Raw genomic sequence first — 72,089 nt, 5'->3', positions numbered from 1 at the left:
TATCCTTACTGTGTTATTATTATAGATATGACTTAATTTTGTGGGCCCAATATCCTTATTAATCTTTCAACATTCATAACAAGTGCACACAATCATAAACTAGAAGAAGATGCATAAACATGTACCAGAAGTATAAACATACAGATCTATGAATAGTTGCACAATATGTCAGAATCAACTTAACTTTTATTAAACTTTTGTTCCATTACCATCCCAACTCCGCCCTGCACACTCAGCTGCAGGGGTCCACGCACACAGCTGCGAACTCTACCAGGTTGTTATAGACATTTTTGGGCACTGCAACCCCAATCATAAATGTCCATAAACCAAGGGCTCTTAAGTCCCTAAAAGTGTTGTTCCAACCTCTAAAAGAACAAGGTCAACTGATTACATCTTCTCCCAGAAGTTCTCCATGAAAAACTGCTTAGAACTGGTCAAAACTGGACCATCTCACATGCTCCATGGTCAAAGTGTGCTGCATCCCACCTAAATACACACGGGAGGTGCGATGCATCTTGAAAAACCCTTCTATGGGGTGCGATGGGCGAGAGTGGACAAATGGCAGGGTCAATCTGCAAGGTGGAGGATCATGGAATCTTCTAGAAACTTCTCTTGTGACACTTGCCTCTCTGCATTCACCCAGGGATGAGTAAGAGATCATCAATCTCCAAGTGGAATCAAGAACTATCGGAGAGAGGACACTAATCAAATCTCAAAAGCTGACTCACCCTCCTTGCAAACATCTATATATGGATCCCTCATCCCAGAGATCCAGAGGCTGGAATTTTGTATCTTGTAAGGAAGTGCTGCTGGTTTCTTGGTGCAACATCATAGTGTTGGGTGATCTAAGCTTTTCATGAGGTGAAGAAGGGATTTCTTGTTGAGAGGATGATGTTGGGTCAGAACAATTAGTTGTAATCCTCTTTGCTATTCTTGATTATTAATAAAGCTATTCAAGTTTTCCTCCACATTCTTGTATGATTGATGATATATGCATTTGTGTGGTCAATATATATTTGGTCCTATATTGTTTATGATAATAGATCTGTGTTCTTGGATAGTGTTATGCTGCTTTGATTCTACAGGTGCTCTTTAAATCTGGGTAGACGAGGAAGCTAGTGGCAAAGATCTATCAGAAGGGAGAGGAATTAAGTAAGGAACCAAGCGCAAGACAGAGGTTGGTCTCCTTTATTCCCCTCTTTTCTATTTCTCATAAAGGAAAACGAAAGTGGTTTTAGTTTGTTTGTTTCTAAGGTAGCTACCAGCCTTAGTGGGACTAACAGCTCTGCATAGACACTAGATTTCCCGATAACAAAATGGCGACTCCACTGGGGAGCGAATAGATTGTTTGTTTGTCTACATTTGTTTGCTTTATAAACTTACAGATGGAGCCTGAAGTCAAGCCAGCTAGCCTTCGAACTGCATTTGCTATGCAAGTGAAAAGTAGATAAATGCTGCTTCAGTCTATCTTCGGGTTTTGTTTATGAACTGAACAATTGATTTACAAGCTCTCTGTCATGCGGAAAGAGTCAATTTTGCGGAAAAAACCGACCTCCCTAGAAGCTAAGGCTTTCTAGTGACAAACAAGACAATTAAACACTACCTTTCCCTAAATATGCATTTAGAATACAAGTAATCAGGTGTTTATAACATACCTTTAGTCCAACGCTTTGTAGTAGTCCAGCCTCGCCGATCCAGATGAGCTCCTCCTTCTCCTCGAAACCTGCATTCACTAACAAGCAAAAGATTACATAGCACCTGAATAACTTATAAAATAAAACATATTCATCATACAGACCAAGGAGTATATGAAACAAATCATGTATAACAACCTGTTGAGAAAAATGAGTTTAATTGTATTAAGTGGAAACAAAAGAAACCATTACAACATGTGCCTTGGTGTTGTGCAGATCCCTCCCAGGGTCCAGCAAAAGTTCTCCTTTACTTTGATCAGCTCACCCACTTCCAAATGAAGCTAAGAAAGGATGAGAATCTCTCCTCTCAAGCTCTATAAGGGAGTCCTAATTCCAGCAGCATCTACCCTTAGGAATGTTCAGCTTTCAACCTCCCCTCCCTCTGGCCCAATGCCTATATTTATAGTGCTCTAGAGGAAGTTAATCAGGTCCACCATCAATGGGATAAGCCCCTCTTGGAATGGGATAGCTCCCCTCTTGATGGGATAAGTTCCTCTTTCATAGGGATACATGAACCATCTGGAGGCGCTCAATACACATCAAACAAACTTATAGAATGCTCTAGAATCGACCACAAGTAACTTTTTTGAAGTAAAACTCGCGCCTTTTGACCTTTACAGGGGTACGCACCCACCCCTTTACAGACAGAGCGTACAAGTATGCATGGAATGTGAACTTGAGGTGCGTACACGCAGGTAAGGCTAAGAGAAACTGCGTACCCAAAGTTATATAGATTTTTAAAGACTTTCTCTCTTTCTTGGAGTTTGACATGAAGAGCAGAGGTATAAGACTTGCCAAGGAGGATAGTATGACAGTTGATGGAGCCATACTAACTGCAAATAGTCATGGTGACAAATTTTAGTGTAACAGATTGCCCCCTAAAGTGCAAAGCCTGTAGTAGATTAGGGTTTCATATCATCTAGGAAGGGTGAAGTACTTTATCATTTCAAGGATTATCTTGTGGAGAGCCCAGTCGGAACCTGCAAATATTCAACACAAAATACATATATAAGATCATATCATCGCTGAGGTAGGCATTCCCATACTCAGATTGAAAACTTTAACTAACAAACTAACTACTGCTCTGATATAGGAATGATTTCGCAATACATCATAATCATAGACTCTTGTAGACACAGTATGGATGTAGCCATATGTTTATGATTAGTCTACTGTACAATGAATACAAAACTCCTCGTAGCCTGGATGGTGGAAACTAGATCCAGGGTCTTCATTTCTACTTCCCGAAAAGGTACGATTCTATCCATGCGAATAAATGAGTTGATGTCGAACATGGTAGAAACCACTTGATTACCAGTCGATGATGTAAACTGTTAACAAGTGTGAGAGAGGACACCAGTGATGTCAATGGTTCTCAAAGTACCCAATACAATCCATGAGATGTGAATGAATGAGTTGATGTCGAACATTTCACAGAATCCTTCGATCGAAAGTCAATGATGTAAACCGTCGTCAAAGGCGAGAAACCTGCCATTGATGCATGCAGATTTCAAGGTACTGACAATTTCTAGGTCATCTTTCTAGATAATGTGCTGATGTCGATAGAAAGCGACCCGTTGCAGGCAAGCCCACAACACGAAATCATAGATCAAGTTGAAGAAATGTAGCTGTAAGGACTGACTCAGGGATGGTCGAGATGGATGACAGGTATTTTGCAGATGAATGGTTTATTTGCAGTGACCTCTTGAACACATAACGACATGATAGATGGCTTGGTGACAATTGACCCAAAGTTAATACCCGGAACCGGTTGAAGATTTTCAATGTGGTTTGATCAACTGTTAGGCAAAGGATTTCCCAACCTAGGTGAATGAAAAAGTTTCGTGTTCAAGAGTGGTGATAAGGTTTTTCTGAGACAAAGGATAACAAACAGGCTCATTTTTCTCTCTTTTCCCCCACCATTTCTGGCAAGTACCTCTTTATTTTTTACAAGCTTGAGGAGGATAACATTTTCTTGATTATAAGCTCATCCTTCGGATGAGTCCAACTTAGTTTAGATTCGAACCCTAAGAAGGAGTGGTTCGTTCCTGTTTGTAATCAAACAGGTCCTTTACTGTGAAATTTTAACGAGTCCAGTATAGGAGAAACTCGGCGTTTTTCAATTTTAGAGAGTCTGAAAAAACTTAAGAAGACTCCAAGGTTGAACTTTTTCGTAAATTTGTGTCTCCCAAACCCGAAAAAGTATAAAATAATACTTGAGAGAACCGCTTGATCTTTACGACCAAGGCGTACTTTCATGATTAGTGTCTCTGACCTGAAAAGTAAAAAGCAGTCAAGGACACATCGTTTTATTTCCAATATCAAATTTGAAATGACAAAAATCCGGCAATCTTTTCATGTTTTTATGGTCAGAAAAGGGCTGCAAGAGGACCGTCTTTTAATTCTGTTTTAACGAGTGTAAAAGAAACGCTCGGCAATCTTTTCATGTTTTTACGGTCAGAAAAGGGCTGTAAGAGGACCGTCTTTTAATTCCGTTTTAACGAGTGTAAAAGAAACGCTCGGCAATCTTTTCATGTTTTAGGAGTCAGAAAAGGGCTTAAAGATGACTATAAGGTTTCACTTTTTCGTAAGTTTTAACGAGTTCGAAAAAATGATAAAAATGTACTCATGGTTTTCATTTTTTTCGTAAGTTTTAATGAGTTCGAAAAAATGATAAAAAATGTACTCATATGGCCGACTTTCAATTTAATTTACGAGCAGGAAAAGACGAAAAGAACTCGGCATTTTCATTTGTTTTACGAGAATGAAAGATAGCAAAATAATCTTGGGATTTTCATGAGTTTAACGCGTCTTGAAAATAACTGAAATTGACTCGAGATAGGTTTCATTTTTACGAAAGCTTGAAACAGAGAAAAACTATGCTTCAAAGTAGTTTCATTTTTATGCAAGCTTGAAACAGAGAGGAAACTGTGCTTGATGCCCCCTAAGCATCACTGCTAGAGCGCATGCCCCACAGCTTCATTTCATTCAACCAGTTGGATGAAATGAAGGTTGAGTTACGAGATCATTTGAAAGACTCGACCTAAAACTGTAAGAAAATTATGCAAAAAACTGAAATAACTAACCTAAATACTTAACATTTATGAGATCTAGTCAATCTCTCGACTCAAGTAGAGGAGGATTTGTTTCATTTTTTAACGAGCTTGACACAGGAAAAGAACTATGCTCAGATTCGGTTTCATGTTTACGCAAGCTTGAAACGAAAAACTATGCTTGTTATAAGTTCACATGCCCCCAGCATAATGACGCAAAATGAGGTACATGCCCCCCAAGCTTCATTGCATTCAACCGGATGGATGGAATGAAGGTTTACTTTCAATATTTAACTTGAAAAGGGAGTTGCCATTTTGTCATGCGGAAAGAGTCAATTTTGCGGACAAAACCGACCTCCCTAGAAGCTAAGGCTTTCTAGTGACAAACAAGACAATTAAACACTACCTTTCCCTAAATATGCATTTAGAATACAAGTAATCAGGTGTTTATAACATACCTTTAGTCCAACGCTTTGTAGTAGTCCAGCCTCACCGATCCGGATGAGCTCCTCCTTCTCTTCGAAACCTGCATTCACTAACAAGCAAAAGATTACATAGCACCTGAATAACTCATAAAATAAAACATATTCATCATACAGACCAAGGAGTATATGAAACAAATCATGTATAACAATCTGTTGAGAAAAATGAGCTTAATTGTATTAAGTGGAAACAAAAGAAACCATTACAACCTGTGCCTTGGTGTTGTGCAGGTCCCTCCCAGGGTCCAACAAGAGTTCTCCTTTACTTTGATCAGCTCACCCACTTCCAAATGAAGCTAAGAAAGGATGGGAATCTCTCCTCTCAAGCTCTATAAGGGAGTCCTAATTCCAGCAGCATCTACCCTTAGGAATGTTCAGCTTTCAACCTCTATAGGCAAATCCTATAGAATGCCAAACGGATGGAACCCACGACCATCAAAGGCCTTAAGAATGGTCGGGGATTGATTTAGTGAAGGAGAACCAAGCGATCTCCAGCACTGTATCGACATAACGTGGAAGCTCCCTCATCAATTACAGTCCAATTAATAGGCCTGTTTTTGACTATCACTGGAATCTGGAAAGCCATTTGATGAGGTAAACACGGTGTACTATTTTCTGGAACAAAGATTATTAGGTTCGGGTCCTGAACATCAACAGCTCCTATAGCCAACAAAAGTAATTTGCGTTGTGCTAGGAATGATTGTAGCACTTCCAAAGCCGACATTGCTGAGGGTGAAACAACTAAATCCTCAACAATGTTGTAATTTTGGGCCGCTCTCGCATGTGGATTGAAAGCAGACCTTCGAAGTACACCCTTGGCGGGCGGTTTGATTACTAAGTCTGGGTTAGGCTTCTCGATCTGTAGTGGATCGGAACCGGGAGCTGAGGTTGATGGATTAGAATGAGAAGATTCTGCTTCTTTGCCATCAACAGGACTTTTACTACCATAATCTTGCGATCGAGTCGCAATCCTTACATGAGACATCATTAATATGGGTTCTTCACTGGCACTCGAGGAAGAACCTATCATCTTACTCTCCTGCTTTGGAAATGGATCTTTCAAAACAGCAGGAGTTGGGGAACCCTTGACGATTTTCACAACCTCGGCCCGATGAGGGAAATCTCTTATAAAATGATCCTCTTCACAAATAAGACAAGGATATCGAGGTTTGCGCTTTTCGTCATTGGTTTCCGACTTTTTAGTTTTCTCCTTTGGAGCCTTGTCTGCTTTATTCTTCTTCTTACCTTTCTTTTTCCCACCGGATTTTGATTTAGCCGTAGATGACTCGACAGCGTGAATATCAGCGGAAACTTCAGCAGAAGATTCTCCTGTCGGGGAATCTGGTAAGGTTATAATAGGAGAAGAATTCTTTGAGGATTTCTTCTTGCTTTTAGTATTTACCGTACCAATCATGCCATCAGCGGCATGAGACCCCGAAGGAGCAGCAGCGATTTGATTCGACTTAGGAAGATCTGGGATCTTTTCGTGTAACGTACCTGATTGAGTATAAACTAAGTCAAGGTACTGCGCTTGAGAAATCACTTGCTCCTCAGTAACCACTCCGGCCTTAGCTACGTCTTCAGTAATCTTCGGTAACAATGATTTAACAAACCATTCAGCTAAGATTTGGTCCGGGATAAAAACTTTCACTAATCGCCTTCGACGTCTCCATTCGTGAATATGATCGGAAATATAAGTGGACGTCGATTGTTTTAATGAAGTTAGTAACTCCGTGCCATTATCATATCTAACCGGCAACTGAAAATGAGCTAAGAACGAGGTAGCTAACTGGCTAAAATTATAAATAGAGGCCCGTGGTAACTCAATGTACCACTTGGCCGCGAGACCAATGAGAGTACGCTAGAAAAGATGTAAGCGGATCGAATCATCCGAGATGGAATTAGAGGCACACCAGAGGTTGTAAGTCATCACATGATTCGACGGGTCCTCTCCAGACTTACCTTTGAACTTGGGTATGTCACTGAGCAACTTATTTGGCATTGGCGGCCAAAACGGAAGATAATTTATTGGATCGTTCGTTAGGCGTGACAAGTCTGGTAAATCCAAAGTTGCGATAAACGGTAATTGCCGATTAGGATCCCTAAAGCTCTAGGTCACAAGACCAGTCCCAGGAGGAGGATATCCAGGATAACTTGGAATAGGAATCGCGTTCGGGATATTGTATCCTCCTGGAAAACCAGGATTAACCAGACTGTACTGGGGTTGCTGAGGTTGTTGATAAGTGTACCCAGGATACGATTGATACTGGTAAACTGGCTGCTGGACAGCAGGCCCATATTGGTACTGTCCCTAGTACGGTTGATAAGTGAATTATGGTTGACTAGTGACAACCGTACTTAAACCAGGTTGTCCTACAGGCATCTGAACCGTAGTTTGAATCGTAGATCCAGACAATGGTAAAGATGTCTGAGGAGTAGTTGCAGAGACAATAGAAACTGGAGCTGTCGATACTCTAGAAGTAAGTGTGGTAGACTGAACAGATGTTGCGGTAGTTGCAGCAGTCGTTTGAGATGGAGTACTAGGGGCGATAGGCCCAGATTGAGAAACTACCGAAGGTACAGAAGTTTGAACATTAGACTGGACTGGTTGCTGGGGTGAACCAGAAACTAAGGGTTGTCCAGCTTGAGATGGCAACTGCACACTTGGCTACAATACCTGTTGAACTTGCGATGGATCCCACACTATGTTCATTCCGGGGTATTGACCCATGACAGGTTGAGGATATTGAGATCCATAACTGGATTGAGGGTAGGTTTGATAATTGAAAGGTACATTTCCTGTACCTTGAACATAAGATTGACCTTGGGGTGGTTGATAACCTTGACTCGAGTACTGACCTTGGGGTAGATACCCTTGAGGTAAGTATTGATACTGGGGTTGACCTTGAGGTATAAATTGATACTGAGGTTGACCTTGGGGTACATATTGAGGCTGGGGTCGACCTTGAGGAATGTATTGCACCACGGGTACATACTGTCCTTGAGGTTGCCCCCCAGACGCAATTTATGTACCTTGAGGTTGCCCCCCAGGCGTTAATTGAGGCTGCCCCCCAGGTGGTAACTAGCCACCTTGAGGTTGAGAACCGGGAATTGAACCTGACATCATGTAAGTGTCTCCTACACCCAACGGTTTATTACCATTGTTTCCAGTTAATAGTACCAGAAAGTGACTGATACCCAGAGGGAACAGAAGGACCGCCGTACAAGAAAGATTTAGGAGATTGAGTAAACATAGACGACTAACCAGACATATTTACAGGAGTATAAATACCTCCATGTGGATACGGAGTATGAGGTGGAGAAAAACTTGACCCTGAGTTGTCCAAATAATTAGTTAACGAAAGATACCAAGTAGTACTTCTAGGAGGACTGTAAAAAATGGATTCACGCTCCCTTAGATCAATAGTAAGTTGATCTTCAGGAATAGGGACGCCTATTTCCTCCTCTGGAGCAAGTTCTTCAATAGCTATCAAACCAGAAGGAATATTTTCGGTGATGACTCTTTCTACCCTTGGTGAATCAGGAGCACTAGAAGTTGGAGTAACAGGTTCAGAGATTTCAGGTTCTTCGCCTATATCACTAGTAGATGCAAAACTACCAGCAAGATCGGAAACTGCAATAGCTTCGGGATTATAACCTGTTTCTAGACATTGGTAATCTGGATGGACTACCAACGACGACTCTCCTTCTTCAGGTGAACCTACTTTACTGCCACTAGGAGTTACAAGGACTTTCAAACCTTCGTAATGACCCGGAACGTCTTCAGGAGGTTGGCCCCGAAGTCTACGGGACTTCCTCAACAAATCGGCCACGGTTACAATCTCAGGTGACTGGCCCCGAAGTCTACGAGATTGTCTCGGTAATTCAGCCACAGTTAAAAACTTTTAACTACTGCACACGCAAACAAAGTAAAATCTCAAAGCAAACCACCTAAAGTCTCTAAAGAACCAAACAAATTCGAATCACATGCCTAAAGAATCTAGGGCGTCAAACCATACACAAACAATAGCCTTCCGGACTGAAAACACTAGTTGGTGATGAAGCCCAACATCGTCGGATTCAGTACAGAAGTGGCGGGTAGAACAGTTACCCCGACAACCTGCTTAATGAATAGACCGGCACAAGTTCCTCCACTTTAACCGTCTCGAGTGAAGTGAACCCCCCGGAAAATCCAAGTGAGTCTAGCCGACGTCTGCTCCAGGTACAGTGGGATCTTCCCTCCACCGTCACCTTGGGTAGAACCCTAAAGATAATGGTCACTAAGGTCACCAAAAGCAACAAATTCACCTGGGGGAACAGTCTACGACCCGATAGCACGCAAGGGCAGAGTAACAAGCTCAATCCCCTTGCCGATTCCTTGACAATAATCCAAGGTTTACCGACAAGTGACCCCAGGCTCCTCGACAATAATCCGAGGTTTACAGTTTGTAGTACGTGCGTATCTGGCGTCTTTCCCAATGAAGGAGGATTGATCCCCTCACTGGTTTGGACATGGTCTCGTGCTTCTCCTTTAAGAGGAGCTTTCCCAGAGCATAAATGTAACAGCTGGATTTATCCTACCGCAAGATGAGCTACTTGTTTGGTTTTGTTGTCTTGGAGAGTTAATTACTCTCCTACTCCAAGACACTAGCCTGATCTATATTGGTGTTTCAGAGCCCTAGTAAATAAAAAGTTACTAAGTAAATTTTACTTTAAGCGTTAATTTTATATGGCTTTTCTTTAGGACAAAAGGTAGTGGAGATGAAACTGATGGTGTGTAGACTCGACTCAAATCCACTAAAAAGATGCACCTAGGATGATTTAAACTATTTTTCTTTTTCAATGAATTCCTTAGCTAAGAGAGTTGGAGAATGCAAAATTGATATAAAGACAACTTTCTTGGCAATGAAAATCAAAGAAACAAACTCTTTATCTTTCCAAAAGCATACAACACATGACCACTAATTATTTCACGAAAATTCCTTTTTCTTTTCAAAGACTTCAAATGCTACTAAAACAAACTTTTCTTCAAAAGAGATTTTTTGTATTTTTCCCTATATTAACAAAGCATGTAAAACTACTTTAACAAAAATCAAGTTTTAAAAATCTATGACAATCAAAACAACTCAATTTCACCCAAAAGAAAATCTAAGAGAAATTCACCTAAAAGTAAATCTAATGAGGCAAAAGCCTACCAAGTATAATTCCAGGATGTTTTACTCAGTTACAATTCAACCAAGGACTCGTTCATGCAGAATCATAAACCAGTCAAAAACAAAAATCAAAATCTTTTGTTCTTTTTCTTAAGAATGAAATTCACAACTTTAACCAGCAAGCTTTCTCGAAATTCCGCAAAGAGACAACACAAAGGTAGGTTTCTCACACAGGTGGATTTTATGAAAGGTCCAACTCCTAAGAAGACTGAAAAGACCACGCAGATCCAAGGTTTTACAACTTCTAAAGCCAAAGTCACTACAGGACCAATGCAAAAATCAAACCCTAGGGTTAGAATTTCTATGAATTTCACTAAAACCCTTGACACTAATGAAACAAGCTTAGATGAGGAGTTCTGACAGGTAACCAGTGGATCTGGGCAGCAAAAAAAAATTAAAAATAAAATCTAAGACACAAAAAAGGAAAAATTGAAATTTTCTCAATTTTTGACAGGGTACGCAGGCAACATGTTTGCACAGGTGCGTGTACGCTCTGTGTACAAAGCTGTAGTGCGTACAAGTATGCACTGTGCTTAACTCAGAGGTTGCGTACTTCTAGCAAAACCAAGAAAAGTAAAATCTAACTTAACCCTAAGCTATTCCACCCAAATTCACAGTCACTCAGTCAAAAACCAGAAAGAAAACGACTTTTCTCAAATCAAAGTATCAATCAAAAGAGAAATCAATCAAATCCATGGATTCCCCAGTGGAGTCGCCATTTTGTCATGCGGAAAGAGTCAATTTTGCGGACAAAACCGACCTCCCTAGAAGCTAAGGCTTTCTAGTGACAAACAAGACAATTAAACACTACCTTTCCCTAAATATGCATTTAGAATACAAGTAATCAGGTGTTTATAACATACCTTTAGTCCAACGCTTTGTAGTAGTCCAGCCTCGCCGATCCGGATGAGCTCCTCCTTCTCCTCAAAACCTGCATTCACTAACAAGCAAAAGATTACATAGCACCTGAATAACTTATAAAATAAAACATATTCATCATACAGACCAAGGAGTATATGAAACAAATCATGTATAACAACCTGTTGAGAAAAATGAGTTTAATTGTATTAAGTGGAAACAAAAGAAACCATTACAACCTGTGCCTTGGTGTTGTACAGATCCCTCCCAGGGTCCAGCAAGAGTTCTTCTTTACTTTGATCAGCTCACCCACTTCCAAATGAAGCTAAGAAAGGATGGGAATCTCTCCTCTCAAGCTCTATAAGGGAGTCCTAATTCCAGCAGCATCTACCCTTAGGAATGTTCAGCTTTCAACCTCCCCTCCCTCTGGCCCAATGCCTGTATTTATAGTGCTCTAGAGGAAGTTAATCAGGTCCACCATCAATGGGATAAGCCCCTCTTTGAATGGGATAGCTCCCCTCTTGATGGGATAAGTTCCTCTTTCATAGGGATACATGAACAATCTGGAGGTGCTCAATACACGTCAAACAAACTTCTAGAATGCTCTAGAATCGACCACAAGTAACTTTTTTGAAGTAAAACTTGCGCCTTTTGACCTTTACAGGTGTACACACCCACCCCTTTACAGACAGAGCGTACAATTATGCATGGAATGTGAACTTGAGGTGCGTACACGCAGGTAAGGCTAAGAGAAACTGCATACCCAGAGTTATATAGATTTTTAAAGACTTTCTCTCTTTCTTGGAGTTTGACATGAAGAGCAGAGGTATAAGACTTGCCAAGGAGGATAGTATGACAGTTGATGGAGCCATACTAACTGCAAATAGTCATGGTGACAAATTTTAGTGTAACACTCTCTAATTTCCCTTGTGGTGGCTCTAGTAACCTCCTTAGATCTACCCCTGTGATTGATTTATTGATTACCACTTGCTCGGCCTAAATCCCTAAACTGAGCTGCAAACTGTGACCTGGAACCCAGTTAAAGTCTCGTCCCTGGTCCATCGCACTGTCTCTTCTGTGGATTCTGGATGCATCGCACTTCCCGAGTGTAGTAGGTGCGCTGCATCTCTTTTTCCCTGTGTTACAGGTGCGCTGATCAGACAAGGCCTTTTTTGCTCTTAGATTTTGGTTTCTGTGTTCACTCTTTTCAGCTCTATTCAGGAGTTTTGTTGCCTGTAGTCAGTACACCTCTATTGAAACCCCCTTCCTTGCCATTATTCCACCTCCATTGTGCAAAGAACTGTAAATGTTTTTATATATTTTGAGCCATTTTCAGTTCTCTTTTACAAAGAAGTAGCGTAATTGAACTGTCGTTTCTTGATTTGAAAGTGTCGCAAGTGTCATTTTCAGTCATAGAAGAGAATCCGATTGTTCTTGATAGTCGATTACACTGTTACTCTTGTATTTGATTTGAATTAGTAGTTTTTCAAGTGTCGAAAGCAAGTTTTCAATTCCAAATTGCAATGTGTCGTCATTGTCTTCATTTTGTCTTGAAAAGAAACTTGTTAGTAATGTCGCTTTGAAAAATAATTCAGATTTACGCTTGGCTTTCTTTTTATCATTCACACACTAAGAAGGCTGAAAAAAAATACATGCATGTGCATTTGCATTTAGACTGTTTGTTGGTTTGATTTAGGACAGTGCATATAGTGTGTGCTCTCTCCTCTATGTTGAAAGAATATCATCTCTCTTTCCTTAGTAGCTAGGATTTTCATTGCAAAAAGAAGATTAAACGATTGTTTATCATCTTAGATTGCATTTTAGGAATTGTACATCTACATCACGCGGTGAACCTGAAAGGAAAATTTCTTAAGCAAGATCAACTGTAAAATAAATTTAATGAATCTAAAAACGCTTTGGAACCTAACGCATAACGTTTAGAAGTCTAGGCTAGAGACATATTCCGGCGTCGTAAAGCCCGGTAACTGTTGTTTTTATTGATGGTTGGGTGATTCCTCCACTTTGAGATGATAAGTGCCAGTACGGACTTGTGCTCCCACGTAACGTCGAGTATATATTTGGAGACCACAATAGGCTTTATCCTTTATCCATAGGAAGCCGTGTCTGCCGCCCTATCGATCGCAATGCACTGAACACAACATTTGAGAAGATTGACTATCGTACCGTAAAAAGTATTCTGCAGTTTTGCGATTGGTTTGGTAATCCCTCTATCTAGATTTCTAGAGTAGTCTCTTTCGTTCCTTTTCAGACTCCTTAAAGGAAAAGGTCCATCTGAGCACTTGTCACTCAGGCTCATTAAAAATCGAAGGCAACTAGAGTCATATTTTGTTTTTTCTCGACTCTTAAAAATTGAAAAAACAAGTTGTGTCAAAGCGTCTAAAATTTATTTTAATAGGAATAAATATCACCTTTCCTACATTGGTCTTAGGTTGAGAAAAATGGAGTCCACCAACCAAGGAGTTCCCCTTGGGGGAAATCCTAGTCCTTTCTCCTCTTGGGGAGATGTTGGCGCGCCCCACATGGCCACATTGTCACTTCGAGGGTTGACAGTCAGCTTACCCGTATGGCTCTTCTCAACTTCTGTCGTTCAGAACACCATGATTCCTGAACAATCAAGTCAGCAACTAAACGATACCAGAGTTACCCCCCAACCCTCTACTTCGTCCAATTCTTCCTCTCCTCCTTCCTCTTCGCTTGATGAAGCTGGTAAAGCCAAAAATCAAGTAACCGAGAAGAAGAAGGAGAAGAAGAAGAAAGAGAAGAAGAAGAAGGAGCCAAAGGCAAAAAGGGGCAACCAAGCATCATCTAGCAAAAATCCACACACTGCACCATCCAGGCCTAAATCACCATGTGTCATTTGCAAAGGAGACCACTATCATCTAGATTGTCCTTGCATCCCTCGGATCTTAAGGGACTGGTCTCCTCGTTTGCACAATCCAGTGTCATCAACCTCTGGTGATCATGTTGAAAGTACACCATCAACTAGTGAAAGTGAAGCCCCTGGACAAAAAGGAAGATGTAAATTTCCTTGTAAACTGTGTGAAGGCGATCACACCGTCCACCGTTGTCCCTTCCTAGACGAGGCTAAAAGAGTTTTGGAAGACCGTACGGTTTCACCGTTACGGCTTCCTCCTGGATATAAGAAGCTCTTGCCGAGTCCGTCACTAGTTGAAAATCCGGCTGACATGCCCTTGTGGTCAGCCAAAGCGTCTATCATTGAAGATAAACCATCTGAATCCACACCAGACGAAAGTCAAAAGGTCGAGGCGGTAGTTTACCCGATCTTGCCTTCAAAGGATCCATCTTCAGATGATACAGTCACCGAAGAGAACAAGAACGACACCGTTCAAATTCTCTTTGTAAGCATAGACTCCGATGAACATGGGGTTAGTCTATCCGTTCCTTTACCACAGGAAGGAATTTCGTCAGAGTCATATCCGGCCATCTATTCGGTCCCACCTCCAAGCAACCTGGTTGTTTCCTTCGATTGGAATCTACTAGGCAAACCCTGTTTACTGGCTAGTGTACCATTTCGAATCATTGCTCAAATATATAGAATGGTCATGGCCGGTACCATCATAAATGAAGGGGCTTCTGTGAGTATCATTTCCTCAACTACTTGGAAAGTGCTTGGTTTGCCGTCGCTTTTGCCTGAGATGAGAAATCTAACAGGCTTTGACAAAGGAACCAGTCGACCATTAGGGATCCTTCCCAATGTCCCGATAACATTGAGAAGGAAGACCGTTCACATGAACGTAATGGTAGTCCAAGGACCCCTGGATTATAATCTACTCCTTGGACGAGACTATATTTATTGCATGGGAGCCATTGTCTCCTCACTCTTTATAGTAATGTGTTTTCCGCATGAAGGAAGAGTGGTCAAGCTCGTAGATCAGCTTTCATTCCCCGGTTCACACATAGAAAATAGTCATATACCATCCCTGAATGGTATTTTCGTGCAAGGAATGTCTCATCAATCCCCAGTCCGCCCTCCTGATGAGCGCGAGTGATTCAGAGGATATGACTGAAACCCAGGGGGCATGCACCCTGGCCTGTTTCGACAGGAAAACCTTGGGTATAGGGTAGGTTTCCACAAAGGATATATGACTGGTTGACACACCCGTCCATTTAGGAAAATGAGATTAGACAAGAATAAGATACCTCTATTAGAAGGTAGGCCTTTCCCGATAGAAAAAATGTTTTGTCTGCAAATTGAGAGGTAACCTGGAAAAGGTAGGCCTTTCTCGATAAAATAAATGTTTTGTCTGCAAATTGATGGGTAACCGAGAAACTCTACTTTGCTATACCTGGGGGCATGCGAACCTTTTGGCATGCAAGCGAAGAGCGACCATTTATTTTTTAAAATTTGTAGGTCCTCTAACCCTTTAAACTCATAGGATTGGTCGTTTCCTAACTTGCATAAAGAAAGGATGTGGGGCAAAGCTTTGAAAAGATGTCGTTTTTATATGAGATATCGTTATTATACGACTGGATCGAGCAGTTTTAACGCAAAATTTAAGCTCGTTAAAAAATAAACATAAGAAATGAGCAAATGTTCTCCTAGAGTTTAAGCTCATTAAAAAATGAACCAATTTCTGGTAAATAAATATCATGAATGTATTATCATCAGCCTTTGAAGCCTTGGTCGTGTTCTCATCATCACCTCCATTCTGTATTGGCCGATCATTCACCCCCATTTGATTGTTTACCCTTTTTGAGGAACAGCTGCGAAGAGTGATCCTGTTAGCCATCCTTGTGACACTGCCGTGATTGGAAAATTCCAAACCTTACCTGGAATCAGTTGCTACCTGAATTTATCACTCGTTCCTCAAAAAATGAGTCTCCTTTAAGCTCTTTTCAACTGACTCGTAAAATATGAAAAGATTGCCGAGCCATTGGCCTCTCCAGCTCATTAAAGGGACCGGAAGTGCTATCCCTCCTTTAGATTTTAATCTTTTTGGACTTGAGGGATCATTACACAAAAAGATCGAGCGCTTGTCTTGTTCGACTCGTTAAAAGTACCAAAAATTCATCCCTTTTGTATTGTTTTATAATTTTTCGGACTCAAGGGATTATATGACGAAAAAGGATTATTGGAGTTTTCTTTACGTCCCTTTTTCAGACTCTCTAAAATTGAAAAGGACCGAGTTATCCTTGTCGTTAAACTCGTTAAAACCAAATAGCGACAAACTTGTCCATACAGACAAGAACGAGTTTCACTATCGCTAGGCTTGTTAAAACATAACGATGGGTTTGCCCGAAGGGAAAATTATAGAAAAAGCATAAGTTATCCTCCTCAAGCTTGACAAAAATAAAGAGGTACTGGTCAGTAGTGACTGGGGAAAAATTGGGAAGAAAACTTGAAGAAACTTTATTGGTAGCAAGTCGCTCTTGAACATGACACTTTCACTCCGCATCCGAGTCGGGTTGGGTTGTTCCATTCACTGGTCACATCACCATGGTTCCATCACACCATCCATATTTGGGGTTAATACTACCGATTCATCATGTCAGTGTCGCCAATATGTTCAAGAGAAGTCGCTCAGAGAATTCACCTGTGTCTCACCCACTGCAATACATTTACGCTCCATTCTTTCATGACCGCCACCCTGAACCTTATATCACCAGATCGTTTTCACCACCATTAAAATCATTTGCTCCATTCCGTGTCATTGATGTGGGATTCACTAAGACCCTCCTATGACGGATCGCTTCTTGTCGACATCAACTCATTACCCAAGAAGTTGATCTAGGAACAACCCTTTCAGTACTTTGAAGCTTGCATGCCTCAATGGCAAGTTTCTCACTTCCGGCGACAAGTTTACATAAATGGCCTTCGACTGAAAGATTTTGCGTGGTGTTCGACGCCAAGTCCCTTATTCACACCACGTGAATTGTATTGTAGTACCTTGAGGGTCATCATCATTATCGGTGATTCCTCTCGCACCTGTTAACAGCTTACATCATTGGCTGGTAATCAAGCGATGTCTTTCCATGTTTGACTCCAGAACATCTCTCACATGGATCGACTTGTACTTTGAGTGAAGATCGAATGAGATTGAAGACCCCAGATCTAGTTTCATCCATCCGGGCTATGATATATACTCAGGAAAATAAAGACATCAAATGTACATCATTACTGCAGAGATAATCATCCAACCTAAGGGATGATGGCTCTACCAGAATCATCAGTCTACACTCAGACGATTGTCTGTCTTATGTACATGAAAATGAATTTATAAAGATGAGCATGGGAATGCCCGCCTCAGCTAGATCATGAAAATATTATGAAGATAATGTATTGTATTTTATCTTATTACAGGTTGCCTTCCAGCTCGAAAAAACTTCAGATCCTCATGATAAAGCATTTCACCCGACATCAAAACAGATTAACGACCTCATGCTTTAGGGGGCAACTGTTATAGACATTTTTGGGCACTGCAACCCCAATCATAAATGTCCATAAACCAAGGGCTCTTAAGTCCCTAAAAGTGTTGTTCCAACCTCTAAAAGAACAAGGTCAACTGATTACATCTTCTCCCAGAAGTTCTCCATGAAAAACTGCTCAGAACTGGTCAAAACCGAACCATCTCACCTGCTCCATGGTCAAAGTGCGTTGCATCCCACCTAAATACACACAGGAGGTGTGATGCATCTTGAAAATCCCTTCTATGGGGTGCGATGGGCGAGAGTGGACAAATGGCAGGGTCAATCTGCAAGGTGGAGGATCATGGAATCTTCTAGAAACTTCTCCTGTGACACTTGCCTCTCTGCATTCGCCCAGGGATGAGTAAGAGATCATCAATCTCCAAGTGGAATCAAGAACTATCAGAGAGAGGACACTAATCAAATCTCAAAAGCTGACTCACCCCCCTTGCAAACATCTATATATGGATCCCTCATCCCAGAGATACAGAGGCTGGAATTTTGTATCTTGTAAGGAAGTGTTGCTGGTTTCTTGGTGCAACATCATAGTGTTGGGTGATCTAAGCTTTTCATGAGGTGAAGAAGGGCTTTCTTGCTGAGAGGATGATGCTAGGTCAGAACAATTGGTTGTAATCCTCTTTGCTATTCTTGATTATTAATAAAGCTATTCAAGTTTTCCTCCACATTCTTGTATGATTGATGATATATGCATTTGTGTGGTCAATATATATCTAGTCCAATATTGTTTATGATAATAGATCTATGTTCTTGGATAGTGTTATGCTGCTTTGATTCTACAGGTGCTCTTTGAAGCTAGGTAGACGAGGAAGCTAGTGGCAAAGATCTATCAGAAGGGAGAGGAATTAAGTAAGGAACCAAGCGCAAGATAGAGGTTGGTCTCCTTTATTCCCCTCTTATCTATTTCTCATAAAGGAAAACGAAAGTGGTTTTAGTTTGTTTGTTTCTAAGGTAGCTACCAGCCTTAGTGGGACTAGCAGCTCTGCATAGACACTAGATTTCCCGATAACACAGGCCTCTGCGCACACAGTGGCATAGCCTCTTCCTACTCCTACAACCCAAGACTCAGACTTATAGACTTAGAGCGAATATCACATTCAAAAACACATATCACTTAAGATCAATGCTAAAAACTGCTCCTACACTTAGAGCCTCGCTCTATTTATACATTCCCATGGTCTGTGGACCATGGGTAGGCCGACTCACTTTACATTACCTTACATTATTTGAGGGCGGACAACCCTTTGACTTGACTCATTACAATTCACACTCCGTGCACTTCCCAGAGCCTTTACAATAACATTACCCAAAATTGTGGGTTTTAAGCACCAAAACAATTACGCGGGGAATCCGCTGCCCAACAGGCTCTACAGCTGAGTGCACAGAGGCCTATTAGAGTCTGCAACTAAGTGTGCAGACCCTTGCAGCTTAGTGCACATGTCAGAGTTGGGATTGTACTTGGATAGAGAATTAATAAAAGATAAGTTGATTCTGAAATATTGTGTGTCTATGCTTCTAGTATATTTATGCATCTTTTTTCAGTTTTATGATTGTGCGCACTTGTTATGAATGTTGAATGATAATAAGAATATTGGGCCCACACAATTAAATTAAGATCTACAGTAATAGCACAGTAAGGATAAAGGATCTAGACAACACCTCTTCACACTCTTTACAGAGTTGCATGGAAGCAGTTGCACAAGCTGCGAAGGACTGACAGCTGCACGCAGCGCAAGCGCGCAGGTTCGGTTCACGAACTTCCTAGATTTCATCAATACATCCCTAGGGTGTGGAAACCTGGTTCCAACACCTTCCCATACTACCTCGGGTGAGACCTCATTCCGTACACCGCGGACTATTGCAGAAAGGGCCAATAGTTTCAGGATTTGTTTGGCTAAATCACTTTTGAACCTGGGTCAGGCCCCAACAAGCCAACACTTTGTCTCTAGAGTTGCACCCCTCCCATACTATTTCCATGGAGTGGATTTGTAACTAGCCTTATTTTATTAATATTATGAATATTTACATTTTTAATTAAAAATTAGGCTCTCTTGCCTCACAGCCATTAAAGGCATATATAAATCCAAGCACATTGGCCCTAAAATATGTTTACATCTTTACATAAGCTTGTAAGCCTAATAATGTAACTTCAACTCACCGGCCTAATAGTTAAGTATGTCTGACTCACCAACCCAAATATCCAAGTACATATAATTACATCGAATTTAGACGAGTGGGGGTATTGCATGAACATTTAGTCTTCAAGGACTCGATAACATCCATCACTGAACTTCCTAAGGAGGGTGAAAGATAGTTCAAGGAAATGAGGATTAAAGGATAGAATTGGAATATGTATTTTCTACCATCTCATCTAAAACCTAACTAGAGCAAGGGTATCCCATGATTATAGATAAAGGAAGAATAAAGAGAAAATTTGACGACTATGCAAAGATTCATTATGTATGAAGGAAGGTATGTTGTCACATTCTTCTATTATATGTATTTTATTTTACATTTTGAAGGAAAGAAAATCAACCTTCCCTTTTTCCTGAGGAAAAACTTATCCAAATAGAAAATGGCATCAACCCATGGTATTCATCCACCCATGGAATTTTCCCATGGTATTGTAAGTCACCCATGGTATTTTTCCACCCATGGCATTTTGCCATGGTATTGTGACATCCATCCATGGTATTCATTCACCCATGGAATTTACTCATGGTATTGTAACCGAAAAAGGATATAAGTAACAAGTCACATTTTGTAAAAGGACAGATTGTCCACCACAATGTAGCTTTTATAGTTATTCTCTGTTTTAATAAAAAATTTCTTTGTGGTTTTATTTACTATGTGTTCTTTCATTTTCTTTTTGGCATTGCAATTTTTCAGATCTTTGTGGCCTCCCCACAAGATCCATTTCAATTTTTTAGATCTCGGGGGCCTCCCCCCAAGATCTGGATCATTGGTATCAGAGCAGGTTACAATTCCATGAGAATGAGGGTTTAATGCATATTTCAGTTTCAAATTTTTGCAGCAATATTCAACAAACTTCAGTCATGTGCTACGACCTCCATAGAGCACTTTTGGCTAAGCATGAATAATTTTTCTTTTTTCATTTCTTTGCAGAATTCGTTTTTGGGTGGCGAGTTTGCAAATCATATCTCAAACATTTGGTGCAAAATTTACAAAAACAAATAACATATCTGGATTCCTTGCGACAAAGTACCAAAATTCAAAAAAACATTTGGTTGAATCAAAGTCTGGATGAAGGAGATATTGCTGATTTAAAATCAGCTATGTTGTAGAATTTTATCTTATGACAATTGGTGGACGGCAACTCTCCTATCATTTTTTGCAGCTTTTGTGTAGAATTTTAGAACAATGATTGCAGATCTGAGCTCCTCTTGAAAAATCACCCAATTTCAAAAAAAAAAAGGGTCGAATTGGAGTTTGGATGTGGGAGATACTGCTGATTTAAAATCAACTATTTTTTTCAGAACTTTTGTGATGGCGAAACAGTTGTAGCGCGAATATGAGATTCTAGAGTGTCCAAATTAAGGATTTCCAACACATGGGAAGATGCAGAATGGTAATTATATTTCCAAAAACAGGTTATAATAAAGATTTTGAGTTATATTGATCGAGTTATGTCCATTTTAAATCTGGAGCATCATTCAGAGCGGGTTCCCTTTGGAGACGTGTCCTCCCACCCCGCTTTAGTAGGCACCTGCTTCATATTCATCAGTTTCAACATAGAAGCTTGGGTTCTTTGGAGACGTGCCCTCCCACCCTAGGTTATGTAGGCACCTGCTACTTCATCAACAGTCAACATCACGATTATGTGTCAACCACAAAAAATCCTTGTCACCGAAGTCCATTTGCTAGGCCGCACACTATTAGTATCACAGTTGGTCACAAGCATTACATGGTATATATATCCTCAGATCTTCATTTGTCATGGTTATGGGTCATCCACAAACCCACACTTCATCAAAGTCCATTTGCTAGGTCGCACATTATCAGTATCACAGTTGATCACAAGCATTACAGGGTATCTCTATCCTCAGATATTCGTTCATCATGGTTATGGGTCATCCACAAACCCACACTTCATCGAAGTCCATTTTCTAGGTTGCATACTGTCAGTATCATAGTTGGTCACAATCATTACAGGGTATCTCTATCCTTGGATCTTCGTTCATCATGGTTATGGGTTAACCACATAAAACCCTTCTCTTCAATGGCTCTTCGTACTCAACAAAGGCTTCGCAAGAGGGAACTTCACGTAATGGGGACCAATTTTCTTGAGGGAGGAATGATCCGAATAGAAAATGGCATCAACACATGGTATTCATCCACCCATGGAATTTATCCATGGTATTGTAAGTGGAAACCACCCATGGTATTGTAAGTGGCATCCACCCATGGTATTCATTCACCCATCGTATTCATTCACCCATGGAATTTACCCGTGGTATTGTAACTGAAAAAGGATATAAGTAAATAGTCACATTTTGTGAAAGGACAGATTTTCCACCACAATGTAGCTTATACAGTTATTCTCTGTTTTAATAAAAAGTTTCTATGTGGTTTTATTTACTGTGTGTTCTCTCATTTTCTTTTTTGCATTTCAATTTTTCAGATCTTGGGGGCCTCCCCCCAGGATCCGTATAAAAAACTTAATCGAAATGACATCATATGTTCAAAATAGACCTTGATAATTTAGAACAAAGTTTATTCCGTCATAGGTTGATTAAATTACTCATTGTGGAGGAGTTAAATAGGCAAGATGATACATGGGGTTGTTTTGTGCCTCAAAATAGGATTCAATAAAACTCTACCCTAGTTGAAAACCATGACTCCAAAAGCAATTTATATTCTCCTAAATGGATTAACTCCACCCAACCAAGAAAATCAAGAAATTTTCACCAACAACAATAGTATAGGAATCCTACACATAAAATTTGGATGGCACACTAGATACAAATAACTCTAGTGTTACTAAAATCATAAATACATATGGAGTAGAGGAGCCCCTCATAGAAATTCAGGTTGACACTCCAGACAAAATCAATTCTAGGGACACTAGGAGGAAGAAATTGGATTAAAAGGATCTCGTACAATGATTTTGGATAGTACACCATATACAGTCAGTTCCAGGAATAATAGAAAAATGGTAAATCCATGGATGGACATCAAGTAAAAATTGGTAACCCGCCAAGGTGAAAGCATGAAAATGGGTTACACTTTTGGGCCAAATGTGGCTATGAAATTTCAAGTTTTTCCTCTTTTATTGAATTGCACCCTTCAAAATTCATACAAGAATTATGAATTTTGATTCGAAGTAAAAATACAATATGTGGAGAACTATGTTATTGTCCTAATGATATTTTTTCAAAAAATCTAGTGTCATATAGTCTCTCAATTTCCGTTAAATGAAATATGTCCTTCGATTTTTTTGCAAAACTTAAGAGATATGCATGTGTTCACGTAGCATAAATTAATCTAAAATGTGTAATTTTTAAAAAATATATAAATGAGCGATCTACGCAGAGAGACTTAAGTTTTTCATATTAAAAATTTATTTTTTAATGCAAAGTTATATTTTTTTATTATTTTTCGAAGTTTGTGAAGTAATATTTCAATTTCATTTTGGAGACACGTGTGTTCACATAATATTTTTTCAACTCTTTAAATAAATTGACAAACCAAGAGTACCCTTTTGAAGAGGACTCATAAACGAGGATAGTGGTATTTTTTGAAATTTTTTCATTGTGTATATTTTATGTTATTGATTTTTTATTCAACTCCTTTGAAACTGTGCAAATTTTTTTTAAGTGTTATGTTTAAAATAAATTAGATGAAAAATATCATATGAATTCAAAAGTGTCAAATTCATATGTCATTGGATAGAGGATTCTTTTATGAATCCAATGTTATCAACTCCACCACTTAAGGACAAATTTTGCCCTAAATCCAATAGGGTACAAAATGGGGTTGCAGAGAAATCTGTAGAAGAGGTGCTAAAACTGTAATTTTTAGGACTTCAAGAGCTTGATCGAGTGCCTAAATTCAAAATTCAAATTGTTTGTTTGAGATATATGTGTGGTTAACCAGCGACTCGATTGAGACATAGGCTTGATCGATCCATTAAAAATCTAACACACCAGTGCCCTTACCAACTTTTATTAATCGTGTTAATGGTGAATCAAACGGCTCAAGGGCTCGATCGAGCTGTTAACTTAGGTTATAAAATGGCTCGATCGAGAGTTTATTTAAACGCTCGATCAATCAATTTTTAAGTGCCTCAATAGCTCAATCGTGCGCTTAAAAATTTCTCGATCGAGCGCTTAAAATTGCTCGATTGAGCATCCATTTTCCAGCAAAATGCACCCTCATTTTGCCAAAAAGTGTAACCCAACTCCATGCTTTGACCCACCAATAGGCTATACAAGTAAACCTAGAAGTACAAGGAGTCAAGCAATAAAATCATTTTAGGAACATGAGAAAAAATAAAAATGAGGAAGAATATGTGGTGATTTTCATTGAGAGTGTGCCTAGAAGATCTTGCAGTATTTCTTCCTCTAAGGATATTTACTCTTCACCTATATTACGAGAAAACACGACTCTAGTGAAAGAGATTAATGACCCCAAGATAGAATTTTTTCACTAAGAAATAGAGGACACTATTCCATATTCCCCTCATTTTGAATTTACAAAATTTGATGAATATAATGTTGACAAATGGATAGTTCATCATACTCCTAAACCCTTTGTTGGCTCATTAAGACTGAAATATAAGAATAGAGAGATTGAGAAACTCAAACAAGAAGTCAAGGAGTATGTTGGATAAGCATATTAAAGATGAAAATGATATTTTGAAGGAGAAGAGTGCTAAGTTGAATAAGAGACATTAATGACTTGTCCGTAAATACAAAACCCTATTTTTAATAATCAATAGGTGGAATTATCTAGTAATATTTTGGAGGGGATATCGTAGAAGATTAAAAACTAAGATTGCACAACAACAACATATTGGTCAACGAGCACGGGCAATCTCCACATCCAACATCGAAATCTTGATTAAGACAACAAAGCATCCATGATTAAGGATGGGGGCGCAATTTTATCAAATTCTAGAAAAGGATTCTTTTTAAGGAGTTTGTTGCATGAAGAATGAAAATTATTAGGTTTGGGGGAGATGTTGAACCTGAATGTTGTCATATTTTTGCAATGAAAAAAAATATTTTTCACCCCCTACACTCCTTAATCTCCACCATTTTGCAACCCCCATTACCATGTTTAGCTCCTATATAAGGTGCATACCCAAAGGTTATATCACATAACCAATTTATGATTTTTAGTTATTTCCTAATGTTTTTAGTGATTTATTAGATTGTAATTTTTATTATCTCATGATTGGTGGTTTGGATAGATCATTATACTAGTTCGTAATTTCCAATAACAGAAGACGATTGCTGCTAGAATTCTTATAACTACCAACTTTCTAGAATTCTAGTAGCATCTCAATGATTTGCACATACATGCTACTGCAGAAGAAAATCGAAGACATAGGTTATGCTTGGAAGGATTCTAAGATGGTTTATTACTAGATAGTTGATCCTAGAACTCACTAACAAAGTTGTAGGATCACGATCAAAGACCTCTTCAACATTGCGAGCACACAAGGTTTACAATACGAGGAAGAGATTTCATGCTTCCAGTGATGAAATATATTATAAACATTAGACGTTTACATTGATTCTCCATCGAGCCATGTAATTTGTATTGTGTGTATAAGTATTTAAGATCCATAATTCCATGATTAGATAGTTATGACTCCATGTATCAAATAGTTTATATAAGAATGTAGTAATGTCTTGATGGGGATAGAAGGGGAGAAAGATGAGAGGAATGAATGGAAAGAATATAGAAGCTTATAAACAGATAATCTATATGCATATTTATAAACTTGTGACTTAATAATGTTGATATTTTAAAAATCAATTATGTGTATGTGTGCATAGTTTGTTTATAACATTATAATTTTTTGCAACATAAACTGGTTGGGAGGGCCCTCACTTTACCTATATTACAACCCAACTCTATAGCTAAGATAAATAGGAATGCTTTACTTATGTAATTCACTTACGTCTTTAGTTCAATTTACAAATTTGTGTAATTTCCTTCCCTAAATTACACTTCTAATGTGGAAGATTCTCTTTCAAATTACTTAATTATTAAGCACATACATCCCTCGTGCATTTCAAGCCTATAAACTCCTGAATTAATAATTTAATGTTTTCAATTTAAGTAATTAAATTACCCTACATCTTACATATAAAAGATGTAGTATATCATCTAAAATTTGAATATAAACACATGAATTAAAACTTGAAACTTTGAGGGTAAGGTTAAAACTTAAATATAATTTTTTTAATATATTAAAACATTTTTTTAGAATTAAAAATAAAAAATAAACCTAAAAAACAATATAAAACACGAAGGGAAAGAAAAAAAACTAAACATATAAAACATGGAGGAAAATTATAAATTAAAAAACATAATGGAAAGCAAATTAATCTATTAAGTTATATAAAGGAGAACACGAAATCAATATTAATTTATGATATTTTAATAATGATAAACAAATTTGTACAAATTATATGTACAATTACATTTTTATTTAATAATTTTTATTATAATATAAATAGTTAAATTAATATAACTATATTATCAAATTTTAATAGACATCAAATATAAATAGATTAATGTTTATGAGTTTATTAATCATTTAATTTATATTGTTATACTTGTTATGTCAATAGGCATGTTTATATTGGAATACAATATCTAGAATTTTAATTTAATTATCAATAATTATTAAGTGGATGGTAGGTATTTAAACTCTATGGAATATTTTAAAATATTTATAACAGTATATACAAATCAAAAGTTGGGATTTATTTTCAAAGTAGTTATGTCTTTTTTTCTTTTTAATTAAATTAATTAATTAATAAAATATCATATGAATAAGTGTCACACGAACTAAGTTATGATTTTTTAGGCATATGATATTGATAAGACATAGTATTGGTCCATGGTATTGTAATAAAGCCTATTTACAAATTAAAAATATCCATGGTAAAGTAAGGGTAAATCTCCATGGTTAAGAATCTTATGCCATGTTTTTTAAATGTATATATGTTTAACTTATATATTAATTATCTTTATAATAATAATAAAATTATAATTGGTTAGTTTTTATGATATTTTTAGAGAATGATATTTCTAGCCTAAGGAATGAAGGTAATATCTTTTTAATAGGTGAATTTAATGATCGAACTTCAAGCAACCAAGTTATTCTTCTAAGCAATCATTCCAACACTAATCCTCTTTGGTTAGATGAAGACCTTTCTCTAGCTAGCCAGTACAAAAGGAGCTTTGAAGACCTCGGGGATAATTTGTTTGGGTTGGAGCTAGTCAAACTCTATAGTGCTCAGGATCTCATAATTTGAAATGGTCTAAAGAAGTGGCCCAATTCTAGCCAGATGACCTGCATCCATGGGCTTGGTAGCCTATGTTATTTCCAATCTCCCTTTATACAATGAAATAATACATTTTGACATCTTAAATGACCACGAGCTTGACTCTGATCATAAGCCTTTACTTATAACTCTCAATTTTGTCATGCATAGAGATCTATAGAAGATAATCCTTATAGCCAAAAGAACTTAATCTTTGATATAAATAAAAATGATCTCTTTCTAAATGAATTAAAAACTAATTTGCTTCCTTTTTCTAGTATAGACAACCCTCTCATATTCTATTAACAAGTTCTCAATTGAAGTTTCAAGTAATAAATGAAATAGCAAAACCAACCCATGGTATGACAAAGATTGTGAAAGTGCGAAGAGAGAAATTAAGGAAATTGTTGATGAATCTCTTAAAATTAGGAAGATAAAAATATACAAAGCCCTAACTAAAAGGAAAAAAAGGCAGTATATTCGTAAAAGACAAGAGAATCTTTTGCACCTCTCTAAGGTAGCTCCTAAAAAATTCTGGACGCAGATTCTAACTAGGAAAACTAAAGTTAATACTAAAATTGCTTTACACGACTAGAATTCCTATCTTAAAAAGATTTATGAATCTCCAAATGTCATGGATAACTTTGAAACCCTGCTCACAACGAAAGAAGTTTTCTCATTAGAAGACATTGATTTTGGGGTTAAACGCCTGGCAAATGGGAAAGCTAAGAACATTAAAGGTTACTAGGCAGAAATCTTAAAAATTGGAGGTCCTGTCCTCATCCCCCACATCCACAAGCTTTTCAATCAAGCGGTCAAGAAATGGTTCCCTAAACCATGGACTCAGAGCCTCATTATCCCTATTTTTAAAAGTGGGGATACAAATAACCCCTCTAATTATCGGAAAATTATGATCAACCCTCTCTTAGCCAAGTTATATGGTATTATTTTGGAAAATAAGTTGAGCATATGGCTTGAAAGTAAAGGAAAGTGGGCTAAAGGCCAAGCGGGTTTTAGAATGCAACACTCAAAAATGGACCACCTCGTTACACTTAGGATCATCGTGGAGGAATGTCGCAATGATAAATCCAATCCCTTTTGTTGCTTTGTGGACGTTAGAAAGGCTTTCGATACAGTTCCTAGAAACAACCTATGGAATAGATTAGAAGAGCTAAAGGTTCCTTTTGAGTTGAGAGTTGCCGCTATAAGGTTATACGAGAATGTAATTACCAAGTTAAAGAGCAGTGGTGGGTGGTCGAAAGATATTAAGTGTAATATCAGAGTTAAACAAGGTTGCCCCCTCTCCCCTACCATATTTGGCATTTACATCGACAAGCTAGAAGGTTTTTTAGAGGAAGCAGGTTGTGTTGGCACGATCTTAGCTGGGATAGTCATCATCCTTCTTCTTTATGTTGACGATATTGTTCTTCTTGCAAGGTGCCTATATGATCTTGATAAGAAGCTTAGACTCAAGGATTTCTGCTCTACCATGGGTATGACCTTTAACACTGACAAAACAAAAGTTATGATTATCAAATCCAAGAAGGACACTTACGCTAATTTTATGTATGACAATAGTAACTTGGAGGAAATGTTTTCTTACAAGTGCCTAGGAATTGATATTCATCACAAGCTCAACTGGAACTATAGCATCGAGAAAAGGATTAATGGGGGGTGGAAAGCTTCTTTTGGTCTTGAAAATAATTGTAAAATGACAAACCTCGTAATGTGGGATAGAAAGAAGTTCCTCTTTGAAACTTTAGTCACTCCTGTTATGTTATATGAAAGTGAGGTTTGGGGTTGCAGCATCTTTAGAGAATCTTAGAGAAGATTGAGCAAATCTAGAAGCGGTTTATAACGTATAACTTCAAAATTAAAAGCAATACACCCTATCCTATTCTCCTTATAGAAGTGGGTATTTCCTCTATCAAGAGCCTAGCTATGACTAGGATTCTCTTGTACAAGCACAAACTCAATAACCTAGGAGACCATAGACTTCCTAAGCTAGCTTTAAATTCCATCCAAAACCACATAAGGCTTAAACGAGGCTGGTATAAAGACACCAGGGCCTAGTTAAACCATTGGGAGATCGACGAGAATGTTGCATTGCAAAACATTAATAACATTAAAAATATTGTTACTTCTAATTTCAAAGAAAAAAGTGCTGTGAGAAAGATTTAAGAGCTAAAAGAAAATTAAGATATTATAAGGAGGTTATCAACCCCACACTAGAAGATCAAAAGTATCTCTCTGTTTTAACTAGCTCAAAGAATAAAATTAATATAGCCAAGATTATAACGAACTCGCATGAGCTCCATAGTGAAACGGGTCGTCAGGAAGTTCCTAAAACACCATGGATGGAAATGACCTGCCATCTCTATGAGAATATGAACATCGAGGATGAAAATCTCTTCCTCTTAGAGTGCCCCACGTACAACCACATTAAATCCCAGTTTCATAATCTTTGTTGCGATACTGACCTTCCTAGCCTTTTACGATGTCAAAATTATAGTGAGCTCGAGAGGCTTCTCTCCAAGCTTTTTGAGCATAGGAATAAAATTTTAAATCAAACTAAATAATTCATTTCTTTAGGTCCAATAGACCAAAGTTTGGTCTTAGTGGACGTTAACCATCATCATCATTATTAAGTGTGTGTGTGTTTTTTTATTATGACTTATTAGAATTTACTAGCCATTTAATTTATTTCAATATGCTAACATATGAATTAAACACATAATACAACCAAATATGTGCATATTTATTTTACATCGTTATGATTACCAACATAGATCCATCTTAACTTCCAGTATAGATCTATCTTAAGTCTAGATTTATCAAATGTATAGAGGAATTAAATCTCTCAATATGAAAAACTCTCTTAACACAGAATAAATATGAAATTAAAATAAATCTATTCTAGATCTTAATTATACTATCCATATTTATATAAATTTCACATCTTTATATATATAGAAATAATTTATTTTTAATTTTATTAGAATCCTCATGATATTTATAGTTACATATATATCTAGCATATTATTTTGACATGTTATATATGTGTGTGTGTGTGTATGTATGTATGTATGCATGCATAACTTTTATAAGCTTATTAATTAAATTTAAATATGAAATTATGAAATATAATTGTTAAGAGTTAAAGATGGATTTTTGCTACTTCTTAATATTGTTATTTATATTTATATAAATTTTACAATATTCTGACTTTTAATTTTATTAGAACTCTCATAATATATAATTACCTATGTATATTTGATATATTTCTTTGAAAATTTTGTGGAATGTTTCTTATTTCAATTTAAGGTGGACGAAAGGTTGTAGTGTGTTACAAAGTTTGTTACCAATTTCTTAGGGATTTGAGATTATTCCAATTCTAATATGTTCATATTCTAATTAGATGGAGAAATTAATATATAAACAAATTTTATTTAGCAAAATGGTTCATTTTACAATAAGATGTGTAATTCTTTTTTTTCTCAAGTTAAATTAGATTCATCTCACATGTCTCCCCACCAACCAATTTCCGAGGGATTTGAGATTATTCCAATTCTAATAAGTTCATATTCTAATTACATGGGGAATATAAGCAAATTTTATTTAGCAAAGTGGTCCATTTTACAATAAGATGTGTAATTTCTTTTTTTTTTCTCAAGTTCAAGTTGACTCATAATCTTTTTATACATGGTTAATTAGGTAAATGTGTGCATTGGTAAGACATTATTCGTGTTGCAATAGTTTTTTTCCTTATATTTATGAAGCCTTTGAGTATATCAACCACATTAATATTTTTAATGTAGTTGTACTAGTTTATATTTAAATGTTCATATTCATTTATGGAGACTACCCCATATCTTTCATACTCCATTCTAGAGCACCTTCTAATACAATTATTTGTTTGGAAAAAATTAAAACATTTGAAAGAAAAAAATGTTATTTTAATTTTATTAATATATCTAAAATATATAAACAATTTAGCAATATATAAATAATTTAACAAAAATCCATATTTTATTGGTTTAAATATATATTAAAATGTTATTTCAATATTGGCACTTCGTATCCTTAAAAATCTGTATAGTATTTTGACTAATAGTTATTTAATGGCGCCCATATCCATGTAATTACCAAATATTTAATAAATCAACCTAAATTGATGATTGCCAAATATTTAGGTATTCAACAAAAACTCAGGCTATATTCCAAAACACTTTATATTTGTAAAGACAATATTCGAATAACACGATATAGAATCTACAACAATCAAGAATTGTAATTTGGGCGCACTATGTCAAAGTTTTATAAAGAAGATCATTAAAATAAAGTTTCCTTACGGAATAATATTTACGCCGTAAGGCGTTTTTACGCCGTAAGGCGTTTCCCTCTGAAATAAACTCTGCAAACTGCTGTCGTGTCAAAATATGTGCCATTCGATTTGGTTGTTAGACGATCGAGTAATTCTTAACCGTTGATTTCAATTGCGCAATGCCAGGCACCAGGCTCCATACGAACCGTCAACCGTCTTTCAACAAGATAGGTTGCGGTGACACGACAAGATAGGTTGCGGTGAGCACAGACGAGAAGGAGGCGCCTGGGGAGGCCGGACATCGTGGTGGTGTGGAGGGAGAGACATTAGTATTCGCAGAACCACAAAATCGATGGCCACGCACAGCCAAATAATCAACCAAGACCGTCATCCCGTCTGGCTTGCCGATGCGCTGATTCTTTCAGCCGTTGCATACAGCGACAATCCTCGGCAGGAACTTGAAACACTGAACCGTAAAATTTACCCTATCATCGCCGAGTCCAAAACTACTTACTTGGTCTTTGTATGTTTTTTAGAGCAGGTAGCCATGGCAGCCATCGGGAACCCAATTACTGGATTAGTGCCTGATCCTGAAACTGAACGCGAGACAGGTATGTTGGACATGCCAGAGAGTTGTATACTGGTCATTTTCTCCTTGACTATGCCGTGCGACATTGGCAGATTGTCAGTTGTCTCCAAGCTCTTCAATTCTGTGGCCTATTCGGGCGATCTGTGGAACAAATCCCTTCTTAAAATATGCCACCAGATCGTATCCAGGGCTGACCCCCCTGTCCCAGCTTCAATGGTAAAACTGTGCGGTCGCCTCGTCGATCCAATTCTCATAGATGGGGGCACAAAGGTATTTATATATCACTTATTCTCAGGGTTTTGGTTGTCATATTTGGGAAAACGCCGTTCATCAACTCATTAATAATTCATATTCATATGTTTTTGTTCTGCTGGAACAACAATAGATGGCCTGGCTGGAAGGATCCCCAGCGAAATTGGGTTACATGTGACTCCAGGTTTGATTATCAATCTTCTTCTTTTTATTTTTCAATTTGTTTGTTTAAGGGTCTCCTTCTCTTGTTGGTTTTGAGGTCACGGTATTCTGTGATGGCTTCTCATGGAGTTATCTGGTTCAAAAATCATATGCAGGCAGCTATTGGCTTTAGAGCATGACGATGATTTGGAGTTCTTTGGGGCTAATTTTTTGGTCGACCCCATATTGTATTTTCCGAAAACGAGGCTCAGGAATGCCTACATTGCTCTACAGGTATGGAGGATTGCGTGTGTTCAAAGCGATCCTTCTAATGTAAGTGGAAGCTGGGTGGGAGTCAATTTTTGCACAGTTGTGTCTTTCGCCTTTGGACCAATGTTGTGGTTGGGGTTTATCTGAATCATGCTGAGATTACTGGATATGCCTTTGGATCAATGTTGTGGTTGGGGTTTATCTGAATCACGATTCATGCGGAGATCACTGGATATTTCCCTGGGGAGCTTAGGTTTGGGCTATGATCTATCAAAGGTCAGATGCCCAGGCGGTAAGAGACTCTGAGAAAGCCAAATGAACGCCTAATGAGTACCTTCCTCTTGATGTATTGAATACCCTCTTCGCTTTGGGTCTTCCTGTTGATTGCACTTGCAGGGAAGTTGCACACATTTTGTCTTTGCTTAGCCTTCTGTGGCAGGTTGAAGATTTTATGTAGACTTTTATAGGTCACTTGATTCTTTTTAGAATTTGGTCCTACTTTATTCATTTAGAGTTTTGGTCATACTTTCGGTTAGCAGTTTTTAGTCTTTACAGGACTCTGGTGTTTGTATTCGTTTGAAGTCTTTGTTGTGGTTCTTAATCAACACCAATTTTCTTTCAAGCTCTTTGGAACATTAATATGACAGTTATTAGTGTTTGCCGTCTCTGTGCCTCTGCATCTCATTTTTTTTCCGCTTCAGAATTCAATCATGTTCTTTGTGGTTACTTGACCCTCTTTTTCAGAGATTTAATCATACTTCCTAATTGGATCTTTCAACCTCCTCAGGCCTCATGTTCATGCATTTCGATACATTTTTGTGAGTTCGTCTTTAGTTTCAACTCCTAAGTGTTTAGGCATTGGTGTTACTCCCTTCTCAGGGTCTGGTTCTTTGCAAACACTCATCCACAAAACACAGGGTATCTATCCAGACCTTGTAGCCCAGACCCATTTTTTATTTTTCACGTCTTTTCATACTTCCCTAAATTGCACTTATAAGTTATAAGGTGTGTTTGTGTACATTCACCATGTGGTTATGTTTACAGTGATCTAAAAGCTGTGTATATTTGACTTCTGACTTGTTGCTGTTGTTGGGTGAACTACCAACCGCCCAACCTTAATGCCGAGTATTCCCAGTCTGCCGTAGATAAATGGCCTTGCTCTCTATTTCATAAAAGAAGCAATGATTCTCTAGTTTTTTCGATTGTTTTTAGTGTCTGTTCTTTTTATAAGTTGTGTGCTCTTTGTATGGGGTTCAAGCTAGCGCATGATCCTGGTTAACTCTCCTTGTTTTTAAACAGAGGAAACCCTCACAGAGTATACATTGACGTTATGGTTTGTGTTCAGATTCGAGGTGCTGGCGGAATTATCAGTGGTTTGGTGGTTGGAGATCCGTGGTCAAATCGACTGCAGGCTTTTGTCTCCGAATACCAACTACAGAGTGGTGTTTGCCCTTAAATTCACAGAAAATCCCTCTGGGTGGGAAGTGCCAATTAGGTTTTCTGTTACAACGCCAAAGGGAGAACAAATGGAATTAGAGAAGTGTTTGAATGAAAGAAGAGGCGAAAACCAGGGTATAAATGGTGGATGGATGGAAGTGGTTGCAGGAGAATTTACAACCAGACCCGAAACAGACGATGGTGATGACTCTCACATCAAATTTTATATGAAAGAAGTGTTACGGAGGATTCCTAAACGTGGGGCTTCTTCTGGTCGGCGTGAAGATTGAGCCCATCTACACATAATTGCATCTATTGTGTATATTGCATCTGTTTCATGTTGTAGACTTAGTTGCATTTATTGTGAATAGTGCGTCTGTTTCGTCGACGCTGCTGGTTGTGTCCCTCCCTACACATATTTTATTTGGTTTTGGAAGTTGCACATGATGACTCTGTTTCGTAGGCTACTCTGTTGACTTTGTTGAGTTTTACCATTAAATAAAACAAAACCGGCCCTGATTTACGAAATGAAAAAAGCCTCATTTTCACGAGATTTTATTTCCTTTTCTAGATGGCATTTTTGGTTTTTTGATAAAAAGGCAAGCACTTATTTTGTAGTTGGTAACTATGTTGGAAAAGATTTTGACTGAATTGAGAGTTACATATTGTTAGTGTTGGTCTTTTCCAATGCATATTTTTCCATGGAGCTAAGTGTTGTGATTCATGTAGGATTATTATCTGCCTAGTTGTTACGCCGTAAGGCGTTTCCCTCTGAAATAAACTCTCCAAACTGCTGTCGTGTCAAAATATGTGCCATTCGATTTGGTTGTTAGACGATCGAGTAATCCTTAACCGTTGATTTGAATTGCGCAATGCCAAGCGCCACGCTCCATACGAACCGTCAACCGTCTTTCAACAAGATACGTTGCGGTGAGCACAGACGAGAAGGAGGTGCCTGGGGAGGCGAGACATCGTGGTGGTGTGGAGGGAGAGACATTAGTATTCGCAGAACCACAAAATCGATGGCCACGCTCAGCCAAATAATCAAGCAAGACCGTCATCCCGTCTGGCTTGTTGATGCGCTGATTCTTTCAGCCGTTGCATACAGCGACAATCGTCGGCAGGAACTTGAAACACTGAATACCACATTCGGCTTGCCGGAAACGACGATCTATGAATTTCTGGAAGAAGACAAGCTGCGAAAAGAAGGCTTCGAGATCGGCCGAAAGCAGGTTCTTCTGGTCGTTAAAAGCCTGGCCAAAGATCACATGATCATTGCCTGCAGAGGCACCACGGGGTTTATAGATGCGCTAACGGATCTCAACATAATGCAGAGGTCCTTGAGCCTGGGAGCGAGAGCTGCTCATGTGGGGTTTCTTGACAGAGCCGAGAGCATCCCATTGAAGTATCTTAGGCGCCAATTAATACAAGGGAACAAAATTGTATTGACGGGCCATTCTTTAGGAAGAGCCGTTGCCTCGTTGCTCACCCTCAGATTGTTGGAATCGAGCCCTAAGTTTTGCCACGAACAAGTTCAATGTTATTCGTTCGGATGCCCTCTCTTCGCGGATTCAAAATTGGCAAAACATATAAATTCGCGTTACAGAAGACACTTTGTGCATATAGTTTCCAAGAGTGATATCGTCCCCAGGCTTATGCCGTTTGCGCATTTTCTGTACACCCTGTGGGTCGGCTTGGAGGTCGGCCCACTGGAAGATGTGTTCAACATAACGCGGCTAGCGCTTCTGGTATGGCAAGTGCTCCCCAGAATCCGTAAGCAGCGTCTAGGAATAGCAACAGTGGCGACGCAGGCGGTGTCGTGGGTACCCGGCTTGATTCGTGGCTTCGTCCATCGGTTGTTAGCTTTGGCGTTGTCCTACCATTCGGGGTCAGGCTACTCCTTCGTAGGCCAGATGGTGATGCTTGATGCAGACAAAAGCTTCGATGAGGATATCGATGACTCCTCGGATGTGGATAAGCACCTGGCCTTTCAGTTTACTCAGGTTGTTTTCATGGACAGCATAAATGAGCACAACCTTCTTAGCTACATCGAAAATGTCTTTTCTGTTAAGACGAAGGAAGAAGAATCTGATTCAGAGCCGGAGGTCCACAGAACCACGGTTAGTGTTTCGCTTGCTGATGGTAGGGATAGGAAGAGTAAATCGAGTAATAATCGGATTCGTCTCACAGAGTTCGAACCCGAGACCTCTCATTCTACCGAAAACCCTGCCGGGAATATTTTGAATAAAAGAAAGAATTCAAAGGCTTTCCGAAGCAAGGTTGCGTGCTTAATCTTTGCTAAGCGTATGCAGGAGTCTGCTCCCATACCCATCAGGCAGAAACCGAAAGAGAGAAGGAGATGGCTTGCAATAGTAAGGAAAAACCTGGGCAGATTGGGCAGATTTGCTCGCAAGTGGAACACACTTTTCGTGACATCTTCCATTTATTATGCAGTTATGCAATTTCGCAAATTTTATGCATTGCAATAGCAAATGAAAGGACCCTGTGGGATGTAGCCTGTATCGCAATTTCTCCTGTGCAAGGAAAAATGTTTGCCCTTAACCTGAACACACGTCTCGATGTTTGGTACGAACATTTCAGCTGTTCCTATCCTGTCATTGTTCTGAGGATGTACAGTTGAAAATTAATTATGTTCGGCAAAATAGACGTCTTTTAAAATGCAAAACGGTCACATATTTTTACGCTGTAAGGCGTTTCCCTCTGAAATAAACTCTCCAAACTGCTCTCGTGTCAAAATATGTGCCAGCACGACGCTCCATACGAACCGTCAACCGTCTTTCAACAAGATACGTTGCGGTGAGCACAGACGAGAAGGTGAGGCGCCTGGGGAGGCGAGACATCGTGGTGGTGTGGAGGGGGACTGATACAGAGATACCCATTTGGGTAAAAGGTTTCCTATTTATGATGGTGGAAGACGTTTGTACACAGCTGGGCCATTGCCCTTTACCTCAAAATAATTCAACATCTTGCTTGTTGAGGGGGACGATGGACCTGGTGGTCCAATAAGGGAGCGTCAGTTCAAGATACTTATAAATTTTAGGTCAATTCCTATCTGGGAGGGAGGATGATGCTCCGCATGAAGCCCTGCAAGTTCTTGATATTGTTCTATGTGAGCCACCAACTAAAAGGTACATTCCTGTTAGCAGATCATTTTATTCTGGCAACCTGGGGGCAAAGCAGTCCCTTGGAGAGGGATTGGAAAGCTGGCGTGGGTTTTACCAAAGTTTAAGGCCAACCCAAATGGATTATCGCTCAATATTGATATGTCTTCAACTGCATTCATTGAATCATTACCTATGGTTGATCTTGTTTCGCAACTGTTGGATAAGGATGTGAGAGCAATACCGTCTCCATGCTGTACAAAGAGATTGGTCAACACAGGCTTCTTTAGTTATCTGGATGTATGTTTCAATTGCCTCGTAAGGAACGAAGGAACTGTCTCTGAGTGTTGGGGTTGCTTCTCGAAGTAGTGAGGGGCTGAACCGTGCTTTCCTTTGGTCTGTGTCTCAGTCAACAATACTTTGTAAGTGATTTTGAAACTTTTGTAACGACATCTTACAATATTCCCGTAGCTAAAATTCATTTGATTGAGCTGAAAATTGTGCATGACTTAGCATCATCCCAATGCAGAAAATTTAGTTGAGATCGAGAAAATAACCGGTGGCTTCGTAACGCAAATTGGCAGAGGAGGATTTGAGCGTCTACGCCATGCATGTCTCTATGCCATCTAAGTACTGTCAAAAACATCGAAACAAGGAGAGCAGGAACCCTCAACAGAGGCATAAATTATTGCTTGAGAGGTATATATAATTGCTTGATTGATTAAGGTCTCATGTTTTCATATATAAAAAACAAAAAATTGTCATTAAAAATAAAATGTCAAAAATTTTGTTGTCATAAAAATTAAATGGTTTGATCTCTCTTTGGGCAGTTTTGGAGAAATGTGTGAAAACAAAACAATGACACGTGGGAAAAACAAGGTATAATATAAGTTTCTTTGCGTTCGAAATTCCACCATAAATTCGTGTGTCGTTTGTGGCATATTGCGGTGAAGGAGAATTATAAATATTGATTTACCATTATATGTCCATGGTAAACTTCCTTGACCTATGGTTGATCTTGTTTCGCAACTGTTGGATAAGGATGTGAGAGCAATACCGTCTCCATGCTATACAAAGAGATTGGTCAACACAGGCTTCTTTAGTTATCTGGATGTATGTTTCAATTGCCTCGTAAGGAACGAAGGAACCGTCTCTGAGTGTTGGGGTTGCTTCTCGAAGTAGTGAGGGGCTGAACCGTGCTTTCCTTTGGTCTGTGTCTCAGTCAAAAATACTTTGTAAGTGATTTTGAAACTTTTGTAACGACATCTTACAATATTCCCGTAGCTAAAATTCATTTGATTGAGCTGAAAATTGCGCATGACTTAGCATCATCCCAATGCATAAAATTTAGTTGAGATCGAGAAAATAACCGGTGGCTTCGTAACGCAAATTGGCAGAGGAGGATTTGAGCGTCTACGCCATGCATGTCTCTATGCCATCTAAGTACTGTCAAAAACATCGAAACAAGGAGAGCAGGAACCCTCAACAGAGGCATATATTATTGCTTGAGAGGTATATATAATTGCTTGATTGATTAAGGTCTCATGTTTTCATATATAAAAAACAAAAAATTGTCATTAAAAATAAAATGTCAAAAAAAATTTTGTCGTAAAAATTAAATGGTTTGATCTCTCTTTGGGCAGTTTTGGAAAAATGTGTGAAAACAAAACAGTGACACATGGGAAAAACAAGGTATAATATAAGTTTCTTTGCGTTTGAAATTCCACCATAAATTCGTGTGTCGTTTGTGGCATATTGCGGTGAAGGAGAATTATAAATATTGATTTACCATTATATGTCCATGGTAAACTTCCCTGTGATGCTCTATTATGTCCAACCTTGTGTTTGATAGGAAAAAACAATTTCTAAATCACTATATGTCCACTCATTTTAACTAACAATCTTGTTATTGAACAGGACCAAATGTTTTATAGAAGTGACCGACTCAAAAACAAGACTCGACATTCCATTGAATGCAAGCCATGAATTAGAGTATCTATAATATCTGGGAGAGAACTGGTGGATACAAATGTTTCTGAGCTGAGGAAAAATAGTCATATCCTCTCGTATGTAAGCTTTGTTCATGTAAATATATTCATATTTGTGGGTATGAAGATATTGGAGAACTAGAAATGTAATGGTGTTTTGGATTTTGAATTTTATCTCTCGGGGAGATAAATGATTTTGTTAGTAAATATTGAAATCTTTTGGGATGAATAAGTGGTAAAATAGGTCAATATGAGCACAGTGTGGAAACTGGCGGAGTTGGCCATGCTGGGAATAAAAATCCAACACAATGAAAAACAGGCAACGAATGAAGTTATAAGTGAATTGAAAAACAACAACCGAATGAAATACAAACAACGAATGAAGTTGTAAGTGAATTGAAGAAAAGACATTTGATTTATTAGGGAAACTAATTCACTGGATCACAAATCTGTCCATGATCAAATCTTTTATGTGGCTCTAGCATCATACTAGACTAACAACTCATCTCCAAAGTATCTATATTCTCAAACTTATATCACCTACTTACATAGGTTGGGTTTCTATGGTCATAAAATATTCACTCTTTATCCTGAGAATATAAGATTTGTGAGAATCTCGCAACAACCTTTAACTAACACAATTTCATCCCGTATGACATCATTGGAGGCCGAAAGCAATTGAGCCTTTTTATCCCATCAATGCAACTTTTTAAATCCCCAAATACCTGAATATCTTTGATGTTGAGCCACTGAAACAAGTATAAAAAACCCGAGATGCAATAATTCTTGCCCAGTTATTAGTACCCTACCACCTTAAAAACATGTTTATGTTGTATATATGGCCGTAGTACCAGCTGAGATATGTCAAAATAATAATATGGTATAAGAACTCTTATAAAGGTTCATAGTTGTGTGTATGAAAGATATATAATTTATCAGTTCTGTTGAACATATAAAAACCAGTCACAAAGTTTATAATATAGAGAAAATAAGATTGTCCTCCTGATAATCTGCAATCAAAGAAAAAGCATGTAAATTGCTTTGAAGAAAAACTGACTTTATTACATTCTTTGAAGAAAAACTGATTTTATTACATTGTTCCGAGAATTGTTGATCCTTTTGTTTAAATAGCCTTGCTTTGCCTTTGTCCATTTGAATTGGATGCGGAGGAATTGTTTGGATGGCCAAAAGTGGTAGGAATCTGGGCAAAATAATTTCAAAAAATCTTGTAGATGCAGTGTTTGAATTTTATTTTTGATAGTAGAAATAGATTCAGCACCATCAGTAGAAATAGATTCAGCACCATCAAAAACGTCTAGGACACTTAAAATTTTGAAATTTAACAACTATAACTTGGATTTACAAAAATCTTTACCACATATTTTTTAAATATAACCTAAATTTCCATAACAATCCAGACAATTCCTCAGCTAGTTAAACTATGGCATTTAGATTTGTTCTTACACAATTCATGGATCCTTTGATTCTATGCATGTGATGAAAACTGATAGGAGAGGCATGAGATTTGAAATCATATTTTGATATATTGATAACAAGGTGTAGTTTCTTATTTCAAATGTTCCACTAATCAATCTATAATAAGTTTGGAATTTCTAGGTGATATTTTTTTCCTTTGCCATTAGGATATTTAGAGAAAATAATTGTGGATAATTGTTTCACACTGTGTCTATATTTACACAGAATAAAAATTGGAGTATGAATTGTTTATAAAAATTTAGCCTCCCATCCATCCTTTTGATGTGTCTCGTCACGCGGCTCTATTTTCTGTTTTACTTTACATATTTATTGCCTAGCATATTTATTTCTTTACATATTTACGCCGTAAGGCGTTTCCCTCTGAAATGAACTCTCCAAACTGTTGTCGTGTCAAAATATGTGCCATTCGATTTGGTTGTTAGATGATCGGGTAATCATTAACCATTGATTTGAATTGAGCAATGCCAGGCGCGACGGTCCATACGAACCGTCAACCGTCTTTCACATGCTGCAGGCAACGATAGCAAAACTCGTCGTATTATGTGCCTGCCAGGAGAAAAAGAGAGGCTCAGACTCTTCAAATCCGACCTCCGCCAAGAGGGAAGCTTCCATGCTGCCGTTGAGGGTTGTGAGTACATTTGTCATTTGGCAACTATAATGGATTTCGCCATTGAAGCACAGGTATTTTTTAACAACCACCCGAATGCACAACTTCCGGAAACAACGAATTTATTACTGGATTTTGACCCCTTTTTTGGATATAAATTTTCCCTTTTAATGTACTTTTTCTTCAAACACAGATGAATGTTATCGAAGCTGAGGTGAATGGTACTCTTGATATTTTGAGGACTTGCAGTCAGGCAAAGTCTGTGAGGCGTGTAATTTACACATCATCCATAACTGCAGCCTCGCCACTTAATGATGATGGCGAATTCAGGGACTGCCTCGATGAATCTTGCTGGACCCCAATCGATATCATGAGACGTGAAAAGCCTATTTTCTGGGTAAGTTCGTTGTTACTACTCACTTCAAAGATTTGTATTAAAAGATCTGTAAGTTTATCTTAACTTCAAATATAATCAATCTAGATTTATTAGGGTTAGGGTCCAGAAGATCAAATTTATGAGTTGTAAAGTTGCATGCTCATAATAGATTTAGAATTAGATAAATCTAATCAATCTGGATTTATTAGGGTTAGGTTGTAGAGGATCAAATTTATGAGTTGTAAAATTGTATGCTCATAATAGATTTAGAATTAGATAAATGTAGACCGGTTTTAAAAAGTGATGAAATCCCAAATAATTTTCATATTCCACTATAAAATGAGCTTCTTAACACAATCTCTTACCCAACACAATCATTATTTTGGCTCGACTGTAAAATGAGCTTCTCAACCATTATTTTGAAATTAATTTGAAATGCAAATCTCTTGATATTTAGAAAAATGTAATTTACATTTTTATCTTGTCACACGTATGGTATGCGTTCATTAGATATTTGATCTTATTTTTGTAAATTTTCATGCCTTGGTGTTTCTCTTATGGATTGTTTTATTTCATTGAGTTTAGGTTGATTATGGATTCTCTGTATCTCATGGGTATAAGCATAGTTTTGTTACATATCAATAAGATACATGAAATCTGAAATCAATATATAAATGTTCATTTCATCTAATCTTATATTAAAGTCACATCTCTGTATCAATGTTGAACATTTTGATTCTCAGTATCCAATGGGTAAGAGCATAATTTTCAGATCTGCCATTAACAGAAAAATGCCCATTTTTCCTGTTCTTATATTAATGTTCACATCTCTCAGGCAACGCTGAACATTTTGAATGGTTAAGGGAGCTTCATGATATCATGGGTTCCATTTTATTAGTCCACACTGAGGATGCTTGTAATGCTCACATATTCTTGATGGAGCGTCCCTCTGCGAGAGGTCGATATATATATGTTCAACAGTCCGTGCTACCAGCATTTTTCCAAGGAAAATAACCTTGCAAATTGAAACCCAACGACACCCTCTATGAAGAAACCAAAAACACCAGAAACCCTTGTCTTCTCGTCAAATCTACCAAAATATTCGTATAACCGTAAGTAATTTCAATACTCTTCCACAAGAATCCTCAGCAAACATATCAGTCTTCAACAGTCCAAAGGTGAGAAATCTCTTCAAAGATGACTTATTGCTTTGGCTCACTGTTTCCAATAATCCATCTTTCACAATCTTAGAAATGAACTGTGTATGCAAATAGCCACGCTTACAAAGATAGAATTAGGTAGAAATGAGGGTGATGAATATGCAATATACAACCAATCAATAGGATGCTCATTGCTATCATTGTTACAGTCACACATAAGTCAATGTCATGCAACCAGTGTTACTCTTACAGCATCAACAAATCGTCAAGGATTTGTCACACAAGGTTTCTGTCCTGTGTCAAGGTCTTTAGCTATTAGTGATACTGGTGAAGCTTCAGACCTAGGATCACAACTTGAAGAGAAGAAACAGGTAGAGCCTCCTAATATGAACATAAATATCACAGATACCCAAAGAAAAGCTCGGTCTTCTCAAGTAATGGTGCTTCTGAGTTTGCTACTGAGGCATGACAACACAAAGTTGTACATTGCTTCCTTTCTATTTTTTGAGGGGAAATGTACACTATGAGTAGCCACTTGTGATATTAAAACAGTGAGCTCTGAGGTCAATATAATGCTCAGACTTATTGAGAAACAAGAGCTGGAGATATTCAATAGAAAAAGATGGAGATGGGTGTTTCAATGGACAATCTGCTTCAAACAATTTCAGATCACGGAATCAGGAATCGATTTCAATTATTATGCCTCTATATAATTCATTCTCTGATGAAGGATTCATGGTGGAAGGAACTTGAAAAAAACTCGTTCCTCAGATTTTGGCAAAGATGATTAGATTTCAGAAATGACAAATCAAACATCCATAACCATCAGTGTTGTTAGATTTATCACCAGCAAAATCTAACACTCAAATTCAAATTCACCAAAGAGTATTTCAGAGGAAAATCATCGTGATGATTGAGTAATATGGAGAACAACTACAGATCCATGCTACGAGCATTTTTCCAGGGAAAATAATCTTGCAAATTGAAACCCAACGACACCCTTTATGAAGAAACCAAAAATACTAGAAACCCTTGTCTTCTCGTCTTCCACAGTCCAAAGGTGAGAAATCTCTTCAGAGATGACTTATTGCTTTGGCTCATTGTTTCCAATAATCCATCTTCTACAATCTTAGAAATGAACTGTGTATGCAAATAGCCACGCTTACAAAGATAGAATTAGATAGAAATGATGGTGATGAATATGCAAAGATGTGGTTGATACAGAGATTGCAAACTCAGAGGTTTGCTTTATTTCTGGATGAAGTTTGGAGAGATGGTTCCCAGTTGATGGAAGAAATTCGGTTTCTTGCTGCTAACCCACCACTCCAACTCGAGACTCGTTGTAAGTTCAAGGAATCGCAAAGTCCTGTCAGAAATTGGAGTTGCGGAGACATCTATAATAAGAATGGGGCATTTGGTAGAAGAGGAAAACTGGCAGCTATTTTTTATTCATCCTTTTCGAATTCCATGATTCAGTTGGGGCTTACTCACGAGGTTCTTCTTCGGTTGTCCACACTCAGAGAAAGTGTTCAACCTTCATCCAGTTCTTTGTTCTTGATTGGCATATCTGATTACAAGTTATTTTCTCAATGATATAGTGATAAAGTAAATTCAAATTAACTCACATGTACAATTTATAGTGTTCTTCCTACCTCTCCTCTCCTTTGGCTGTAGCTTTCCCATTGAGCAACTTGGTAGCTTCATAGTCATGAACAACAATTTATATGCAATATTAATTCAATAATTAATAAAAAACAGTGTAAGGCACCCTAAATCAATTTCATTTCTACTACATCTCTACATTTCATTTAGATTTGCCCATTCCATGTCCTGATTGTTCCTCAATTTATGCCTTACGGCGTTTCCTTTGCAACATTTGGTGCAAATGCTAGTTAAGTAACACTCCAACCTGTTACAGACCAAAAGCATCCGAATCTCCGAATGCAGTAACAGCCAAAAGACAAATTAAGCGAAGCCATTCATCATAGTCATCATCAGCCGAGCAAAATCTTCGTAGCAGACGCCACATTTGGCGGAACCGCCTGCTGCCTCTATCATGTCCGCCAAATCTTTCTCGCTCATCGTTGCAGTACAGCTTCCGCCGCTGCTGCTGGTGGCGCTAGCGGTGCAGGAAGAGAAGGTGGTCTTGAGATCCTCTGCACTTACAATTCCATCTCCGTCCCTGTCCATCACATTAAATGCCTCCTTCAACGCCAGCATCTGAGCATCATCGAAACTCGATCTGGTTTTTTTAATTTCCGGCATATTCAGCGGCAGAATCCGGCTAAACTCCTCCAAGTCCACAGAGCCGCTGTTGTCGGCGTTGGCAACAGATATCATGGCCTCCATTTCCTCTCTGCTCAGCGCCTTCCCCACTCTGAAACTGCTGTCGCTGAAAAAATGTTGGAGATCCAACAAACTGATTTTCCCGTCGCCATCTTTGTCCAGTACATTGAACGCCTCTTTCACCTTCCATGGTTCCTCTCTCCAGGTTTCTATTTGTGATGTGATTTCTGGAAAAAAATTTCTGGATTCTATTTGTGATGTGATTTCTGGAAAAAAATTTCTCCAAACATTATGGATCACAGAAATCTAAATTTGGAAATACTAAATTCTCATTCATAAAAATTAATGAACCTTTGAGAAAAAAAATAAAAATAATTAAAGTTAAAAAATAAAAAAGATAAAAAAATAGAATAAAAAATAGCTTAAAAAAATATAAATTAACAAACATATATATTTAAATGAATACATAAAAATATAAACGGAAATAAGAAAAGATTATATATATGATGGTGGTGGTGGTTAACGTCCACTGAGACCAAACTTTGGTCTATCAGACCTAAATAAACGAATTATTTAGTTTGATTTAAGATTTTATTTCTATGCTCAAAAAGCTTGTAGAGAAGCCTCTCGAGCTCATTGTAATTTTGACAACGTAGAAGGCTAGGAGGTTAGTGTTGCAACAAAGATTTTGAAATTGAGATCTAATGTGGTTGTACGTGGGGCACTCTAAGAGGAAGTGATTTTCATCGTCGATGTTCGTATTCTCATAGATGGCAAAACCTTTCCATCTATGGTGTTTTATGAACTGCCCAATGACCCGTTTCACTATGGAGCTAATGAGAGTTCGTTCTAATCTTGGCTATATTAATTTTCTTCTTTGAGCTAGTTAAAACAAAGAGATACTTTTGATCTTCTAGGGTGGGGTTGATGACCTCTTTATAACATCTAAATTTTCATTTAGCTGCTAAATCTTTCTTACACCACATTTTTTCTTTGAACTTAGAAGTAACAATATTTCTAATGTTATTAATGTTTTGCAATGCAACAATCGCGTCGATCTCCCAATGATTTAACCAAGCCATGGTGTCTTTATACCAACCTCGTTTGAGCCTTATGTGGTTTTGGCTGGAATTTAAAGCCAGCTTAGGAAGTCTATGGTCTCCTCCATTCTGTGCCAAAGTTTATCCCTAGGAACTGAATCAAGCGCTTTTATGAAATCAACAAAGCAACAAAAGACTTCTTCCTTTTTCTCCATAAATTTTTCAATGACGTGCCTTAAAGTTATGCAATAATCAACTGTGAAATGTTTAGGTCTAAAGCCTGCTTGCCCTTGAGCACGCTTATCTCTTTCTTCTGTCCACGTGCTAATTTTGTTTTCTATCATGCTTCCAAATAGCTTTGCAAACAAAGGGTTTATCATGATGGTCTTATAATTGGAGGGATTATTGACGTCACCACTCTTGAAAAGAAGTATTGCCAGACTAGTTGTCCAATATGTGAGAAGCCCTTGTTGTATGATGTTGTTGAAGAATTTTGTAATGTGAGGTGCAAGAATCTTTGAGCACCACTTTAGATATTCTGCTTGGAGTTCAACTAAGTCTTTTTCTTTTCCAACACCCAACTTCTTGATACCCATCTCTACCTCTTGTACCGCGAAGAGTTCAGTATCAGTGTTGACCAAGGGGGGAGGGTCAACCTTGGGAACCTACTCATAGAGTTGTCTTGCATATTCAAACCATTTAGAAGCTGTAATATTATTTCCAATTTGTATCTTTTTCGGTTGGAGCATCTTCCAAAATAATTTGGGATTATTTTTCCCAAGGAAGATTAGTTATTCCCTCCTTGAAACCATGAAATCGACCTTTTTCTTGCTTAATAACTGCTTATAAGATTTGAGCTTTATGTTATCTTTGTTTGACTCTTTCCACATTCTCCTTGCTTTTTTGCATTCCTCATCAAACCAAGCATTAACCGGGAAGTAATTTATTTCAGACTTCTTAATTTTCATTCTTTTGCACTTTGCAAGTGCTCATTGAATTAAATGTGTTAATTCATGACTATGAAGGTTGTGAATTGTAATTTTCTCCTTCTTGAAGAACCTCTCTAGCGTCATTTTGAAGGTATTACAATTTTCTAGGGTCAAAAGAATTCTCCTCTGTGGAACATGTTGAATTTTTGACTCTAATTGTTTCTTTCGAATCCAAGAGAAACATAAATAAATTGGCTTGTGATCTGATTTCAAATCCCACAGCTGATCTCCAACCAAAACTTCTTCCATTTTCTCACACAAACAGCCAAAACTTCTTCCATTTTCTCACACAAACCATGCGAGAAAATTACATAATCTACCACACTTGCTCCATTGTAAGTATTTCAAATGAAATTACCAGGCTTTGCCCATCTACTCAGGCCATTAAAAATAACTAAATCAAAGGCCCCACATAGAATAAGAAATTGTTCACCAAAGAGATTGCAGCCCAAAGAGATGGGGAATAGAAACAAATTTTATTTAGCAAAGTGGTCCATTTTACAATAAGATGTGTAACTTCTTATTTTTTTCTCAAGTTCAAGTTGACTTTTAATCTTTTTATACATGGTTAATTAGGTAAATGTGTGCATTGGTAAGACATTCTTCGTGTTGCAATAGTTTTTTTTCTTATATTTATGAAGCCTTCAACTGTATCAACCACATTAATATTTTTAATGTGGTTGTACTAGTTTATATTTTTTCTAATTTATCTTTTTATGTAATATGCCTACATATATATATATACGAAAAAACTTCTCGCATATATTGAATTTTATAGATATATTAATTAAATTATGAAAAGTAATGGTTAGGAATATGAATGATTACATTTGTTAAATGGATGTTCACACACATCATATTTGTATATTTAGAAATATTTTTAATTTTAATTATATGTTTGTTAAGTTAAATTGTTTGTAATTGTATTATTAAAAACTAAATTATAATACAACAAATTGAATTGAATCAATTTATTATGATTTATTATTATTATCATTATTTTTTATTTAATGTGTCATTTTATAGACACTACAACATTTCTTCTTATATTGAGCCCACATTTAAATGTTCATATTCATTTATGGAGACTACCCCATATCCTTTGTATTCCATTCTAGAGCACCTTCTAATGCAATTATTAATTGTAAATATAACTAACCTAGATCCATCTAACTCCAGATCTATCATGGACTAACATGGATCAAATCCCTCAAGATGTAAACATTACCTCAAATTATTAGTTGAAAGTTATTAAATCTAATAATATTAATATTAGTATTAGATTTAATAATAACAATAATATTAATATTAATCTTTTAATATTAATAATAACAATAATATTAATATTAATCTTTTAATATTAATATTACGTTTAATATGTTGTTTACATGGTATGATAATAAAATTTATAATAAAACTACATCAAATTAATTTTTAAATTTGATATGAAAATATTTATATATTTAAAGGTAAAAATATTTATATATTTAAATATTTTAATTTTAATGTAATCAACATAACCATATACTCAGGCTATATTCCAAAACACTTTATATTTATAAAGACAATATTCGAATATCACGATATAGAATCTACAACCATCAAGAATTGTAATCTGGGTGCACAATGCCAAAGTTTTATAAAGGAGATCATTAAAATAAAGTTTCCTTACGGAATAATATTTAAGTGACAGTCCAACCTGTTACAGACCAAAAGTATCCGAATCTCCGAATGCAGAAACAGCCAAAAGACAAATTAAGCGAAGCCATTCATCATCGGCATCATCAGCCGAGCAAAACCTTCGTAGCGGACGCCACATTTGGCGGAACCGCCTGCCGCCTCTATCATGTCCGCCAAATCTTTCAAACTCATCATTGCAGTGCAGCTTCCGCCGCTGCTGCTGGTGGCGCTAGCGGCGCAGGAGGAGAAGAAGGTCTTCAGATCCTCTGCGCTTACAATTCCGTCTCCGTCCCTGTCCATCACATTAAATGCCTCCTTCAACGCCAGCATCTGAGCATCATCGGAGCTCGATCTGGTTTCTTTAATTTCTTGAATTTCCGGTAAATTCAGCTGCAGAATCCAGCAAAACTCCTCAAAGTCCACAGAGCCGCTGTTGTCGGCGTCGGCAACAGATATCATGGCCTCCATTTCCTCTCTGCTCAGCCCCTTTCCCAAGCTGAAGAAATGCTGGAGATCCAACAAACTGATTTTCCCGTCGCCATCTTTGTCCAGTACGTTGAACGCCTCTTTCACCTTCCATGGTTCCTCCCTCCACGATTTTATTTCTGATAGCGCTCCCCTCCTCTTTCTGCTGTGAGAACGCATGACTGGCAAAACCGAATCGAAGAACAATGAGCGTTCAGCTCCGGGCGAGATTATCGAGTGGCCGAAGACAAGAACTTTGCCCTATATAAATATTCATGTAGTGAAAATATTTGCTGAGAGAAACTTGGGGATGAAGGAAGCAACACAGAAACACGTGTGGGATGTCATGGATTTGGTCATAACAAACACCTTTTCCACTTCCTAACCGTCAATATGGACTGGATTCTCATTCTACGTTTCCGTTGATCCACGTAGCTTCTTCACACCTGTGATGAACAAGGCATAATCGCTCCTAATTTCCAAGAATGATGACTAGGAAATAAAGTAAAAACGCTTTACATGGACCGCTGTCATCTGTCAAATAGCTAAATTTCAGTGGACAGGTATGTATTTAATTAATAAATGAGATGTGTTTTCCTTAGTCCGTCTTAGAAAAAAATCTTTAAATGTTTTAAAAATCATAAATAAATTTGTTGCGACGATAAATCACATTGGAGGACTGAAAATAGGACAAAATTTTGATGATGTCATTTTTATAATATAGATTACATGGTTTAAATTTAACTAAAAATTTAATATTTCAATTTTAATGTGTTTTTTAGGATATTGAATTTATTTATACATTTAAAAATATATTTTAAATAACCAGAAATAAACATATAAACATATAATCTAGTTGAGCGGGCGCGCGCACACACACACATATATATATATGGTTTTTAATTGTGATTTTTTGGAAAGTTTTTCTTATTTTCGAATCTAATTTATATAAAATTTGGTAAGGATTCATTGAATTTACAAGTTTGACAAGTGAACTCTTGATAATCGAATTGTCCAAAGGGTTTTTGAGGGTGTAGAATCCATATATGCAGTCAAAAAACAAGTTTAAACAGCACAGATCAAAATTTGGCCACAAATATTTTTGCCAAATCGAAACAAAAATCAACTAGAAACTCCAAAAAATCACACTTCAACTAGAAACTCCAAAAAATCACACTTAAAAGACTACTCCACCTACATATATTTTTAAAATATTATCTCCTTAAAAATTCAACACTTTAAAATTATTTTGTTTATTAATATTTAAATATATTTCAACATTATATCTGAGCAAACTAGCATGTAATTTTGTATCATATATACAATATTAATATTTCATTAAAAGTCATTTAATTAAAATTTAAATGGAAGTTGTAACTTTACGGGTCACCGGTGAAGGCAATTTAATGGACATTGCATAAAGGAATTTTAGATGAATTTTAGATAAATGTCTTTTATGGATGTTTGGAACCAATTAATGTGGTTCATCCCAAAAATTCTCTTATGTCATTTCTACCTAAAAACATTTTTAATTCATTATGCATCGCAAAGAGAGTTGAAACTAAGAATTCATGTTTTTTTTATGATTTATGATTTTATATACACGTTTTTAGTGTGGTTCATCATCAAGGTATAGATAGACAACTTGAACCCAAAACTATATAAATACAGTAGAAATGCAACAACTAAATTCCAATTGATAAAATTAATGAATATTAGAGAAAAAAATAAAAATCATTAAAGTTAAAAACTGAAAATTAAAAACAATAATAACAAAACATATCAATAAAATAAAATAAAAAGTAGCTAAAAACATAAAAATTAACCAACATAGTTTGTATATATATAGATATATAGATATATAAAAAGAACCAAATATATAAAATAAATAAACAAATAAATTTAAATAAGATAAAAACAAAAAAAAATTTAACATAATTATAATTTAAAAAATAAAAAACCAAGCTATAAATTTAATAATAATAATAAAAATAATAATAATTAATATTAAAAAAATTATTATTAATAAAAAATTTAAAAGAAACAAAAATCATGAAAAGAGGGAATATTATAATGCTAACTAAAACCAAACAAAAAGCCATCAAATAAAGGGATCAACCCAATCTCTTAACACCCCGCAAAGAACAAAACTAAAAATGAAAGAGAAACAAAAATATGATAGGGAAATTTGAAAGGGAAATCAAGCCCTAAAAATGAAAGAGAAACAAAAATATGATAGGGAAATTTGAAAGGGAAATCAAGCCCTAAGATGTTAAGAGATTGAGTTGATCCCCTTCTTTGACGACTTTTTGTTTGGTTTCAACTAGCATTATAATATTCATTTTTTCTATGTTGTTTTTTTTAATAATATTTTTTAAAATATTATTTATTAATTTAGTAATTATTATTATTTAAATAATAGTTTTGATATTTTTATTTTTTATTTTTTAATTATAAGTTGTTGAATTGAGGTTTCTATGATTTATATCAAGTTTATGAGAATTTTTTCCGCGTAAATCACATGATATTTCATTTGTCGACGCATTTCGAATCTAGTGTGGTTCATCGTTAGGACAAGTTGAAGAATCAGATCTAGGTTGCATGTTTAAATAATCAGAGCAGAACATTTAACGACTATATTTGACCAAGCAACAACCTAGGTTGCATGTTTAAATAGTCAGAGCAGAACATCTAATGGATATATTTGACGAGGCAACATCTATATTGAACTGGTAGGCTAGACCAGCTAATGACTATATTTGACTAGGAAATGGCTAGTTGGATTGGACTAAGAATTATCATGTTGTCTGATTCTCACAAGCCATCAAGGTTCCCCAATCAAGCAAGTAACGTATCCAAGTCTACCACCTATACAAAGGGCACCTATACAAGGGGCCAAGAGAGGAGGTCACGAAGGACTCAATACAATGCTCAACTCAATCTACATTAGGCTTAAATATGTTTTTTGACTTATTAATTTATATTAATAAAACAAATAAATAAATAAATTTAAAATATAAAAGAATTATTCTTATTATATAAGACTTAAATTGATTTATTTTAATAGCTTTATTAATAAGATCGTTATAACAATTCTAACAAATAGGATTTTAATTTTTATTAAACTAACGTACCATTAAAAAAAATAAAAAATTAATAAATAAATATGAAATAGTTAATTATATACCTTTTATGTATATTTAATGTAAATTCATATTAACTATTTAAATTTAAATCCCTTTTAATTTAATACCTAACTTACTATTGATTTAATAATCATTTAGATCTGTAACTTTAACTTATTTTTATTTAGTTTTATATTTAATTTTGTTTTTTAATTAAATATAGTCTTGCTCTCCTATCCCTTGGTCCAGTCCAACTAGCAGTCAAATATAGTCGTTAGCTGGTCTAGCCTATGTGTTCAATATAGCCGTTGCTTGGTCAAATGTAGCCGTTAGATGTTCTGCTTTGACTATTTAAACATGCAACCTAGATCTGATTCTTTAACTTGTCCTCACGATGAACCAAAATTGGTTGGTTCCAAATGCATCGTCAAATGAAATATCATGTGATTTAGGCCGAAAAATTTCTCATAAACTAGTTATAAGTTATAATTATGTTAGATTTATTATTGTTATTGTTAATGGTTTTGATTTTATTCTTTTTATATATATATATATATATATATATATATATATATATATATATATATATATATATATATATATATATATATATATATATATATATATTTTAAAAAGTCATGGTTTTGACCCTATTTTATTTATTATCCTTTGTCTATACTTCAGAAAAATTTTCTCTTCCTTTTATTTTTACCTATTTCTATTTATATTTTTATGTATTCATTTATATATATATATATATATATAAAACTATGTTTGTTAATTTCTATTGGAATTGTCTTTGGTGGGACTTTTTGGAGTTTCCGCTGCTGGCGTTTAAATTGTGGTGAAATCTTGATTTATGTTATTTAAATTAGTTTTTTGAGTGTATATATGGATTCAACACCCTGAAAACCCCTACGACACTACTATTGTGCAGGGGTTACCCATCAAACTTGTGATTTCAATGAATTCCTGCTAGATTTTGGAGAAATTAGGCCAAAAAAGCTTCCAAAAAATCACACTAAAGACAACTCGATTTCTATTTTTTAGCTCCTTTTTATTTCTATTCTTTACTATTTTTTTGGTTTTTTCAATTTTAATGATTTTTATTTTTTCTCTCTAATTAATATATGATCTTTGGTTCCAACTATCTATTTATGTCTTGATGATGAACCACAATAAGTGGTTCACATCAACATAAAAACATTTATGTGATTTTTCCTTAAGATATTTATATAAAAATTTAAAATTTTTATACAATGTAATTTAAAAAAATGGCTTAATAAAGGAATAGTCTTTAAGTGGGACTTTTTGGAGTTTTCGCCGGATATTTTACCAAAATCAAGCGAAAATTTTGTGGCCAAAACTTAATTTGTGTTGTTTAAACTAATTTTTTGACTCATATATGGATTCAACACCATCACTCGGATTGTGAAGAGTTCACTTATCAAACCTATGATTTCAATGAATCCATACTGGATTCTAGACAAATTAAATTGAAAAATGAACCAAAATCTTTCCAAAAAGTCACACTTGGTGACTACTCACTAAATAAACGTAATTTTAATAATTCATATCTATTTTCAAAGCTTATAAATGTTATTGATATCTCAATCTCATTATATTTTTTTAATAATTGAACATTAATATTATGTAGTTATATATTTTCATATATATATATATATATATATATATATATATTATTTTTATAATTAAAAAATAATAATTTAAATTAATAATTTTTTTCAACTTATTTTTTAAATATTTTAAATTATTTTTTTAATAAAAAAATCATTCTATATTAAAGTATAAAACTGAAAGTATATTTTAAAGGTAGATTGACTCATTATGTTGAGAACTAGATTTCTTCAATACTACTTGTTTTTATTAAAGGACCACAAAATAACCCTTAATCAAGTGATTCTAAATACATGGATTAAATGATTGAACTCCAAGATATGACTTAGACAAAGTCCAAAAAGCTCATGACATATATCCAAATGATGCATATATATCTATTGATTGTTAAGCTCTATCTTGAGATAAGAGAATTTTGTATGTATTCCTCGATGATATTAGAATGAGGCTAGAGAAGAAGACCCTCCTTTGAGAGAGAGTTTAAATATATATTATGTTCACGATAAATATTATTGGATGAAATTTAGACTCACAATATCCTTCAACAATCAATGTGCACAAGGCCCATATTTTTTATTTGTACCTTATCTTGCATCTAGAGTATAACCAATTTAGAGTCCCAAATACTTCAAGATTGGCTAATTTCAAAAGTGCATATGAAGTTTTAAGTTCTCTTAAGTTATTGGAACATGCCCCTATGTTTGCCTTTACATAAAACTAATGGTTGTTAGAGAGTAATAATGAAAATCCCAAACAATGAGCCCATTCCTCCTCTTGATTAGATCCATTAAAGTGATCCCAATAACTAGGTTGATTGATGACAGCGCTGAAAGTAATGCAGTGAGCCTTTGATTTCAATTAAACTTTGAGAGAAGTAATAAGTGACATAACTTGAATTGCCATTAGGTATGTGTTGACTCTGTGGTCAACACCATCCAAAATATTTCCTACACAAGAATTTTGGAGCCTATTGAGGATCTGATGATCTGTCATTCCATAGTCACTTCATGATATATTAATGTTATGCTAAGTGTTTAAGTCTTCTTCTCAATTTCTAAGTGTCAAAGTCACTTTCTCACTCGTGTTCAATCTATAAGACGTTCATGAGCGCATTTTTTTATGCAAGATTGAACATGCATAACACAATCCATCAAGATAGTACCTGTGAAATGTTCAACTTATGTCAACATTCATGTGCACTTTCATTGATAGTCTCTCATTTTTTGTTGTGATTGTACTTTTATTTTCGTGAGCTTTTCCAACATTCACTTTTACACACCTTCGCTTTCGCAAGTGTTACTTTCATGTTTATGGCTATCACTTTTTCTTGTTTTCACTTTAATTAGTGTAAATTTCATGTTATCCTAGCTTTGGTATGTGTATCTTTTGATGTCGTTTGCATTTGCAAGTGTCGTTTGCACGTTTCTCATACTATCGCAAGTGTTGCCTTTTTGCATGGGAAGTGTCGCACATTGTAACAAAAAAGTTGTGGTTCATCGCGAGAGGAAAATTTGGTATCAATGGGTCATATTTACCACTTAGGCATGTACTAGAACCATTCCCAAATTTTGTTGCTTTGTGGTATTAGTGTCGTCACTATCATTGCAAAGTGTATATTAAGTGTCTCACCTAGTCGAAGGGAGTCAATTGTACATTCTTAAACAGAAGTTATGATGCATTCTCCTATATTACTTTGTCTTATTCATCATAAGGAAATACATCAAAATATTCCCCAAGTCCTGAGCACTATCGTACAAGTGTTGTCACTATTGTTGCAAATTCTACCCCAAGTGTCACAGTGCGAGGAGGTTGTTGTATTGTTGTCGCAATGAGGGGATCACGTTGTTCTTCTGTACTGATTGTTCAATGTTGTGTCATCAATTTTTTTAAGTGTGTGTGATCATTCATAAGTTCAATCCTGGTCTCACTTCTACCTTACTGATCCCACACTTAGCCAAATCCTGAAAATATTTCTACCCAACCAACCTGACCCAACTCAACCTCCTTGAACTACGCACTATGTAGTAGCAAGGCTCAAGCTTCCCCTTTGCATCCTCGAACTGTGCAATGCATAGTTCTTGTGTCCAAGGACTGCACATTATGTAGTCTTAGTGTTCAACCTTTCCCTCTTGATCTCCACAATTGTGCAGTTTACCCTTCCAGTTAGTCTCCTTCTATGCATTACGTAGTGGCAAGCCTCAAGTTGTCTCACTGCCTTCTTGAGATATGAAACTGCGCAATCCCTAGGCCTCTCTCTCTCCAAAATTGTGTAGTGAAAAACTTCAAGCCTCAATAATTCCTCCTTCATCTCCTCGATTGTGCAGTCGTCTTGCCCATGCCTCCCTAAATTGCGCATTGTGCAGTCTCAAGCCTTAGTCCCTCCTCTTGACCCCTGGAACTATGCACTATGCAATCCCTAAGTCTTCCCCTTGTCCAGTGCCTAGTCCTAACTCAATCAATCATTTTCATAAAGCAAGATAGACTAGGATATTTTTGTATTGATGTCGTCTTGACATGAGGAGGTTCCACTTGTAGGTATTACATATTGACATGATAGGATGCTGCTAGGAGAGGAAGAGAAGGATATCATATGACAAGAAACTTGTGAAGTTGGAACCATGAAGAATTCAGTGAGTAAGAAGATGAAGGGACACTATCTTACCACAGAAGATCAAAGATCTAGATCATATGAAGACTCCATATCAATCAGCCCCTTGGAGGATGAAGATGAAACACATGAAAGATCCATCGTGAAGATGCAAAGAAAGCAACACAAGGAGAATCTTAGCAATGCCACATCATCATGAAGTTCCATGTCATCATTGTCAAGATTCATCTCAAGAGTCACATGTGTCATAATGTCTTACCACATAATTTGTGGAATGTAATTATGTAATTCTCGAAAATGAGAAAATGTAAAATATGTGGAAGACCAAGGGTCCCACATGGAATACGAAGAGTCACTATTGAGTTCTAAATTCATATAGAAACTCAAAGGTCATGTAAAAATTCAAAAAGTCACGATAGAATCTCTAGAGTCATGAGGGAGGTCAAGAGTCACATGGGAGGTGGAGAGTCACCTCATTTGTTATAAATACACTCACATAACTCAAGTAAAAGGAATTTTGGGACTTGAACTTTCACCTTGGATTCTCTAGCATTGGCATATGAGAGAAGATATTTCTTTAGAGGAGCAAGTGGTGACATAATGTTCCATTATTGGGGCCAGTGTAGCAGCATTGTACTTGTATATCTTAGCTCTTCCACTTAATATATAAAGCTCAATGAGGAAACACATTTTCATGCATTATTGTGAATATAGTAATACTATTATTTATATCTTTGTGGTATATGTTTTTTTCACATGTACTAAGGAAATTGAACTATTTCAGTGGCTTTGGTACTTATCTTGTTGAAGATGTGTTGTATTTGGTTTTATTATCATGGTTATCTTGAGAAAAAATTTGTAGGTTAACGAACGATCCTCTTATTCTCTTTTGTGTCTCTTTTAGGATAGTATTATTACTTTTCTTCTATAGGCTCACTCTCTTTCTACTTGCCGTGAAATTACCTTACATACATTGAAATTGTGTGTCTCACAGTGTCAGCTTACTTTCTTGTTTCAAAGAATGTTTGTATAACCTCTTATGTTAATAATGGAAAATCCTTTAGGACAATGGAAACCGGTCATATTTCCATTTTGGGATCTTATTCCAAATGGTGTGAGGTATAATTGGGACTTCACATCGAGGATACCCCCTTAGTTGACATATTTCCAGTCCCATCAACATTTGGCACTAGAAGGAGGTCCATATGACAAGTTATTCCCATCAATTTTGTTTTGAATCTCTTATCTTAAATTTCTCTTTCCCAAATCATAATCCCAGAGCATTTTTCTAACCTATCTCCTGGTAAACTTTTGATATACGAGGAATAATTTCATGACTTGTCTCAATTCGGGTTTGATGGTGAGGGTGGTACATTCATAGTCAAACATGTATCTGATTTTCTTGTTTTTTGTAAGTCTCATGAAATCAATGATGAAGATGTAATTTGTAAAGTATTCACCCTCACTCTTGAAGGTCTAGTTAAGAAGTGGTGTCAAACTTTACCATCCACTTCCATTCATTCATTTGATCAATTTCTCAAGGAGCTTCATCAATCCTTCAACATGTATGATTATCAAGATGTATGTAATAGGATTGATATGCCCAGAATGAAGTCTCATGAATCTGTAGAGGATTTTCTTAGTTGATTGTTTCACCTTTTTTATAAATTTCATGAGGGAGTGATTGATTCAATTTTTATCAGTGAAAATTTTCAGAGCTTAATTCTTCTCTTCTTGGAATATTTTGAATCCAAACCCCCATATGAGGCTGCTCTTCCAACTTATGTTGATCATGAGACACCCAAGATTTGTGAGGAGGCATCTTATTTTCTGTTTTCTCCTTGTCCTCCTCTTTTTCCAGTACCCATTTGGGTGCCTCCAGGTGATGATGTTAAAATTGGGAAATTTTAAAATCAAGTTGTTGATTCATTAATTCAACCTCCCCCCATTTGCCATGATATATGTACTATTAAGGAGGACTTGGATTGGTTCAACAATGGCATGGAGCCTAAATTAAAGGTTGATCCCTTGGATTTTCAAGATCATATTAGTGGACATAAGTCCAAACCTTAATATGATCCAAATGAAAACTTAACTGCCTCAAGGGATACCTTTCAACCTCTACTATCCATATCTCATGATTCCATGTTTCATGATCCGCTTGATCAACCTAATTCAACTCTTAAGGATTCTTAACCTCTTGTTTCAAGCAATGATCATGTAGAAGATAGTTTCATTTCATAGGTAGAGGAGTAAAGTAGTGAACACATGTTTCATATTTCTTCCCTCTTCTAGGTTGACAATCTTGCATTTATGGTTGATCACCGATCTCACAATCTTGATAACCTATCAAATGATTCCATTCAATTTGAGACTTTAGAAAACCATCACCATGACATCTCTATTTCCATTAACACATGTGATGTTGTATATCCAAGTACATCAAATGATATATTTCCTTCTCTTGATGGTTGGAATTGTACGGTATTGATTTCGAATCTATTTCTCATAGTTTACAATCTCCATTTATGCAATGGGAGTATATCTTTCAGCTCGAAATGATTCTGAAATTTCTTCAAGTCATGCATCTTCAAGTATCAAATTTGAAGAAAAAAGTTGTCAAGTTTTTGAATCTTTGGTATACCTTGTTGAAGAAAAGGGATATCAATATGAATGTTACATTGGTGTGTCTGTCTTCAATCATTATGATGGTGAAAATAATATTATCGAGCATAACATCCATGTTAATTCATTTTTCTTACAAGCTCAATATGATCTAGCACACTATTCATTGTACTTGAATGTTTTCAATGGGTTTGTTAGACCAACAACTCCTCTTAATTCTGTGGATCCTTTTCCTATTGCTTTTGATTGTAATCAAGTACGGGGTGGTGCGATCTTATGATGAGAGGATGAAAAGCTTTAATATATCATTCATGATTTATTCAATTGTAAAACTTTCATATGTTAACAGGAATATGTTACAACTCGAAATGATCAAGGGAATTTTTTTATTGACGTATCTCAATTATTTATCCAACAAGAATATGATATTTTTAATCTTAAGTTTGATCAAACCGATGTAATTAATAGTGTTTTCATTGATACATCTGATTATAGTGATGCATATTCACCTGTTGATTTTTCTAAGCCACCCAAATTCAATGATCCACAATCAAAAAGTTCAAAGATCAGTCAGGAATTCAAGGCACTTCAACCCTTGTTGATGGTTATGTCAGGTTCTTTCAATCCTATTAAGATCTCTGAAATAATTTGGATCCATATTTTCACGCATTAATCTTTCCTTAATAGTTTTCTACTGGTTGTGAGTTCATTTTTAAAGGATTTTCGATATTTTCAAGTTGATATTCATGATCTTCAAGGCAACATTTCTGATCAGATGAAAGATTCATGTTTGGTTAAATCTTCATCATGTGAATTTCTTGCACTACACCGAGGGTTGGAAAACACATCTTTTGCAGATCTACATAGTTTCAAATCTTGTCATTCTAATTATTAAGATGAAGGTCATTTTGGGTTGATGGATTTCTCTTTGTCAAACACTTCTGAGATCGATCACCTTCCTATCACTTTTATGTATGCCATAGGGTTAATCATATTTTTTGGACAATCTCTCTTCTTGAATGATATAAAATGCTTCAGTCGTTTGGCGAATCAAAACCCTTGTGTTGATATGAATACCTAGTTTGATTTGACCCTTACTTCCAATCTTTCGCCAACTTGGTATCCTAATTGGTTTCCTAAGTTTGTGATGTCAATGATTGTTTTAAATTCCTTAAGCTCTCATATTGTTTTCATAATGTCTAATCATATACAAATCGAACCAATGGAGAATCGAGGATCTTACAGTCACCAATCTAGTCATAGTCGTTTTACATTGATTAATTTTGTTGAACCCAGCGATCTTCATGATTTTCCATTTCATTGTTCAGATGCTTGTTAGATAGTTGAGGCACTTCAATGTGAGCTAATGGTTATCGTGGGTTCTCACCACCTTGATAAAGTTTTTGGATGAGACTAGATTGAACTCCCTTTGGAAGATTCTCTTTATGATTTAATTGTGTTAATTGAAAATTCATTTTCTCATGAGCATCAGGGTTTTCAAATATTTTGTTCTAGATATCATGATCCAATCACTGAATGGTCAGAGAAATCTTACCTGGAAAGCTTTGTCGCAAATAACAGGTTTCGATATTTCTTAATGTTTTCTAAAACTGAAAAACACAAATGAATGTACTTCCAAGAGCGACCTTAAAGGTTTGTATGATTGTCATTTCAAGTAACAAGGTAAAGCTTGAGACTGGTTAAAGCTAGTTAGTATGGCACATCTTTCTGTTGATAAGAAAGACCTTCGATCCACAGTGCAAGTTTGTCAAATTGATTTCTTTACTCTTGCAAAATGCTTTATACTACTTTTAATTGCTTGTATCTTTGTGATTGCAGGTTGAGAGCGGTTATGGTGGCTACATTAGAAATTCCATTACACTTAGCCCTAACCTTCTAGCTTGTTAGGTTAGGAGTAGGTTTAGGTGCATTTAGTCCCCTAGTTGCATTACATGACCTTTGCATTTTACTTTGCACTAGTCCTTGCATTTGGATTGTTTTCTTTGTGTCTCTTCCAAGGTTTACTTCTGCTCTGTTTTGTTTTTGTCTTCTTGTTATGCCTTTTCTTGTATTTCTTGCTTTTGTTTAGTAAGATTTTGCATGAAAATGCTCTCACTTGGCTCAAAATGCAATTTGGAAAAACTTTAAAAGGGAGATTATGACGATGAGTAATGATTGGGTTGTCTATAATCCTCTTCTCTATCTTTGGGTTACATATCTTTGAAGTCAATGATGTATCAATGGAAAATACAATCCATTCAAACAGAAAGCCTTTGGTCAAACCATAAAACCCATATATATTATATGATACTCATTCCTTGTCTCAGTTTTGTAATTAAATGGTGTTCTTCTTGCCAATATAATTGAGTAGAAGAAGGGAAAGGTGAAAATCAATAGCAAGAAAATTAACATCATAGGTATATATAACCTTCTCGGAGAGAACAACATATTATTCTCTCAATAAGTTAGGATCCCTCTTCTACCCCAGTGAAATAATTAAGTGACTAAGCACAATTCTATAAGTAAATAAATAAATGGTGAAAAAAGAGAAAGACTTCATGTGTAGAGAGGTTAAGAAAGTAACTTTGTCGAGGTGATTTTCAAGCTCACTGGCAGCAAAGCAATACTTATGTTTGTGTAGTGACTCTGCTAGGGTACTGTTTAGGCCTGCTAGAAGTGGGGAACCACCAAAGATGAAAACTAAGCTTTCTTTATCTTAAACTCACAATTTTAAATTACCCTTCCCCTAAATTGAAACAACTATGATTTGGAAAGACTTGTGAATGTGTTTAACTAAGAAAAGGAATAGATGAGACTATATCCATAAATGGGTCAAATGGGGAAGCCAAGGTAATCCATGTGATAAATCAATACTTCCTGAAAGATTGACACCTTGAATTTAAAGATAAAACATGAACAAAGAAGTTGGATTTCTACCAATGTGTCACCAAGTGTTGACGTTGTGATCAACACCCTCCAAAATTTTGCCTACACATGAATTTTGGAGCCTACTAAGGATCTAACAATCTTTCATTCCATAGTCATTTCATGATCAATTAATGTTATGCTAAGTGTTTAAGTATTCTTCTCAGTTTCTAAGTATTGAAGTCACTTGCTCACACATGTTTAGTCCGTAATAAGTTCATGAGATAATTCTTTTATGCAAGCTTGAACATGCATATCACTATCCGTCAAGACATTTCTTGTGCAATGTTTAACCTATTTCGATATTTAGTGCCCACTTTCATTAGTAGTCTCTCACTTTTGGTTGCGATTGTACTTTTATTTTGGTGAATTTTTCCAACTGTTGCTTTTGCGCACCTTCACTTTCGCAAGTGTCACTTTCATGTTTACGACTATAATTTTTGTCTTTTTTCACTTTAATAAGTGTCACTTTCATGTTATCCTCACTTTGGCATGTGTCACTTTTCATGTCATTCACATTTGCAAGTGTCGTTTTCACTTTTCTCTTACTATCGCATGTGTCGTCTTTTGGAATGGGAAGTGTCTCACATTGTAAAATTAGAGTTGTGGTTCACTGCGAGTGCAAAATTTGGTACCAATGGGTCCTATTTACCAATTATATATGTACTAGACCCATTCCCAATGTTTATTGCATTGTCGTGCTAGTGTTGTCACAAAGTGTATCTTAAGTGTTGCACCTGGTCGAAGGGAGTCAATTTTACATTCTTAAAGGGAAGTTCTGATGCATTTTCCTATACTACTTTGTCCTATTTATCATAAGGAAATACATCAGACATATTCCCTATCTTGAGTATTGTTGTACAAGTGTTGTCACTATCGTCACAAAGTGTAGACTAAGTGTCGCACTTGGAGGAGGTTGTTGTATTGTTGTCGCATTGAGGGGATCATGTTGTTCTTGTGTACTAAGTGTTCATTGTTGCCTCATGAATTATTCTAAGTCTATGTGATCATTCATAAGTTCAATCCTGATCTCACTTCTACCTTATTTATCCCACACTTAGCCAAATCCTAAAAATATTTATGCCTAACCAACTAGACCCAACTTATCCTCCTTGAACTGTGCATTGCATAGTAACAAGGCTTAGGCTTCCCCCTTTCCTCGTGGAATGACACAATTCGCAATTCCTGCCTGCAAGGACTATGAATTGCATAGTATGAATCCTCAAATTTTCCCTCTTGACCTCCACATGCTAGTTTTACCCTTCCATTCAGTCTCCTTCTGCACATTGCATAGTGGAAATCCTCAAGTTGTCTCACGGCCTCCCTAAGCTATGCAATTGTGAAATCCCTAGGCCTCTCTCTCTCTAGGACCGTGCAATGGGAAACTTCAAGCCTCAAGACTGCCTCCTTGAGCTCTTCAACTATGTAGTCATCTTTCCCATGCCTCCCTAAACTGCACATTGTACAGTCTCAAGCCTCGGACCCTACTCCTAACCCTTGGGACTACCTAATATGCAACCCCTGAGTCTTCCCCATGTCTAATGCCTAGTCCCAACTCAATCAATCATTTTCATCAAGTAAGATATACTATATATTTTGAGACTGATGTCATCTTATCATAAATTGATTCTACTTATAGGAACTACATCTTGACATGACAAGATGATTCTCAAAGAGGAAGAGAGGGAGATCATATGAAAATACACTTGTGAAGATGGAACTGTGAAGAAGTCAGTGAGTAAGAATATGAAGGGACACTAGCTTACCACAAAATATCAAATATCTCAATCACATGAAGACTCCATATCAATTGGCCCCTTGGAGGATGAAGATGAAACACTTACAAGATCCATCATGAAGATGCAAAGAAAGTAACAAAAGGAGAAACTTGGAAATGCCACATCATCATGAAGTTCCATGTCATCATTATCATGATTCATCTCAAGAGTCACTTGTGTCATAGTGTCTTGCCACATTTTTTGTAGAAGGAAATTATGTAATTCTCCAAAATGAGAAAATGTAAAATATGTGGAAGACCAAGGGTCCCACATGGAATATGAATAGTCACTATTGAGTTCTAAAGTCATATAGAAACTCAAAGGTCATGTAAGAATTCGAAAAGTCATTGTAGAAGCTCTAGAGTCATGAGGAAGGTCAAGAGTCACATGGGAGGTGGGGACTCACCTCATATTTTATAAATACACCCTCATAACTCAAGAAAAAGGAATTTGAGACTTGAACTTTCACCTTGGCTTCTCCAACATTGGCATAGCAGAGATATTTCTTGGGAGGAGCAAGTGGTGACTCAATGTTCCACTATTGGGGCTAGTGTGGCAACATTGTACTTGTATATCTTGTATCTTCCACTTAATATATGAATCTTGATGAGCCAACACATTTTCATGCATGTATCATGAATATAGCAAGACTATTATTTATACGTTTGTGGTATATGTTTTGTTCATTTGTACTAAGGAAATTGAACTATTTCTGTGGCTTTGGTACTTATCTTGTTGAAGATGTGTTGTATTTGGTTTTATGATCATGGTTGTCTTGTGAACTACTTTGCAGGTTAACTAACGATCCTCTTATTCTCTTGTGTGTCTCTTTTAGGATAGTACTATTACTTTTCTTCTAGAGGCTCACTCTCTTTCTCCTTTTCGTGAAAGTACCTTATATACATCGCAATTGTATGCCTCACAATGTCAACTTACTTTCTTGTTTCAAAGAATGTTTCTATAACCTCTTATGTTAATAATGGAAGCCAAGGAAAATCCCTAAGGACAATGGCAACCGACTGTATTTCCGGTTGGGGCTCCTAATCCAAATGATGTGAGGTCTAATTAGGACTTGAAATTGGGGAGACCCCATTGATTGACGAATTTCCAACCCCGTCAACATTATGGATGGAGATATTTTCATAAAAAATTATTATGTTTCCAGTAATAAAAATACCACAAGCCACTACTAGTAGAGCCCTATACTTTTTCAATGTTTACACGTCAAAGAAGCATAAGAAACAATATTCAATATTTAACTGATTCCATAGTCTTGAGCATTTTATATGTAGTTCACCCTATTTCCCCACATGTTTAGAGAAACTACACTGAACAATTCAATGGAAAATGTCTTCATTAACATCATGAAATAAGACACATATACCTAGACTTGGAAAACCCATATCTGAGGTCAAAATGTGACTTTTTAGAATCAACCAAAACAAAAGGATACTCTTGAGTGGATCCATGATATTCATATTTTCTTTTACCAATAGATGTTGTCCTTCAAGTCAACCTTTAGTAGAGAAAGATAAACTAACCTAGCGACATATTGACCTCCATCAAAATTGAAAGTTCATAATAGCTCATCCTCTCCATGCCCAATCCTTATTTGTGCATGCTTTAGGTAAGAATTAAACCGATCCCAAGAATTGAGCCACATATTATCAACATTCAAATATTCCATGGAGAACCACCCTTGTTTTCATATTGAAGGGGTACCCCCCCCACCCCCCACATTTCTATTGAGTGTAGAAATGTCTCTTTCTTATAAGTGACCAACCAAATCATCTAGAAAGAAGATATATTTGTTGCAACTTTAAATTGAATCATTTTCGATGTGTACCATTGTACTATATCTAACCCACAATTCCAAATGTTTTCCAACCATTGATAATGCATTTGAGAGAGCTCTCTATTGATTATAAGCATTTATAGTTGACTTGTGGTAATAACGAGTCTAATCCTACATAGTCCCATGCAAAATAAATTTACTAATAAAAATGTTATCCATAAACTATCCTGGGTGAGAAAATCCCATAAGAGTTTCCTAGCCAAGGCATTCCTGAATTCCACAATTTTATTTGATACCATCCCCTAAATTCCTTGGGAGGGAAACCCATGATCGACAAACAAGATGAGACCCCAAATATTTGATAGAACCCTTCCAAAAATAATTGAAGGTAATATTTTAAATATGATTCAAAATACATTATGTATAAGCACTAAAATATGTCAATATATTATAATTTCCTCCAACATAGATGTTATTAGAATAAGTCAAACCCCATGGGAAATCCAATAATTGCATGAAATGTGTATTTGTCTCCCTACTTTGGATTGTAATCATTTCCAACTAATAATATTATGGCTTGATATTGAAACCTAATAATTTGAATCTTTCATTTAGAGTATGCACTTGGAACCCAAAGTTATCTCCATTCCATGAGAAAATTAAATGGTATATTTTTTACCATAGTCCTCATATCATTACAAAAGATCTCAATAATCAATTTGTACTTCTCACCTTCTTATAGACTAAAATAGAAAATAAGAGCATGTCATCCATAAATAATTAGTGATTAAGGTTAATGGTTTGTCCTATAAAAATCCCTTATATCTAATGGATTTTCGGTATTTTATGAGAAATTGATTGAGTCCCATGCAATAAGCATAAATAGGTAAGGAAAAAGTTGAAAACCCTAACAAATACCTATGGATGGCTTAAAGTAATTTGAGCTTGCACTAATAATAAATACTAAGAAAGAAGAAGACGTAACACATTCCATGATCCAATTAACGAAAGAAAAACCAAACCCAACATGTGTAAGGTGAAATTTCAAGAATGTCTAGGAAACCGTGTCATAAAATTTTGAAATATCTAGCTTTAACACAACTATGTACTTACCAAATTTATATAACAAATGCAACCATTATTAGGTTTATTTGATAGCCTCATGGATCAACATACCTTTAAGAAAAAAAAATTGTTCGTCCAATATCACCCTCACCAACAAAGGTTTTATCCTTATTGCAATATTGTTTTCCATATCTTGTAGATATAGTTACAAAATGAGTTAGGTAAAAAATCATTAAAAATTTTAGGATAGATAATTCGAGGAATAAGTGCAATGAATGTAGAATTAAATTTGTCAAGAATCCTCCCTATAATTTGAACTTGTTCCACCACCTTGAGAAGATCAAGCCCCACAATATCAAAAAATTCTACAAAAAAATCACTATCCGCCTATTTGACCTAGAAATTTTGTCCTTTTGGAAATAATAATTCCAAACAATTATGTTGATGTCACTAGTTGATATAGCTCCTCATTTTATTCAACCTCTACAAATATAGGAATTTTTTCAAATAGCTTGAGCATTGAACCTATGTCTTCATGTTGAGGAGGCTTGAAGAGGTTCCCAAAATTATTGATTCCTAATAATGTCAAGTCCTTCCAAGTATTGACTTTGTTGCAAGCTTCATTAGTCAACTCGCAAACGGTTTTGAATTTCTTCCTATGGTTGACATAGTTAAATGAAAGCAATTTATCTCTTAATCAGTTGCTTCTGACCACAAGGCTTGACTCTTCAATCTCCATTCCCTTTCCTTGTCCAAAAGAAACTTAACTCTTTGCTTCTCCAAGCGTTGCAATTGATCCATTCATTATAATCCATCGTCAAATTCAAAGGAATCTTACTAACTTTAAATTTCACTAATTTGAATAGACCTCTATTTCCTTTTATTTCTAACCCCTTCCACCACCTTCCCCTTGAGAAAGTTTACATTATGAGAAAATTAAGTACATACATGAACACCAAAATCTACACCATAAGGAACCCATGTATCATAAACCAAAACCCGTAATTTTTTCTCCTCTTCCCATTGAGGATTATACTTAAATGGAATGCCAGATTTTGATACACCTTTACCAAACTCCAAAAAATGGAAATTGTTTAGATATGCAAGCCTTGCTAATTCTTAATAAGAATTGATCAATGTATGGAATTAAATATTGATGTGATAAAAATCGATCGAATAATTTAGAGATTGATCCTTTCCATACTTTGTTATTAGACCAAGTCGATACAATTTCAATATTATCCAAGTATACCCAACTCCAGCTCCAGGGAACGAAACAAGGTTGTTGATGGGATTTCTAAAGAAGGCATGCACTTGGATAGGGCTATTTGGCGTGACTAAATTCGCTGGACAAATTTAGTATCATTTTTTCCACCGCCCCTTTTTGGAGGAGCGTGTTGCAGATGGTCATGGTTGAATTTTCATTCAAATCTTCCTTTTTTGTAAATATTTTTTGATGCATATGAAAACTATAGTATTTATTTTTTGTTTTTGATTATAGTTTAGTTTATATATTTTGGTTCTTCATGCATAATGACTGAACATATTTGCTTTTTTATACAACTTATTTTTGGGCCGTTATTTTTTGCGGATAGTATTGTAACCTTTAGGTATATACTTGATTACTTCTAGCTTCGTGTGGGATCAAGTAAGATCCCAACGAATGCACAAATGGGTGTATATGCAAAATGTTCTTTTTTCAATATAAAATAACTAGCATGTTTAAAATGATCAATATAAAAATTTGGCAATCTATTCTCCCTAGCATGAAACCACATATATCAGATCGACCTAAGATGAGATTGAGTTCAACCATAATGGTAATATTATCCACTTGAAGCACCCAAGTGAGCATGTTTTATCCCAAAAAATTTCTTTGTCATCAGATGGCCCATAAATGTTCAAAATATGAAAGTCCATATCTAGTTCTTAACCATGGGTTGTGTTTATTTTTCCTAGTAATTCTCATAATTAGGCCTATGTATAAAACATGAACATAAACACACTAAAATACACAAAAATTCAAGAACTTTTCATAGCATAAATGTAATAGCAGTGAACCAATAAAGTACACAATATTTTTTCAGACCCAAAACTTGTTTATATTACAAATTTAATACAACAATTATAGGGCTTCCATACCAGGGATCATGGCCCTTACAATTAGCCATGATACAAGGAAAACTAGGTCTTGAGATCAACAACATTTGACTCTCAATCTACCTAAGAACAAGAACAAACTTGACTTACTTGTTGAAGAAGTGCTCGACCAAAACCCGTTCAGTCCACTTGTCTTAAACACTTGGTAGGTCCTTTTCCACCTATACTCATAAAGAATATTTCTCCTTTAACACCTATACACATCAGCTACTCACTATGTAATTTCACCTTCAATAAAGGTACATATCATCTCCACAAATATTCCTTCTCACAATGAATATGATACTCAAATATCACTATACATAGGCTCAACTAATAACCTTCTCACAATGACTTTCCTTCCCTCAAATCACTGTATGGCAGCCCTAACAAGTCAGCCTTATCATAGTGGTTTAGCCCTTCCAAACCACTATATAATCAACATTGTACACACTTTCCTATCTTACATTCAACAATAGACTTTCACCATTTAATATTTGCAATCATCTATATTAAAAAAAAAACCCAAATATCTCTTAAGTGGTCTCTGCTCAGTCTTGAAGAGTATCAACCGTGCACACATAGTATTTAAGGATTCCTATCCCTATTATAGGCTCCTTTATCCACCTTAGGCTCTTCCCTTTATTACGGCCACCTCATACTTCAGATCTCTGCAATCACTACATGTTTTAGCCCTTAAAATTCTATGCATGATCTTGAGGGATATCGACCCTCACTCTAGCAATTCCATAGACCTCACAACCTCTTTTTTCACCAAGAAAGAGGGTCTCAACCCTCTTCTATGACATATAAATAAGCTCGACCTCTTTACAGAGATATCCCACGTCACTTATGCACAAAACCATAAAGAATAGATCCGTCCAACCCTCCACAACTTGGTCTTCCTAAAACATAAGAAAGAATAGCCCTTTCCTCCTTCGATTTGCTTCATCTCAGCCTCCTTGAGGGTCCATCATATTATTTTCTTGTCTTTCTTCTTTAGATGGCATGAAATCGATGTGTGAGACCTCTCCTAGGTGTCTTCTATTTATATCTTTCTAATTGATTGACATGGGAGACCTTAACTCCATTCAAGGTTCCCTCTTACATAAATTAGACTAAAAAATTAATTTACTTTGGGTCTTTAGCTAACCAACATGTGTCCAAATCCCACCACTTGGGTACATTTCCAACAAAACCACCTTTTCATGGGTCAACTCGTCACAAACACAATACCCCAAGGGTTGTGGGAGTACCTCCCATGTTACTCTTTTCAACAGATTGTAAGAACTAACATAAACCCTAGTGAAATTACCCCCTAATTCTAAATAATTGTAATTGAACAAAGTCTAAGAGATGGGACATGGATTCTAGTTTGCTTGAGGTGGAGATCACTTGAGGAAATGAGGAAAATTAAATACATCATCCATGGTTTCTTGAGACAATTAAATAAGTTGACTGAGTATTAAATCTAATTGCAAAGATAATGACTAGCCCAAATTTCCTTAGGCTCTAACAACAAGTAAATAGGACAAAACTTAATGGAGATGGCATGGTCACACTTTCCAGGAGGAGTGGGCTACATGGAGGCTGCGAAAAGGAGGAACGATTCTATCAGTTAGGCGACATGGTCGAAGGATATTTTAAGACTCCCAAAGGGGAAGATGGGGGAATTTCTAATTCACATATGGATTGTGAGAGCACAAGGGGAAACATAGGAGAAAGAGCATTGTGAAGAGTAGGGAAAATTTTAAGAAGCCCCCCTAAATTTATATGCATAATAAATGGGCGAATCTCCATGGTATATAGGAAAAATGGAATGTGATTTTATCAATAATATAATATGTATATATAATTTTTGGCGAATCTCTCACCAGGCATGGCAAATATTTTACTCAATTATAAAATCTTGTAAGATCTTGGCGAGTCTTTCACTAAATAATAAAACTTTGTAAAGTCCTAGTGAATCTTAGCATTGTGAACTCTTAGAGAATTTTTTGAAAAAGTATAAAACCATATATGACGAGAGCCACATGGTGGCAATATCACTGTTTTTTTTCACATTTCCATGACATGGAACTCGTATATAAAATTATAAAAAATCCAACCAAGTCTCAGTGGATGTTAACCATCATCATCATTATTAAGTGTGTGTGTGTGTGTGTTTTTTATTATTATGACTTACTAGAATTTAGTAGCCATTTAATTTATATGAATATGCTAATATATGAATTAAATACATAGTACAACCAAATATATGCATATTTATTTTACATCGCTATGATTACCAACATAGGTCCATCTTAACTTCCAGTATAGATCTATCCTAACTCTAGATTTATCAAATATATGGAGGAATTAAATCTCTCAATATGAAAAACTCTCTTAACACATAATAAATATGAAATTAAAATAAATCTATTCTAGTTCTTAATAATATTATCTATATTTATATAAATTTTACATCTTTATATATATAGAAATATTTTATTTTTAATTTTATTAGAATCCTCATAATATTTATAGTTACATATATGTCTAGCATATTATTTTGACATGTTATATGTATGTATGTATAACTTTTGTAAGCTTATTAATTAAATTTAAATATGAAATTATGAAATATAATTGTTAAGTGTTAAAGATGGATTTTTGCTAGTTTTTAATATTATTATTTATATTTATATAAATTATACAATATTTTGACTTTTAATTTTATTAAAACTTTCATAATATATAATTACCTATGTATATTCGATATATTTCTTTGAAAATTTTGTGGAATGTTTCTTATTTCAATTTAAGGTGGACGAAAGGTTGTAGTGTGTTACAAAGTTTGTTACCAATTTCTTAGGGATTTGAGATTATTCCAATTC

At 36.1% G+C, this 72,089-nt stretch overlaps 3 protein-coding genes across 4 annotated transcripts; 1 reads left to right on the top strand and 2 right to left on the bottom strand.

Annotated features, from left to right (window-relative positions):
• The first annotated feature begins 32,355 nt into the window (after positions 1-32,355).
• Positions 32,356-34,875, top strand: LOC149231292 (uncharacterized protein PHLOEM PROTEIN 2-LIKE A4-like). 2 transcript variants are annotated; one of them, XM_089379154.1, is made up of 4 exons: positions 32,356-32,475; positions 32,591-32,641; positions 32,775-32,931; positions 34,214-34,875. In XM_089379154.1, exons 1-4 carry the CDS (start codon positions 32,462-32,464, stop codon positions 34,322-34,324), a joined length of 333 nt encoding a protein of 110 aa, XP_089235280.1. In that variant the 5' UTR covers positions 32,356-32,461; the 3' UTR covers positions 34,325-34,875. The 2 variants fall into 2 exon arrangements, with proteins under 2 accessions (XP_089235280.1, XP_089235279.1); XM_089379153.1 differs by lacking the exon at positions 32,356-32,475 and having other exon boundaries at positions 32,499-32,892.
• A 10,094-nt stretch (positions 34,876-44,969) lies between these two features.
• LOC149231291 (calcium-binding protein CP1-like) lies at positions 44,970-45,538 on the bottom strand. Its single transcript, XM_089376259.1, has one exon. It carries the CDS (start codon positions 45,402-45,404, stop codon positions 45,021-45,023), a length of 384 nt encoding a protein of 127 aa, XP_089232385.1. The 5' UTR covers positions 45,405-45,538; the 3' UTR covers positions 44,970-45,020.
• A 3,484-nt stretch (positions 45,539-49,022) lies between these two features.
• Positions 49,023-49,819, bottom strand: LOC149231290 (calmodulin-like). Its single transcript, XM_089376258.1, has one exon. The coding sequence runs from the start codon at positions 49,693-49,695 to the stop codon at positions 49,126-49,128; it is 570 nt and encodes a 189-aa protein (XP_089232384.1). The 5' UTR covers positions 49,696-49,819; the 3' UTR covers positions 49,023-49,125.
• Positions 49,820-72,089: the final 22,270 nt, after the last annotated feature.

The sequence above is a fragment of the Pinus tabuliformis genome, chromosome J, assembly GCF_031772625.1.
Source record: "Pinus tabuliformis cultivar Carrire ecotype Pingquan chromosome J, CPIR1, whole genome shotgun sequence".
Taxonomy (NCBI): Eukaryota; Viridiplantae; Streptophyta; class Pinopsida; order Pinales; family Pinaceae; genus Pinus; species Pinus tabuliformis.
This window is presented reverse-complemented; position numbering and strand designations above follow the sequence as displayed.

Coding starts and splice junctions, on each gene's coding strand:
- LOC149231292 (XM_089379153.1), top strand. CDS start 32,795: ATGACGATGATTTGGAGTTCTTTGGGGCTAATTTTTTGGTCGACCCCA. Junction 32,893..34,213: donor ATGCCTACATTGCTCTACAG/GTATGGAGGATT, acceptor GTTTGTGTTCAG/ATTCGAGGTGCTGGCGGAAT.
- LOC149231291 (XM_089376259.1), bottom strand. CDS start 45,404: ATGGAGGCCATGATATCTGTTGCCAACGCCGACAACAGCGGCTCTGTG.
- LOC149231290 (XM_089376258.1), bottom strand. CDS start 49,695: ATGCGTTCTCACAGCAGAAAGAGGAGGGGAGCGCTATCAGAAATAAAA.